General features: G+C 45.5%; 3 protein-coding genes and 1 long non-coding RNA gene across 6 annotated transcripts in view; 1 reads left to right on the forward strand and 3 right to left on the reverse strand.

The window, feature by feature from the left end:
* The window catches only part of LOC120669735, an 8,577-nt gene extending 6,387 nt beyond the window's left edge, over window positions 1-2,190 (reverse strand). For both annotated transcript variants that reach the window (XM_039949574.1, XM_039949581.1), the window contains exons 1-6: window positions 1,917-2,190; window positions 974-1,197; window positions 712-811; window positions 534-635; window positions 325-384; window positions 170-248 (exon numbers count right to left, since the gene is read on the reverse strand). In XM_039949574.1, coding sequence (XP_039805508.1) covers window positions 170-248; window positions 325-384; window positions 534-635; window positions 712-811; window positions 974-1,197; window positions 1,917-2,114 — 763 coding nt within the window. In that variant the 5' untranslated portion in view covers window positions 2,115-2,190. The remainder of the gene's footprint in view (window positions 1-169; window positions 249-324; window positions 385-533; window positions 636-711; window positions 812-973; window positions 1,198-1,916) is intronic.
* A 22,707-nt stretch (window positions 2,191-24,897) lies between these two features.
* On the reverse strand, window positions 24,898-35,884 carry LOC120669746 (wall-associated receptor kinase 2-like). The gene is made up of 3 exons (XM_039949588.1): window positions 34,905-35,884; window positions 34,457-34,627; window positions 24,898-26,317 (listed from the first exon to the last, which is right to left on the reverse strand). The coding sequence occupies exons 1-3, from the start codon at window positions 35,800-35,802 to the stop codon at window positions 25,266-25,268; spliced, it is 2,121 nt and encodes a 706-aa protein (XP_039805522.1). The 5' UTR covers window positions 35,803-35,884; the 3' UTR covers window positions 24,898-25,265.
* On the forward strand, window positions 29,941-33,498 carry LOC120669752. The gene is made up of 3 exons (XR_005672784.1): window positions 29,941-30,099; window positions 30,187-30,283; window positions 33,249-33,498. It is a non-coding gene; the product is annotated as an uncharacterized LOC120669752 (long non-coding RNA).
* A 10,283-nt stretch (window positions 35,885-46,167) lies between the features above and the next one.
* Window positions 46,168-52,102, reverse strand: LOC120669757 (probable cellulose synthase A catalytic subunit 3 [UDP-forming]). 2 transcript variants are annotated; one of them, XM_039949612.1, is made up of 14 exons: window positions 51,486-52,102; window positions 51,194-51,389; window positions 50,883-51,085; window positions 50,681-50,783; window positions 50,432-50,594; window positions 49,725-49,991; window positions 49,301-49,646; window positions 49,066-49,203; window positions 48,835-48,960; window positions 48,530-48,742; window positions 48,140-48,434; window positions 47,852-48,048; window positions 47,418-47,768; window positions 46,168-47,332 (listed from the first exon to the last, which is right to left on the reverse strand). In XM_039949612.1, the coding sequence occupies exons 1-14, from the start codon at window positions 51,564-51,566 to the stop codon at window positions 46,748-46,750; spliced, it is 3,264 nt and encodes a 1,087-aa protein (XP_039805546.1). In that variant the 5' UTR covers window positions 51,567-52,102; the 3' UTR covers window positions 46,168-46,747. The 2 variants fall into 2 exon arrangements, with proteins under 2 accessions (XP_039805546.1, XP_039805540.1); XM_039949606.1 differs by having other exon boundaries at window positions 50,883-51,389; window positions 51,486-51,873.
* Between the last annotated feature and the right edge of the window lie 19,407 nt (window positions 52,103-71,509).

A 71,509-nucleotide genomic window follows, 5' to 3' on the forward strand; every position in this document is an offset into this window, starting at 1 on the left:
GGATATTATCTTAATAGGATTATGTTAGTTCATATTTAAGGAGCTTGTATATAGATGTTAACAAAGAAAAAAATTCTAAGACTCTATTTTTATATACAGATGCATCCGTCCATCTTTTGTCTCACGAAGCACCAAAAACATCTACTTGGATATAAAACAGTGGATATACCTTCGTTGAATCTTGAAACAGATTTGACTTCACAGCCAGTTTTTACTTGACAGCCCATGCTCTCCAACTCTTCCCTGACCTGTTCATACACAAAGGGTCATATGCTACACGCACCCTCATTATTCCTAGTTTTTACTGAAGAAAAATTACGGCACCTTGTTCACGTAGGACCCTGAACCACCCTTGACCGTGAGCCACTGCGGGCGACCAAACAACTGAATGCGATGCATAATTCCATTGGATGAATTAGCAACATAATATTAGTCGTCACACTAATAAGCCTTTTCAATTCACCATGTGGATTCAGAAATTAAAGGAGAAGAAAGAAATAAGCATCTGAATAGAGGTATCTATATGAAGGCACCTCAAGGAGATGATTGTCGCAGAAAAATGAGAGCACAAGGAGAGCTGGGAAGCCCAATACTCCATCTGGAGGACACGACCAGATGCATGCACACATTGGAATCTGCAGTTGTAAAATTGAAATGATGATAAGAAGCTGTAGAGGAGTATACATATATACAAGTCAATCAGTTGCATACAAGGTAAGCATCCTGGAAGAGCTGGGAATATCTGTGTGACTGAATGAACTGCCCCAAAGTCTCGTTGCGGTCAGAGTTTCTTCCATGGTCCTCCAGGTACCTTCAAATCAAAAGAAGGGAGCAAACCAAGCAATCATTCAGCAACAATATACATGTGTACATGACATGCATATGAGACATGACACATTTCAGCATTGTGGAGAGTGTTATCTTCAAAAAGTAAATAACGAAATTAAAGAAGCATTGTTGGCTGCTAGCTCACTTGAGAGCATGATTCTTGAACTTGAATATCTCACGGATCACGAGCCAGAATCTTGGGCTAAGCAGGTTGCCCTTCTGGGCCAGGACACCAGATACACCATTGCGGCTGCCCCACTCGAAGCCTACATCTTTGCCCAACCGCATGCTTGCTGAGAATGACAAATCTGATGGCTCCACCTCTACCCCGAGCCCTTCAAACCATTTCATCATGTTTGGGCATGTCATCTGCAATTAGCTCTTTTGTTAAAGCAAGAAGAAGAGAGACACACAAAACTACACAAATTCTATACATTCCTTTCAATTTTGAATTTTTGATGCTGTGGATGTGTGTATCTCTTGGCAGTTCTTTCATTCTTCTCTCCCTTGCTCTGTGATGTCATCTTTTGTACGCATTCACCTGATCTAAAACCTGTGTATTTTCCACTAGCTCTACACTAATAAGGGTTCCAGCGGTGGCCATTAAAACTGAGAGTTCGCATGGTTGAACCATTTGTGGCGGATCCATCTCGAACCGTTCACGGTGATCGACTGCTATTGCGGATCCATCACTCTCTTCAGTTTGACACTATATATACTATTGCAGTATCCATTTGTTCAAAAAAAATGTTACTTGTTGGAATTTAAAAAAAAAGTGTTGCTCGATCGACAGTGTTGTTTTAGTAGATTATTCACTTTCTCGTCATGATGAGTCTGTTTTGGATTTTAGCAGATCATACATGCACTTCTCGATCGACGGCGTGGTGGAATTAAAAAAAGTGTTTTGGATTTTTGTTGCGCAAAGGCTTTATAGCGGTGCCAAAAGGCAAGAAAATGTGTAATGCATACGTGCACCTATGGATGACGTCTTGGTTGCATAGGCAACAGCGTAAAGTCGTCAGCTGTTTGCATTTTTCAAAATGTAACGGTATAGTAGCGCGCGTAGCGTATGCATGCCATGCTCGCACCGTGTTGAAGGCCACGCAGCCAAGGTCGACGAGGACGCGGCCGCCGGCTCCGTCGTCGGCGGCCACGGCCTTGTTGCCGCGGCCGCCGAGGTGGCCCTGCTTCTCGTACACCGTCACGCGCGCGCCGCCGCTCCGGGCCAGCTCGTGCGCCGCCGCCAGCCCGCTCAAGCCGGCGCCCACCACCGCCACCCTCATCATCCTACCTTCTATCTCTCTCTACCTACGTGCAAGCTTACTGAGCTAGTTCTTGGGGTTCTGTGCTGCGTTTGGCTGACATTCTACACAAGAGATCTCCCTGTTTATATAGAGAGAGAGATCGATCGAGAAACTGTCAAGTTTATTGAAGCCTTTGAATTGGCTGTGTCCTCTGGTTAGGTAGAGGTGGGGCTTGGTCTTTGCTTATTCTGCTCGTTAGGTAGAGGTGGGGTAAGCTGCGGCAATCGACGGGTGCGGCCCAGCATTTGCGTCGTGGTTTAATGTCTGTCCTGCGATCACGAAAAGAACCTTTTTGGACCTTTAAAGTAAAATATGCGCAAGTACGGTGGATAAACTTAGAACCACTTTGCTCAGTGGCAGATCCAGATGGGGGGGGCGGGGGGCAACCGCTGTATCTACCCATGCTTTTGCTTCACGCGTATCCTATCCTTACCATCTCACCTGCATAACAGTTATAGTTATAGTTGAGAGGGATGCTTTTCTTTTGAAAAACTAACATGCGGATGACCTTTTAGTATGGTGGAAACACCAACCGATACTATGAAAGCTATACATTATTACCGGGTGGTGTAACCAAACGGTATTAATATGGGTGGAGATATTACTACCAGGTGGAAACACCAATTGTTACTAATGTATATTCTTTAGTATCGGCTGGTATTACCAATTGGTACTAAAGGCTCCTAGACCCTTTGGTCCACCCCAAACATATCGGTACGCATTAGGTCCGATACTAATAATACCATTCATACCGGGTCCAATTCCAACCGGTATATTTGAGGCTGACAATAGCTTGTTTTCTAGCAGTGCAATAATCTTATCTTGGACATGCGAGCATTGCTAGGATTGAAAAGGATGCTTCACCCCGATCCCCGATTATAAACCTCCTTCCACTACTAGTTTTTAGCACCGCTAGTTTGATAAAGATCGGTGGCAAAAATGTCTCACCACTGGTCCCAATGTAGGTGAGTGTGCGTAGTGAAGGACGGGGTCTGCGGTGAAATCTACCAACTTCACTACCGGTTGGAAGGAAGTCACTCATTTTCTGCCGTCACTCTCTAGTTCTACCAATAGAATCAGTTGTTTGAGGTAGAGAGGGGCCGTGGAGACCTTTAGGATCACCCTTTCGCATTCAAACACATATAGTAACACCCTCAGGAACAAACACACATTATGTTTTTCACACTACATTACTTATCAAGTACTGAAGCCTAGTGCATGTACAGAGTGTCCAAGGGTAGATGTAGAAGAAAAAAAGTTAGGGGATGTTTTTCTGTCATTTATACTCTACTCTATCCAAGCCTCAATGGTTGTAAATTTATAAAAAGTGCTGCACACTGGCGGACCCAAAGGGTGACCAGGGTATGCCACGGCATACCCTAAGCGGCCCACCCCGGCCCACCCAACAAGCAATCGGCCTGCTCCTTCCCACGAGAGGAGGCGCACAGCAGGAAAAAAAACACGACTCCCTTCCGCCCCCGACTCCCTCACGCCGCCTCGTGAGTCGCGAGCGCCCGTGGGTCTCCTCCGCTCGATCTCGGCGTCGCGCCGTCGCCCAGCACTCCAGCAGTGCAGCTGCGCCCCGCGCAGGTCGCCGGAGGACGGATGCCGGCTCGCCGTGCCAGTCGCCGTCGCCCCCGCGCGGCCACGCCTCGAGGCCCCCTCCCCAACCCGCTCAGTTTGCCGCGCCGTCAGCCACCGCGCGCCCACCGGCACCAGCCAGCAGTAGTGCCAGCCAGCGCCGGCCGTCGACCTTCCTCGGCGCCCAGAGAGGACCAGACAGCCAGACCCTACTGGAGGAAGTATCCAGCCCACAAAGGTAAATCCCGATTGCGATTGAGAATTTCAGATCCCCTTCTTAACCCATAACCCTAGTGGCCTAGTCAGTACTCAGTAGGTTAGTAGATTATTGATGTATTCTATTTTTCTATAGATCCTATGAACAATGAAGAGGGATGGGAGCATCACATCACTTTTTCAGAAGCATATAGCAAAGAAGCTTGCTGCTTCTTCATCATCTCCTTCACCTATTCCGGCTGCAACAGTTGTGGAAGAGCAAATTCAAGAGCAAGAGAGAATAATTGAAGAAGATGTGAATCCTAGTCTTATGGCATCTAGTGTGCTTTCAGAATCAATTGAAACTGAAGATGATATCCTGCCACCAATTCCAGCGCCAATCCCACCACCAACTGAAGATGTTTTGCCACCACAATCACCGATTTATGATATCAATCGTCTTCCTCGTGATCCAGCTGAAAGGCTCCCCATTGCAAGTTATCCTTTTAATGATCAAGATGCAATTAGAAGGTCATATATTCTTAATTGTCCATACCAACCTTATTCACATGAATTTAAGAAAAGAGCAATTGGAGGTAGAGAGCGGGGTTTCAATTGTGTATGGTTTTACAAATATGATTGTGTTGAATATAGTACAAAAAAGGAAGCTGTGTTTTGCTTCTTATGCTACTTGTTCAAGGACAAACAAAGTAAGGGCAAGGGGACAGATGCATTTACAGCAAAGGGTTGGAACAATTGGAATATAGGAGAGAAATCACTTCTGAAACATATGGTTTCTGTTGCACACAAGGCAGCTCATGAGAAATATATTGGCTTTATGAATCCTAATGCAGCAATTGATGATAAAATTGAGAAGTGGAGTAATGAGGATCGTCGTCTTTATATGATCAAATTGAGGTATTCACTGAGATGTTTGAAGTTTCTATTGCATCAAGGGTTGGCCTTCCGTGGACATAAAGTGAAGAAGTCAATAAGTATGTTCTCAACAATGCTCCAGGTAATTGCCTCTTAACCAGCCCAAAGATACAAAAGCAACTTATTCAATGTTGTGCCATAGAAACAAGAAAGAAAATAATTGAAGAACTTGGTGAGGAGCCCTTTGCAATTCTAGCAGATGAGTCTAGTGACATATCACATAAGGAACAATTAGCTCTTTGCTTGCGTTATGTTGATAAATTGGGAAGGCCATGTGAGCATTTTCTTGGAGTTGTTCATGTAGATGATACAACTTCTTTATCACTTAAGGAAGCAATTGAAGCTCTACTTGCTAGTCATGGCTTGAGCATCACTCGGATTCGTGGTCAAGGTTATGATGGGGCTAGCAATATGAAATGACATATTAAAGGGCTAAAAACATTGATTATGCAAGAATCACCTTCTGCTTATTATATCCATTGTTTTGCACATCAACTCCAATTAGTTCTTGTTGCTGTTGCTAAGGGAAATAATGATTGCGTGTGGTTTTTCGATCAAGTATCTCTCTTGCTGAATATTGTTGGAGTTTCTTGTAAGCGTCATGGCATGATTAGGAATTCTAGACTTGAAAGTGTCATGAAAGCAATTGAGTGTGAGGAACTAGAAACTGGGAGTGGATTAAATCAAGAGGGGATTACCTAGGCATGGTGATACTCGGTGGGGCACTCATTACAGAACTATTGTCAACATTATTTCTATGTATCCCACAATTCGAGACGTACTCATTACTCTTGGAGAAGATCCAACACAAAAGGGTGATTGGCCAAAAATACATGCTATAGTTGGAGTATTTGAGTCATTTGACTTTGTTTTTGCTGCACACTTAATGCTTATTATTCTTGGATACACAAATGAATTATTTGAGTGCTTACAAAGAAGAGAACAAGATATTCTTAATGCAATATCACTTGTTCGTGTGGCAAAGGCTAGAATGCAAAAACTGAGGTCTAATGGGTGGGATCAATTTCTTCAACGGGTCACTTTGTTTTGCAATAAACATGGTGTCCAAGTTCCTGCAATGGATGGTCAGTATGTGCCTTATGGAAGATCTGCACGGTTTGCCCGAAACCAAACAATAGATGATCACTTTAGAAGAGAAGTATTTATTGGGGTTATTGATCATATCAGTCAAGAGCTTGACAATCGATTTGATGAGGTTAATTTGGAGCTGCTTTCTTGTATGTCAGCCTTCAGTCCTACTGATTCTTTTGCTTCTTTTAAGGCACAAAACTTATGTAGGCTTGCTGATTTCTATCCTAATGACTTCTTTGAGTCGCATTTGGTCAAACTTGAATTGCAACTTGACAATTGTATTTATGACATCAGACATGAGGATAGCTTCAAAGGTCTTAATAATCTTGTTGAACTCTCAACTAAACTAGTTCAAACTGGGAGGCATAAGATTTATGATATGGTTTATAATCTTCTCAAATTGGTCTTGCTTCTACCGGTGGCAACGGCAAGTGTTGAAAGGGTCTTCTCTGCATTGACTTTTGTGAAAACTAAGCTGAGAAATAAGATGTGAGATAGTCTTTTGGATGATTGTTTACACACATTCATCCAGCGAGATATCTTCTTTCAAGTGGATGAAGATGATATAATTAATACTTTCATGAGCTTTAAGAAGCGTAGGCCTGATAAAAAGAAATAAGGTAATCTCTTTGAACTATTGTAGGTGTGTAAGCTTATTTTATGTAATACTAAGACTTAATGTGCTTCTACTATTTATATTGTAATCAAGTGTATGCAAGTACTGAACCTAATTGCTTATATACTGAATTGCTCGTGGATTTTTTTGTTGTGTACCGTTTTTTAGATTGTACCGAATACCGAATTGAATGTTGAAATTTTGACCCGGCGTACCCTAAGTTCCAATGCTAGGTCCGCCACCGGTGCTGCATGCTTCTAGCAATGGTAGAGGGGGCTTGAGTAGTGTTAGATCTGCTCCTCGAGCGTCTGCGTTTTAATTATATCTTTACGGAACAAATTTATTTTAACTAATAAAAAAAATTGTATTTCATGTGTAGTTGATTACACGTAAGTACTAATTAATTTCATGCTAGACTTGTCACATCACCAGTGTGATGCTGACCGTAAAGTCGGCGGAGGTGGGGCTATGAGGCCTCCGATCCATTGGATACATGCTGATGGCAGGTGGTCGAAAGTTGCTAATCTGAAATTAATTAAGCCCCAGTATCAGATTCACTGACATGCCGGTCCGTGTCCACCAGCGCCCATGTGTCGATTAGCGCGACCACTTCACAGTCCAACAAGGTTAGAAGATATCACCGGTCATTCGGTCGTCGCCGTCCGGCCTTGCAGAAGAGCTGGGCAGCCGGGCAGAGGTATCCGGCCGGCCGGGCCATGAACTTCCTTCCATCTATTATTATCTTATTATTTGACCAAAAAATATAGTCTCCACGTTCGCTCTCAAGGTCTAGAAATTCTCACGTTAATCGGAGAAAAATAGAAAAATAAAAATTACCCACCACTGCCATTACGATAAAAATTAGCTTAAAATACCCCTGTGCCTAATTAAAAATCACCCACCAATGCCATTATAAAAAATTAAATATAAAATATCATTTAACTATGTATCAGTTATAAATATATACTATTAATAAAAATTAAAGCTAACAACAATCAATCAAAATAAAATGAAAATAAGAATAATTATCTGCATAATATTATTAAAGCTCAACAAATCAAATTGTTATTATAGGTAGATCATAGTTGAATTGTTTTAATCAACAATAAGACATAATTTATAATAATGAATAGGATGATGTATGGTAAAAAAATAGTATAACCTTTAATTAAGGATACAACGTGAAGCGTCCCCTCATGAGAGAAGACTTAAATGTGATACCAACATCAGTCCCAGGAGGCTGATGACACATTTATTACATCAGATGATTCATCACCGTACAACTCTACGCGGTAATGGGCAGTGAAGCGCCACTATCACGAGGATTACAACTAAAACCCACACAACTACATTAACTACGAAGAGGGGGTCATCAGAGTCTTGCGCCATACGGAACTTCCTGCGGGTGACCCTATCCACAGGCAAGCTGGGTGCAGGACGGTACCCTACTCGACGTCTTCGGGAACGTAGTCTGGATCTTCCTCTGAAAGAAATTAAGAATGGGGTGAGTACAAACGTACTCACCAAGTCCAACCACACCCACGGAGGGGGTATAAACAGAATATAATGCACAGGGTAAATCAAGGATAAGGATAGGGTTTAATTTGCGGAAATGAATATTTTATGCAGGGGTTCATTTGAAAGAAAGGATTTTCAAAGCAAGTTTTTCTTGCACCGAGTAACACGTAGTGTTGACCCACACAGGATCCAAGTTTTAAGCTGCTACCGGACTCCTCATCCGCCGTAGCACACGGCACAACTGCCGACACTTTTCCCAAAATAACTCACGCCAACCCATCCCTTCCCAGAATAAACACTAGTTGTGTGACCACACCGTAACTCGCCCAGTACCGTGGGCATGACTATTTGAATAGATTTCAACTCTGCAGAGGTGTGCAACTTTACCCACAAGCGGTGTACCGCAACTCGATCACCTTAGTGTCGGTGCAGATCCCAACAAAGCCATTACCCACCTTAGCTAGACCTGACTAGCCATCAAGGGATCCACCAAGGGGTCATTGACCTATCACAGAGGTTTTAACCGGGGCATAAGTCACACAGATCTAATCCCTTCTCCTTGATCACCCGTTGCTCTCAGCTCTCCTGATGGCTATCAGCCTGACTAGTGGGGTTTATGCTAAGCCGTTGCCCAGTCAACGGTCGAGTGGTTTGCACGATAGTGGAGTTAGGTGAGATGACACACCAACTCGGTTCTTAATTGTGACAAGATGGATATCTCCCTTCCATGCTCTGCCACACAGGCACGAGCACACCCATCGGCAAATCACACAGAAATGCCATCCATCCCGTCTAAATTCATCTTTCAAAATTCCACTTTTCTCCCTTCCCACACACACACATTTTCTTTATAAAACAAGTTGTATTGTGTATGACGTCCCAAGCGTTCTAGCAGTGATTAACATCCAAACAACACATTCAGACATTAATCTAGGTGGTCAAGGAATGGTTATAACAAATCAAGGGGTGGCTATCCAACCGTGTTTTCAATAGGCAAAACATATGCAATTTTCTTAAATAGGCCAATAAGTTGTGTTTATAAAAACTAGGACAAAAGTATGCATCAAAGAATGGGATTGAACTTGCCATCTTCAAATCCTTCCGGGGTTTCCTGATCGAAGTGCTGTCCTTCGGGCTCGGGGTCGCAGAACAGGTCCTCGTTCGCTTGCTCGCAGTACTGCTCGTCGACGGGCTCTTCTTCGTTCACACTGTGATCTACGACGTATACAAACAAGCACACAATCAAGAAAAAGAAATAAAAGCTTAATCGTTGAGCTCGAATCGGAAACAATTAAGATATGGAGATAGAAGTAAGTTTTTTGGGCGGTTTCCTAATGGCATGGCCAACACTATGTTATGATAGGTGTGGCAAAGTTTCAGGTCGATCTGAGATTGTTTGGCACATGAAATGATAGGTTATATAAAGGTTTAGGGGTCAAATAAGGAGTCAGGGTCCTGTTTGTAATTATTTCTGAGAAGGTAGGGGCTTGATTGGTATTTTAAAAATTACCCGAGTTATTTTGAAAGAGGTCAGGGGTTTGTTTAGAAGTATATTTACATGAGGGAAGGATTTATTTTGAAATATAACAAAGGGAAGGTTTATTTTGCAAATAAGCCATAGAGTGGAAGGGTTCTTATTTGAATGGGAACAAAGGCAGGGTATGGGCATATTTGTCCTGTCTTCTTCCTTCCCCCCACTGAGCAACAGGGGAGGGGGTGGCGCACGCCGGCGGCGGCCTGGGCCGGCGGCTTGGGGCGCGAGGGCGGCTCCGGAGTGAGGGAAAAGAGAGAGGGAGGAGAGAGGACCCGATCCCCAGCCGTGGCTTGGGCCGGGGTGGTCCAAGGTGGCCCGGTCATGAGAGTGGGTGGCGGTGAGCGGCGGCGGCCGTGGTGGCGCCGCTGCGGAGCTTGATGGCAGCCAAAGAGAAGGGGGAAACGGGGAGGAGTGCGAGGGGAATCTATTCCGCCCCTCACCTTGGGCGGAGGTGGAGCGAGGAGGCGGCTCCGTGGTGGCTTGCGGCGGCGGCTCTGGAGCTTTGAGTGGTGGCGCTGCGGAGTTAGGGAGGAGGGGGGCGTGCGGAGGCTGGGGTGGCCGTGGAGGTGGAGAAGCGGCGCGGGGGCCCTTCTATAGGACGAGCAAGGCGGTGGGGCGGTGGAACGCGGCGGTAGCGGCAGGCGAGCGGCGCGGGGTGCCTCTAATGGTGCTCCGGCTGCTTGCGGCCGTCCTAGAGTGGCGCACGGGTGGCGAGGTGGGCGCAGAGGTGACGGGACGATTTGGGCAGGTGTGAGCGGCAGCAGGCGGCGGCGAAGGCGGAGCGCCGCACGTGGGAGCAGTGGCCTGGCGCGTGCGGATAGGGCAGGGCGCCAGCGGCGGGCGGCGCGGCGTGCAGTGTGGCCACGCGGTTCGCGTGCGCGCGTTCCTGGCAGGGGAGTGGTGGCGGGAGGCTTGGCAGCGGGCGTCGCGGCTGGCGGTGCGGCGGGTGACCCGGTCGCGTGGAGCACGCGCGTCCCGGGAGTGGGGGCGCGCGTGCGTGCGCAGGCGGCGCCGAGGCAGGTGCATGTGCGGGCATGGCGACGAGCGGAGCAGCGCGCGGGGGAGAGCGGCAGAGGGGAGGGAGGAAGGAGAGAGGAAAAAGAAAATGGAAATAGAAAATGGAAAATGGAAAATGAAAAGGAAAAAGGGGAAGAGAGAGAGAGAAGAGAGAGAGGGATAGACTCGCGCCGGCGCTGATCGCGGCGACGACCGTGGGGCTGGTCGGCCATGCTCAGCGGTCGCGTGCGCGCGCGGACGAGGCCACAGGGAAAGGGGTCGGGGGGTTTGAAATCGGACGTTTGGAACAGAGAAAGATTCCGGGAATTAGGGTTCAGGGTTTTTGGAGGATTTTGAGCTCAACGATAAAATGTTTTTGAAAAAAAAATATTTTATTGCGTGATTTAATTTTGATAGATTTTCGGGATGTCACAAACCTACCTCACTTAAAATGAATCTCGTCCTTGAGATTCGTCTGGCTCCTAAACAGATGGGGAAACTCCTTCTTCAGAGCGTCTTCGCGTTCCCACGTAGCTTCTTCTACTCCGTGTCTGCTCCACTAGACTCTGCAAATCCGTACCTCGGAGTTTCTTGTCCTCCTAGTGACTGTGTCCAGGATCTTGACCGGTATTTCCTAGTATCGCAGGTCTGGCTGCAGATCTATCGTTTCTACTGGCACGTGTTCTGCCTCGGGTACCCTCAAACATCTTATTAATTGCGAGACGTGAAACACTGGGTGTATATCCAACATTTCTTCGGGTAGCTCTAGACGGTACGCTACTGCTCCAACCTTCTTCAGAACTTGGTACGGTCCAATGTACCGAGGGGCCAACTTTCCTTGTACTTGAAATCTCCGAGTTTCCCGGATGGGTGAAACCTTGAGATAAACGAAGTCTCCTGGGTTGAAACATATTTCCTGTCTTTTCTTGTCCGCGTAGCTCTTCTGTCGAGACTGGGCTGCTTTCAGATTTTCTCTAACCTCGGCAACTCTTTCCTCTGCTTCCTTTATGAGTGCGGGTCCGACTAGGGCACGTTCTCCAACTTTTGACCACATTAGGGGAGTTCTGCACTTTCTCCCGTAGAGAGCTTCGAACTACGACATGCCCAAGCTCGCTTGATAGCTGTTATTGTACGAAAATTCCGCATAGGGCAAACTTTGCTCCCAATCCTTGTCATAAGTAAGGACACATGCTCTTAGCATATCCTCCATAATCTGATTCACTCTTTCCGTTTGGCCATCCGTTTGCGGGTGATAGGCGGAGCTGAAATCCAATTTGGTGCCCATGGCTTTATGCAAACTCTTCCAAAACCTGGAGGTGAATTGGGTCCCTCTATCTGAAACAATTCGGCTAGGCACACCATGCAACTTTACTATGTTCTCCACATAGAGCTTGGCTAGCTTTTCTCCACCGTAGTTGGTCCGTACGGGTATGAAATGAGCCGCTTTAGTGAGTCGGTCCACTATTACCCATATGGAGTCATGTCCTTTCTGCGTTCTGGGCAAACCCACTACAAAGTCCATTCCTATCTCATCCCATTTCCAAACCGGGATGGGTAGGGGTTGCAACAACCCTGCTGGCTTCTGATGTTCGGCCTTGATCCTTTGACAAATGTCACAACGGGCGACAAACCATGCAATGTCCGCCTTCATTCCTTTCCACCAATATTTTTGTTTTAAGTCCATGTACATTTTGGTGGATCCTGGGTGGATGGAGTAGGCCGAGTTATGGGCTTCATCCATGATTAGTTGCCGGAAGTCTCCTTTCTAGGGCACACAAATCCTATTTTTATACCATAAAGTTCCCTCATTATCCACTCTAAAATCCGGTGCCTTATTTTCTCCAGTCTGTGTTCGGATTTCCATCAAGTCCTTGTCCGAACTTTGTGCCTTTTTAATTTTATCCTCCAGAGTGGGTTGAATGCTCATCTTGCGAATGGAACCTCGAGGAACAATGTGCACATTCAATCGTGCCATTTCTTCCTGCAGATGGGCATCCTTGGGCCCATAAGATTTCCGGCTTAAGGCATCTGCTACCACGTTAGCTTTGCCAGGGTGGTAATGAATTTCAAAATTATAGTCCTTAACCAATTCCAATCATCTTCTTTGCCTTAAGTTCAAATCCGGTTGGGTGAAGATATACTTCAAACTCTTATGGTCGGTGTAAATCTCACATTTATTTCCAATCAAATAATGTCTCCAAATCTTAAGGGCATGCACTACGGCTACAAATTCCAAATCATGGGTTGGATAATTCTGCTCATGAGGCTTGAGTTGGCGGGAAGCATATGCAACAACTTTCCCGTCTTGCATCAGTACACAACCCAATCCTTGTCGGGATGCATCACAATAAATGACAAAATCTCGATGAATATCCGGTAGGGTCAGCACTGGGGCAGTCGTCAACCTATCCTTCAATTCTTGAAAACTTCTCTCACATGACTCTGTCCAGGTGAATTTCTTCTCCTTCTTGAGAAGCTCTGTCATGGGTCGAGCTATTTTGGAAAATTCTTCAATGAATCTCCGATAACACCCAGCTAATCCAAGAAAACTTCTGATTTCACTAACATTGGTCGCTTGCTGCCAGTTGGAAACTGCTTCGACCTTCTCGGGGTCCACTGCTACTCCTTCTGCGGTTAGAATATGTCCAAGAAAAGCCACTTTCTCTAGCCAAAATTCACACTTGCTGAATTTTGCATAGAGTTTGTTCGCTCTCAATTTTTCCAAAACCACTCTAAGATGTTGCTCGTGCTCCTAAACACTCTTCAAGTAAATAAGTATGTCGTCGATAAAGACTACGACAAACTTATCTAACTCGTCCATAAAAACCTTGTTCATGAGATTCATGAAATACGCAGGTCCATTAGTTAGTCCAAAAGACATCACGGTGAACTCAAACTGCCCATATCGGGTGACAAAGGCTGTCTTTGGGATGTCGCTCTCTCTAATCTTGAGCTGAAAATATCCTGACCTCAAATCAATCTTGGAGAAGTACTTGGCTCCTTTTAGTTGATTGAAAAGGTCATCAATCCTGGGGAGGGGGTACTTATTCTTGATGGTAACTTCGTTCAGCGCCCGGTAATCTACACACAACATCATACTCCCATCCTTCTTCTTGACAAATAGGACTGGGGCTCCCCAAGGCGATGAGCTTGGTCTGATGAAGCCAATTCGTTGTAATTCTTCCAGTTGCTTCTTTAATTCTGCCAATTCGGAGGCTGCCATCCTATAGGGTCTCTTGGCTATAGGGGCAGTTCCAGGGACAAGGTCGATAACAAACTCTATATCCCTATCTGGTGGCATTCCGGGAAGTTCTTCAGGAAAAACATCTGGGTATTCGTTTACTACCGGGACTTCTTCCAAAGACTTGGCTTCCATGCTAAACACCATTGGGTCAGATCCACTTACCCGGGTATGGCAGGTCACTCGTACTCCTTCCGGGTTTGTTAGGTGTACCACCTTGTCAGTACAACCTATGAGACCATTGTGTCATCTTAACCAGTCTATTCCAAGGATCACGTCTATTCCCTTAGACTTAAGTACTACTAAGTCTGCTAAAAATTCTACCCCACTTAAATTGATCCTTACCCGTAGACAACCTAGTTGACACTTGATGTCACCTCCAGGCGTCCGGGTTAATAGGGGTGTTTTTAGTAGCACTGTAGGTATATTGTGCTTTTCCACAAAACTCGAGGATATGAACGAGTGTGATGCTCCAGAATCAAATAGTACTGTTGCAAGAGCTGAGCTGACCAGGTACTCACCGAGCACTATGCCCTGAGCTCCTTGAGCCTCCTGCGCGTTGATGTGGTTGACGCGGGCTCGTCCAAATGACTGCTGGGGCTTCCTCATCTGCTGACTGTTGTTGTTGGTGTTGCTGTTGTTGTGGATGGGCACTCGGTTGGCACCTAACAGAACTGGCCTTGGTCCATTCACCGTGTTGGAGAAGGCTGATGTAGCAGGCTTGTTCTTGGCATATGGGCAGTTGGCAATGAAATGTCCTATCTCACGACAGTTGAAACAGACCCTAGCATTGCTGTTGTTGGTGGTGACCTGGCTTGCATTGCTTTGCGGGGCCCTCATGGTGTTCTAGCTCCTGAGCTGTGTGTTAGGGGACTGCGGGCCTGTTACCTGAGACTGGGTCCTATACTGCATTGGGGCCTGATATCTTGGTGCCATATAGCTGGAATTCCTTGGTTTCTGGAAGCGACCCTGCTGGCGGGCCTTGCTTTCCAGAAACTTGCGCTTGTTATCCTTCCTTTCTTCAATTTTGGCCCTTTCTGTAAGAATGGCCTTGTTCATCAGAGTGTTGAAGTCTTGATAGATCTGCGGAGTAAGCAAAGTCCGGAGTTCTGGGTTTAATCCTTTCTTGAACATGTCCTGCCTCTTCTCATCATCATTCATTTCTTCTGGTGCATATCGGGCCAGCTCCATGAACTGATGGGTGTACTCTTCCACCGACATGCTTCCTTGCCGCAGTGCGCGGAACTCATCCTCCTTGCGCTTCATGGTGGCCGAGGGGATGTGATAGCGGCGGAACTCCTTCATGAATTCCTTCCAAGTGATGGTGGAGGCATCTTCGGCAGCAGCGTAGTAATTCTCCCACCAGGCTAAGGCAGTCCCGGTGAGTTGGTGGGCTGCCAGAAGGACTTTGTCTCGGTCCTAACACTCGAACGGCTCGAGCTTCCCCTGAATTACACGTAGCCAGTCATCTGCATCCAAGGGGTTGCTAGATCCGGCAAAGGTGCGCCACCTCAAAAAAGCTGTCAGCTTGTCATTCATGGTTTGCTCTCGGGGCCGCTTGTTTACGAGGGCATTGGCCAGTGTTTCTAGGGTGAGGGTCTGATTGTGGATTATCTGTGCCAGGTCTCCGAGGTGTGGTGGTGGTGGCAGTGGCACTTCTCGATTTTCTCCTTCGTTCTGGCTCACTTCCTGTTCTTCCTGAGGGGGTTCTGTCCATTAGGCTGCACTCCCGTACCAGCGACTGCAGGGTTCTGAATGCGGGAGGCCCTCGTAATGCTTCGGGAAGCCATCTGTAGATTGGGTAGAGTTTTTGTGAGATTGGGATTAAGTGATGTTTAAGTTGTTTAATTCGTACTTTTGAAAAGGCAGAATCTACCTTCTGCCGAAAGCACACCAACTAACAAGCACACAAACATAGCAAACAACAAGCACAAACAACTTTATTACTGCAAGGGAGGGTACAACACGGGGACAAGACTAAAACACGTACTACACATCCGGGTACAGGTTCACACTTAAGGGTACAACTTAAGCCAAAGGGGGCTTGGGAGGGTGCAACACTAGGATGGCATCGGTCATTCTACTCGCGGGGCGAGCCTTCTTCTGGGGAGGAGTGTACAAGTTGTCCTTGCTCGCCGTCCTCCAGGTTTCTGTTTTCCCTGGGTTGCGTAGCAGCTTCTCCTTCATTGGCGGCAGTAGACCTTTCAGGGTTCTCGAGTGGGGCTTGTGGGGTTATCACGAGTGGTCCCCATCCTATGACGGGTGTCCCGAGTAGAACATGGTCTTCCCCAATTGCAGGGACTGGGGTTCCACTTCTGGTCCAGTCTTGCATACGCCGGTCTCGGGCTTGCCTGAGGCTCTCCTGAGCAACTGCTTCGCTGCTTACCGCGGCTGCGGCTCTTGCCTCGGCTTGGGCTGCTCGGATCTGTTGCAGTCTTACCGCGAGCTCTGCTTGCTCAGCTCGATGAGTCTGCTCCCTCAGAATGTTGGCTTGCTTGTCAAAGAGCTGATCCAAGGAGGCTAGATAAGTAGCCACTTGGTACAGAGGGTCTTCTTCATGGTGGCGCCGTTCCAGACTTCTCATGCGTGCTTCCCAAACTGGGGTTCTGATGGCCGGCGGGAAGAATCTCATTGGTGTGGAAGCGAGGTGTCTTTCAAAAATCCGGCACAGGTAACGGAGTGCCTTTCTGACGGCCAAGGGATAGGTATCTTGGTGCCTAAATCCTGTAGCGGTCACTCGCCATGGCTGGATGTCGGGGTAGCGGTCACTCCTTGTGATGACCAGGATTACCCTACAGCGGAGGGTATCATGGTGCTCGTACTCTCTGCTGTAGTACCTTGGGCGTTCCGTAACGCCATGGCTTTCCAGGGCGTTGATCAACAGGATGGGGAAGCCAGGTGCAGCTTGGCAATTGCCCTAGGTCCATTCTTCCTTAGCCATCTGAAAACAAAGATAGGGTGAACAAATTTTGCACGAGTATTTGGGTACAAAGGGGACAGATGGTATTTATTACTGCAACATGGGGAATACAGAATTCATGGATACACGATTATTAGGATAGGGTTCTAGCTCGGAGTGCTACCCCTATCATGGGGACTCTTTCTCGATCCGGATAGGGCGCTTCTTTGGTGGAAGACACTGATCCATCACATCATCTTCGGTCTGAGTACCTTTATCCCTATGAGTTTCTTCAGGTTCTTCCTCTATCCACCCACCTATTCCTCTGCGAGCCTCGTATTCTTGCATTTGGGCTTGGAGAGCGGCTAGGGAATACTCGGCACGTGCGGCTCTTGTCCGTTGCTTCTCCAGTTCTTGGGTTGCCTTTTCTGCCCTGTGGATTTGTTGCTTCAACTGTGCCGCTTGATCGCGGTAAAGTTCATCCAGGCCGGTGAGGTGGATGGATAGGTGGGAGACCGTATCTTCTAACTCCTCTTCTTCTCTCCCAAGTCCTCTCATACGTGCAATCCATGTGCGTCCTCTTCCTTCCATAGGCGGGAAAAATCCCATAGAAGTCTGCTGAAAATGGTGCTTGTAGATCACACGCAGACGTCGCAGGGCTTTACGGGCGGCTTTTCGGTAGGTGTCAGGGAAGCGAAAGCCAGTGGTGGAGATGAACCAAGGGTCCACGTCAGGGTAGCAGGTGCTCTTTCCCACGAAGATCATCATGTCGCGCAGTGCCCCTGGAGTCGTACTCCCGGTAGACGTACTCTGGTGGGTCCACCACTCCGACGCGTTCCAGGCTGGGTATCAATAACTTAGGAAGGCCGGGCTCTGCGTGGCAGATTCCGCCACTTCATCCATTGTCAGCCATCTGGAATAGGGCAAAAACCATTGGTGAGTCTTTGTGTGGAAAAAGGATTGAGTAAGGAAAGATCCTAATATGAAAAGGGCCTGAAGATGGGTTTCGCTCCTAGGGTCACGTCCTACGGCCAACCTACGGCTCTAATACCACCTGAAGCGTCCCCTGATGAGAGAAGACTTAAATGTGATACCAACATTAGTCCCAGGAGGCTGATGACACATTTATTACATCAGATGGTTCATCACCGTACAACTCTACGCGGTAATGGGCAGTGAAGCGCCACTACCGCGAGGATTACAACTAAAACCCACACAACTACATTAACTACGAAGAGGGGGTCATCAGAGTCTTGCGCCATACGGAATTTCCTGCGGGTGACCCTATCCACAGGCAAGGCTGGGTGCAGAACGGTACCCTACTCGACGTCTTCGGGAACGTAGTCTGGATCTTCCTCTGAAAAAAATTAAGAATGGGGTGAGTACAAACGTACTCACCAAGTCCAACCACACCCACTGAGGGGGTATAAACAGAATATAATGCACAGGGTAAATCAAGGAAAAGGCTAGGGTTTAATTTGCGGAGAAACAATATTTTATGCAGGGGTTCATTTGAAAGAAAGGATTTTCAAAGCAAGTTTTTCTTGCACCGAGTAACACGTAGTGTTGACCCACATAGGATCCAAGTTTTAAGCTGCTACCGGACTCCTCATCCGCCGTAGCACAGGCACAACTACCGGACACTTTTCCCAAAACAACTCATGCCAACCCATCCCTTCCCAGAATAAACACTAGTTGTGTGACCACACTGTAACTCGCCCAGTACCGTGGGCACGACTATTCGAATAGATTTCAACTCTGTAGAGGTGTGCAACTTTACCCACAAGCGGGGTACCGCAACTCGATCACCTTAGTGTCGGTGCAGATCCCAACAAAGCCATTACCCACCTTAGCTAGAACTGACTAGCCATCACGGGAACCACCAAGGGGTCATTGACCTATCACAGAGGTTTTAACCGGGGCATAAGTCACACGGAGCTAATCCCTTCTCTTTGATCACCCGTTGCTCTCAGCTCTCCTGATGGCTATTAGACTAACTAGTGGGGTTTATGCTAAGCCGTTGCCCATTCAACGGTCGAGTGGTTTGCACGATAGTGGAGTTGGGTGAGATGACACACCAACTCGGTCCTTAATTGTGACAAGATGGATATCTCCCTTCCTTGCTCTGCCACACAGGCACGAGCACACCCATCGGCAAATCACACAGAAATGCCATCCATCCCGTCTAAATTCATCTTTCGAAATTCCACTTTTCTCCCTTCCCACACACACACACACATTTTCATTATAAAATAAGTTGTATTGTGTATGAGGTCCTAAGCGTTCTAGCAGTGATTAACATCCAAACAACACATTCAGACATTAATCTAGGTGGTCAAGGAATGGTTATAACAAATCAAGGGGTGGCTATCCAACCATGTTTTCAGCAGGGAAAACATATGCAATTTTCTAAAACAGGCCAATAGGTTGTGTTTATAAAAACTAGGACAAAAGCATGCATCAAAGGATGGGATTGAACTTGCCGTCTTCAAATCCTTCCGGGGTTTCCTGATCGAAGTGCTATCCTTCGGGCTCGGGGTCGCAGAACTGGTCCTCGTTCGCTTGCTTGCAGTACTGCTCGTTGACGGGCTCTCCTTCGTTCACACCGTGATCTACGACATATACAAACAACCACACAATCAAGAAAAAGAAATAAAAGCTTTATCGTTGAGCTCGAATCGGAAACAATTAAGATATGGAGATAGAAGTAATATTTTTGGGCGGTTTCCTAATGGCATGGCCAACACTATGTTATGAGAGGCGTGGCAAAGTTTCAGGTCGATCTGAGATTATTTGGCGCATGAAATGATAGGTTATATAAAGGTTCAGGGGTCAAATAAGGAGTCAGGGACCTGTTTGTAATTATTTCTGAGAAGGTAGGGGCTTGATTGGTATTTTAAAAATTACTCGGGTTATTTTGAAAGAGGTCAGGGGTTTGTTTAGAAGTATATTTACATGAGGGAAGGATTTATTTTGAAATATAATAAAGGGAAGGTTTATTTTGCAAATAAGCCATAGAGTGGAAGGGTTCTTATTTCAATGGGAACAAAGGGGGTATGGGCATATTTGTCCTGTCTTCTTCCTTCACCCCGCTGCGAAACAGGGGAGGGGGTGGCGCACGCCGGCGGTGGCCTGGGCCGGCGGCTTGGGGCGCGAGGGTGGCTCCTGAGTGAGGGAAAAGAGAGAGGGAGGAGAGAGGACCCGATCCCTGGCCGTTGCTTGGGCCGGGGTGGTCCAAGGCGGCCCGGCCACGAGAGCGGGCGGCGGTGAGCGGCGGCGGCCGTGGTGATGCCGCTGCGGAGCTTGATGGCAGCCAAAGAGAAGGGGGAAATGGGGAGGAGAGCGAGGGGAATCTATTGCGCCCCTCACCTTGGGCGGAGGTGGAGCGTGGAGGCGGCTCCGCTGTGGCTTGCGGCGGCGGCTCTGGAGCTCTGCGTGGCGGCGCTGCGGAGTTAGGGAGGAGGGGGCGTTAGGAGGCTGGGATGGCCGTGGTGGTGGAGAAGCGGCGCGGGGCCCTTTTATAGGACGAGCAAGGCGGTGGGGCGGTGGAACGCGGCGGTGGTGGCCGGCGAGCGGCGCGAGGTGCCTTTAATGGCGCTCCGGCTGCTTGCGGCCGTCGTGGAGTGGCGCAGAGGTGACGGGATGCTTCGGGCAGGTGTGAGCGGTAGCAGGCGGCGCTGTGCAAGCACAGGGGCGGTCGGCGGCGAAGGCGGGGCGCCGCACGTGGGAGCAGTGCCTTGGCGCATGCGGCGGCGGTGCTTTGCGTGGCGGGTGCGCGGGCTAGAGGGGAGGCCGGGAGCGGGGGTGCGCGCGCGGACGGCGCCGAGGCAGGTGCGCGTGCGGGCATGGCGACGAGCTGAGCAGCGCGCGGGGGAGAGCGGCAGAGGGGAGGGAGGAAGGAGAGAGGAAAAAGAAAATGGAAATAGAAAAGGGAAAATGAAAAATGAAAAAGAAAAAGGGGAAGAGAGAGAGAAGAGAGTGGGAGAGACTCACGCCGGTGCTGATCGCGGCGACGACCGCGGGGCCGGTCGGCCATGCTCAGCGTTCGCGTGCGCGCGCAGACGAGGCCACAGGGAAAGGGGTCGGGGGGTTGGAAATCGGACGTTTGGAACAGAGAAAGATTCCGGGAATTAGGGTTCAGGGTTTTAGTAGGATTTTGAGCTCAACGATGAAAAGTTTTTGAAAAAAAATATTTTACCGCGTGATTTAATTTTAATAGATTTTTGGGATGTCACACAACGACATACAAATTTTTAAATTTTCAATTCTAGCCGCGTAAATACGCAGGCTATACAGCTAGTTTCCTTTGGTTTATATGCAAGGACGGAGGTGCTGCTCGCGCTCGGCGGCTCGAGCGCCGGCCGGCGTGCCACACCGAGGAAGAAGCCAAGCACCGGCTTTGTGTGTGTGTGGTGCACGTCGACACTTGCTTGCCGGCATAGCCGGGGGGAATCAAACACATGCGACCGTAGCATCGAGCCTTAATGCTTTGCCGGACCGTACATTATTACTGGCGTGGGGTACAGTAGAGTAGGGAGAGAGGGGGATCGGAGTTACTACGGGCATGTATAGTACAGTGCTAGGCTGCTAGCCAGTAGCATGGACGAAGAAGCACATAGAAATAGGAAGATGCCACATGGGCGTCTTAATTTCTTCCTCTTGCCTGGGACAACCGGACAGGAGATATTTTTCTCCCTCGAGGAAGCTAAGGGGTTGGGGTAAAAATTAAGTTAGCGGTGCAGTACATCCCCAGTTACAGAAAAGACCATGGACCTCCTCATCTCTTCTTCCTTGCCTCCGGCCGGTTCTCGCTCCGACACCGAACTATAACGCCAGAATGCATGCATGATTCCTCCTACTATACTGCCAATGAACTTCAAAGCTTAATGAGTTAGTTTATCCACACAAGAACCCCTGACCTCCTGCCAGAGTTCGTCTTAAACCTTTGAGCGTTGAGTGAGTTTTTGTATGTAACAACAGATGTTAGCAAAATCCTTCTATCTTGTATATATACGCTACAGAACACTAGATATTTCGTTGCTATTAACCATTCTTCCTCTCTTTATTCTTTTCTTTAGATAGACGCGTGAGGTATGCATGGTTATCTTTAGAGAAATAGGACATAATAATAATAAGCAGTTTATTTTACACTGAGTGAGCGAGACAGATAGCGAGACCGGGGCCTGGGGGATCGATCGATGGACCCTGCTAGGAGCATTATATTTGGCTAGCACTGGTACTTGCGGTGTGGAACAAGAGAAAAGAGGACAAGGAAGGGAGGGCACCATTATTGATCGATCCAATTATCTAGCTCTGAACCTAGAAACACTACTACGAAAAGTATTTGTAGAGGCAGGTAAAAAAACGTATTTTTAGGGACGGATTGTGCACCCGTTGCTAATATTTGCCACTATGCTAGATTAATCCCTCATTGGTGACGCGGAAAAAAGCTAATTAGTGACGAAAAAAATTCACGTCACCAAATTTTCGTCACTGATGTAAATCACATTGGTGACGCAGATTTCTCGCGTCACCGATAACCTCTTATCGGAGACACATTTCTTAATTATCCACGTCACCTATAAAGATTAACAGTGATGCGCCTCATTACTCCCGCATCTCCGACGTTGGGTCATTGGAGACGCAGATAGAAAACTAGCGTCTCCTGTAACAAATTAAAAAAACAAAAAAACGTCACTGATGTAAATCACATTGGTGACGCAGATTTCTCGCGTCACCGATAACCTCTTATCGGAGACACATTTCTTAATTATCCACGTCACCTATAAAGATTAACAGTGATGCGCCTCATTACTCCCGCATCTCCGACGTTGGGTCATTGGAGACGCAGATAGAAAACTAGCGTCTCCTGTAACAAATTAAAAAAACAAAAAAATTAAAAATAGGTGACAGAAATTGACAAAAAAATAGGCCATATATACATCATATAAAGTTCATCCTCTGATCAGACATACATATGTGCATACATCTGTGCTCATACATAAATCACAGTGCCTCCTCTATTCTGCTACCTTATTTTCCAGCGGTTCCTAACACTACTTTTCTGAACTAATACATAAGCTGAACCCAATGGCGTTCTACAAGAACTAAACCTTAACTTTTCACTTTGAGCCATGTTGGTGAATACTACTTACTGGATCATCTGATAGTTTCGATCCAGAAGTCCAGAAGCATACCTTCCTGCAAGTAATCACATAATCTATCATTTCTGATATTTTACGATATACGACAAAAGAACAAGGGTTCAAAAGAACAAGCATGTACTATTTGAGCTAGGGCCAGCGAGATGTGTTTAGCATGTACATATTGAATTTGCATAGAAATGATTTCAACCTTAGTTTAATGGAGACTTGCTTAACATCTTATGAAAACTGCTAGCAAGGTTTATTTCTATTTAGTTTAAGGATGGTATGGAAGTATCAACAGTAGTGAACAAAATACTCCGAAGAACACAATAAACAAGCTTTGAATCTACAAAACCACAAGGGACAAAAGATCAAGCAAATGCAGATATAGTCCTCAAAAAGCCAGGGATTCAGCAGATTCTTTTGGGAATTTCTACATAGAAACAAAATGATCAAATTTCTTAACTAGAGCATGGGTAACTGTGGCCTTATCAATTCGGAAGTGAGCAGGCAAGCTGCAGGCTATTACGTCAACTAATAGGGCACTTAATTACTGTGACAAAAAGTTGGTTCACATAGTAATCAAGTACTAGACTAATAATCAATAATGAAGTGGCAACGAACATTTTGCCATTACAAAATCAGAAGTAGGTGGCTTACTTGGCTTATATCTGTGGAGCTTGCTTTCTTTGATAGCAAGCAACCTGAAAAAGAAAATATCAATAGAGTCAAGCATATATAGTAAACAGACATGCACAGCAAACTCCTTGCGAGACAGGGAAAACCCACTCACAGTTTGTTTCTTCCTGTTTGCATCTTGAAAGCTTGAGTGTTGAGGAAATGCTGGATGGAAGCTGGCATTGATTCGAGGCACTGGCCTCATCATCAGTTTGCCTCTCACAGCATAACTCCTACAGGCCCTGCAGAGACAGCAAGGTCATGCTTTTAAGCTAAGCAGCGACACAAAGGAAGACAAGTTCAGTATGTCAAAGCTCGGCTTTGGGAATAAAAGGAGAAGACATTGAGTTAGCACTAGTAGGCAACCAGGGCTGGAGAAGTATAAGCATGAACACATAGCATTCTCATATTTTTGGAATAGTATTTACCTCCCTGTTTGTGTGTGCTCAGCACCTTATAATTGCCTTATATAGTGTTCATTCCACGCTGGAGAAGTATGTATTGGCTAAGGTACCTCCTCATTAGGAAGTGTTATGACCACTTTGACTTGAAACCTTAGCGAATTGTCATAGGTTAGGGAATCTTTGTAAAGGCCTCGTAGTGAATCCCTAGCCACACACCAAAGGAAGTGTTTAAGGGCCTTGCAAACCCGGGCGACATGGGAAACACAAATTGTGGGTAAAGTGTACAACCACTGCAGAGTGAAAACTAATATATCAGCCGTGCTCACGGTTAAGAGCGGCTTGGACCCTCACATGATAATTGAACTTGAAGATGATCTAAATCGATGTTGTTTATTTATGTTGTTCAGTTCTTTACATCAGTTATATACTTGTGGGTTTAATGGTATAAACTTGAACTTAGTTAATGCTTGCTAATTAAGACTTGATCAACTAAAAGTGCTCATTGCAATCAAACCATGTCAGTCATTCCTTGACTTAGCCTTTGCATGTAGTATAATTTCTCCCTACCACTTATTGAGTACCAACCATAAGAATACTCACCCTTGCATATCGCTGTTCAGACCAAGATAATTGCCCGGAGTTCCCAGAAGACTTCGAGGAGTACTAGGCATGTGTTTCCCAGTCATCTACCTGTGAAGATGATGTTCCACTGTTACTCTGAGATGTTTATCATTCGTTATGTTTAAGACTGTCGGTCTTGTAATAAAGTACTATTTACTCTCTTTTGTTATGGCATTGTAATGATATTTCACTTTATAAGTCTATCATATGTGTGTGAACTTGATCCTAGCACATATATGAGATGCATTCGGTTTTCTTTCATTAACCGGATGTGACAACGCACACGAGAACACAGTGGAACACAATAGTTTGGTGACGCAACCAACCGGCATTTTTTGTGTATTGATAACAAACTTATACTGTCAATTACAACCAAAACGAGTGGCCAAAACAAGCCACGACGCTGCGATTCTCATGCCTCCACTTCGGCCGCGCCATCCCACGTCCCGAAGACCCGATCATCACCACTACTACACCTGTGACCCAACGAAAACAACTAAAACCATTGCATGCGGACATGCAGAGTGGCTAGTACACGGACGCGCTCAATCTTGGCTAGATATGAGCTCCTTTATTCTAGCTAAGCCATACAGATCAGTCGTGCCTGGATTATCCAACAATAGCATGGCGCTTCTTGTTCGGTTGATAAAAGGTTGTTGTAGGTCATGGAACCTCCTCAAGTCTGGTTTTTATACTCGAAGTGATGGGGACTCCTGCAGTTCCATTCTCCATATTTCCTAGCTCTCCTAAGCATCAGAAGCTGTTCTGCTACTTCCTTCATATCAGGTCTGTCTTCAACCTTTTCATTCAAACACTCAACGGCAAGCTTGCCAATTTCATCCAGGACAAACACATCTTCTTCGGTTACTGAAATATCCTTGTCGAACATTGCCCTTCCACTGTTATTCTTCACCAAAACTCTATGGAACTCAATGATGAGGCTGCAATGTTCGTCGTATATGGTTGGCTTCCGGCAGATAAGCTCCAAGAGAACAACTCCAAAGCTGTACACGTCACTCTTCCGAGTCAAAAGCCCGGTTTGGTGGAATACCGGGTCTATATAGCCCATGCTCGCTACCACAAACATCGTGAAGTCCTCATCTCTTCCTAGCAGCTTGGACGTCCCAAAATCTGAGATTTTAGGCATGAAATTGCCATCCAGAAGTATGTTGGCTGACTTAACATCACCATGTCGTATGGTGTGGTTTGTGGACGAGTGCATGTATTTTAACCCCTCAGCAGATTCAGTTGCAATGTCCAGGCGCAGGTCCAAAGAGAGAGGCAGGTGGCGGTTGGCTTTGCCATGGAGGACATCGTAGAGGTTCCCATTAGAAGCAAACTCATATACCAGCATTGGGACATCAACCTCTAAGCAGCAACCCAAGAGCTTGATGATGTTCTTGTGGATCATTTGTGATTGGATGATCACTTCATTGGTGAAATCCTCCTTCAGAGCTTCGCTTACCTCAATGGAAGCCTTGACTGCCACCATTGTGCTGTCCTCAAGAGTCCCCTTATAGACATAACCGGAGCCTCCTTTGCCAAGGATGTGTGAATTGTTCTTTGTGATTTTCTTGAGCTCCTCCTTGGTGAAAATCCTGATGTTATCCACCTTCTCAAGCACGGAACCACCATTCCTTTGGAAAAGTTGGTTCATCCTTCTTTTGTGGCATACGATTAGTGTGAACAACATAGCAACAGCTAAGAAGAGAAAGCCCGAACAGATTCCTACATACAAAAGATTATGGAAAATCCGTAAGCGTTCTCATTAGCCTTCCATTTTAATAAATGTTGAAATAGGCAATAATAAACTCTCTCTCTCTCTCTCTCTCTCTCTCTCTCTCTCTCTCTCCCCCCCCCCAACCCATATGCCTTTTGGCACCTGAAGTAGCCAGTTCTTTTTTGTTTTTATTTATTTATTGCTAAAATTTATGACTTTGCATTTGGTAAAGAAAGAAAAAAAAAGATTGGTGAATTAGCCTAAACGGTCATATAAGAAGCTTTGCTAGCTGTGCATCCTATTGCCGTTACAAGATTCGCATACTTTATTAATAAATATGTACAGAAACAGTGATTGAAAGCACTAAGTTAAGCATCTTTAAGCATTTACTCCCTCAATCTCAAATTATATGTTGTTTTGGATTTATAGGTAACATTTTTGGGGGTGTGCATTTAAATAATAAGCTATGTCAAGATACGTAATAAAAACTATATATCTAAAAAAAGTAAAAAAAAACATGTAATTAGGAACCAAGGGAATATGTATGTCTAGTTGTATTTTCTAGGTAATCAAGCACACGGGTACAGAGTTATGACCTCTATCAAAAAAAATTCACATCAAGTAACCTTTTCAATTGAAAAATTATAAAATATTAGTGTCCAGCGGAATTTAGACCAGCTATTATACTCATAAGCCGGCACCCTGCCGAACCTAGGTCAACCAGAGCCAGCTAACCAAGGCCTGGAGCTTGTCTCAACCCAAAAGACTAACATGATAGGTAAGGATTGCCCCTCCTTATTTGTTGTGCTGGCCCACCATTAATTTCCAATGTGGATCTAAACTTAACAATCTCCCTTATCACACATTGGGCCTAACTTTTCAATCACAAGCAACATATGTGATCTCTCGAATAATGTTATTGCAGGCTCCGAGTCCAACTCTCAAGCCATACAAATCTGTGTGATTCTTTGGAGATATTCACGAACTTCCCTGTCACCTTCTGAACTCGGAGAGAGAGAGAGAGAGATTGTTTCATGTTCTAGCCTATGTTTTAAGAAAAGCTATACTATTATGCCCCTGCACACAGACAGAGAAAAGGTATATTAGTTCCAGTTCAAGATTCATTTGGAACCGGCTGTAATTAAATGTCGCTACTCGATCTTGTGAAGAAACTGCACAAAAAAATTGAGCTGAGAAGAACCGGCAATAGGGTAATGTCACTTCTGGTTATTGAGAAAAATAAGTAGTTATACTAACACTAACAGTTTTTGGAGGCTGGAAGTAGACCAAGCAATAAACCTGCCTCGAGGCTCTGATAAATTCCTTCCACACGGAGGCTTGAACTGATCTGCTAATGCTTGTTTCTAGTTGCGCACACTGTTCTGGCTGGACAATTGGATTGATGGTCGATCAGTCAGATCATTTGCGCCACATCTCCTACAGTTTATCTCGCCAAGAATCACTAGAAAGTGCACGGTTGCGGAGGCCCTAGTGCAAAAGCGTTGGATCAGAGACATTCGAGGTGGGCTGTCGGTAGCTGCTCTCAGGGATTACGTCCGGCTTTGGCATGCATTGAATGGGGAGGTACTTAATGATGAACCAGATCGGTTCCGGTGGAAGTGGACAGCGAGTGGCGACTACACTGCCTCATCGGCTTCTGCGAACTTGTCCCTTATTGGCGATGGGGTGGCCATTGGCTGTTCAGAGGAGAAATTCTCTAAGTATGTCACGGAGATGAAACCCATCGCTGATAAGGTTATCAGTGGCTTGGAGCCAGCGCCAGAGGCTTGAACAATTGTTGTAATATTCTTTTGGCTCTTTTGTGGATGTGTGTCTACTGTAGTACCTTTTAACATTCAGATGTATAGTACTTTCTTTTTAACTGACGGCCGGTCGGCTAGTTGCCTTTTCGCGAAGCTTGTCTTTGGCTGTCTTGGGTTGTTTTTTCGAGTACCGTAGTAGTCGATTTGCTTGTCGTCTCGTTGACGAATAGTTCCTTCCTAGGAAATGGAGTAGTAGTCGACTAGTCTCCATCTTGGTGAATGATAATTCCTTTTTGAAAAATAGAGATCTTGTCTCTTCATGGGTCGAGTACTGTAGTAGTCGACGAGTTGTCGTCTTATGGACGAGGAAATCCTTCTGGGTCTTGTATCTTCTCGAGGTCGAGTGTCGTAGCAGTCGACGAATTTTCATCTCATTGATGACTAAGTCCTCTTGAGTAGTAGAGATCTTGTCGGCGAATTGTCACCTCATGGATGACCAAATCCTCTTGGGAAGTAGAGATCTTGTCTCAGCTTGAGTCGAGTACTGTAGCAGTCGACGAATTGTCACCTCATGGATGACCAAATTGTCTTGGGAGGTAGAGATCTTGTCTCAGCTTGAGTCGAGTATCGTAGCAGTCGACGAATTGTCACCTCATGGATGACCAAATCCTCTTGGGGGGTAGAGATCTTGTCTCAGCTTGAGTTGAGTACCGTAGCAGTCGACAAATTGTCACCTCATGGGTGGGTTGCTCTTCTTGGAGATAGGGAACTTGTCCCTCCGAAGGCCGAGTGCCGAAGTAGTCGATCAATTGTCGTCTCATGGACGAGGAAATCCATTTGGGAAATAGGGAACTTGTCCCTCCGAAGGCTGAGTACCGAAGTAGTCGATCAGCTGTCATCTCATGGACGAGAAAATCCCCTTGGGAGATAGGGAACTTGTCCCTCCGAAGGCCGAGTACCATAGTAGTCGATCAGTTGTTGTCTCATGGACGAGAAAATCCTCTTGGGAGATAGGGAACTTGTCCCTCCGAAGGCCGAGTACCGAAGTAATCGATTAGTTGTTGTCTCATGGATGAGAAAATCCTCTTGGGAGATAGGAAACTTGTCCCTTAGGGCCGCAGAGCTCATGTCTCTTAGCCCCAGCTACTCGATTCGCCGTGCCTTTTACCTTGAGTAAAGAAGAAAGGTTGGTATTCGATGTAGCTGATGGAGTACCAACTCCTGAAGATGGCAGAGAACTTGTCTCTAGGGCCGCGGAGCTCGTGTCTCTTAGCCCCACCTACTCGATTCGACGTGCCTTTTACCTTGAGTAAACAAAAAAAAGGTTGGTATTCGATGTAGCTGATTGGAGTAACAACTCCTGAAGACGGTAGAGAACTTCTCTCTAGGGCTGCGGAGCTCATGTCTTTTAGCCCCAGCTATTCGATTCGCCGTGCCTTTTACTTTGAGTAAACAAAGAAAGGTTGGTATTCGATGTAGCTGATGGAGTACCAACTCCTGAAGAAGGTACAGAACTTGTCTCTGGGGTCTTTGATGATGAATTCTTCTTTGTACACTCCTCCATCAAATTCTGATGCACTTGATTTCTTCTTTATTTTTGAATCTTGCTCGGGTGTACCCATCCTAGCCTTTATTGGGTGTAAGACCGGGGGTTGGCCCTGAGGGGATTCGATTTGAGTATTTGTTTTCTGCCAACACGAGTAGTTTGGAAACTGAGTCATAACTTGGGCGAACCCATCCTAGCCTTTATTGGGTGTAAGACAGGGGGTAAGCCCTGAGGTGACTCGGTCGGATAGTTGTTGTACTCCTATGTTGTTTTTGTTGATAGTTCGGGGGTGGAACCTCCCTCGGGCGGACCCATCCTAGCCTTTATTGGGTGTAAGACCGGGGGGTTAGCCCTGAGGTGGTTGGACCCAACCGACTATTGTGTGGAGTACTTCTTCTTCGAGTAGTTAGGGGGGTGGAACCTCCCTCTGGCAGACCCATCCTAGCCTTTATTGGATGTAAGACCGGGGGTGAGCCCTGAGGTGGTTGGACCCATCCGACTAGCTCCTTCTTCTTTGATTGTCAGAAGAGATTTTGCTCGTGTTGATTCTTTTTGTCTTTGTCGGCAGAAGGTGGAGGTGCTCCGAGTGCTTTGCGAAGGATGATGCATTGGAAGCTCAAGTGCTTTCCTTTGGGGTGCAGGAAGCATTTTGAATGGAGTTTCTGGTAAGTAGAATCGATCTTCGACTGCGTCACTTCCACGAGTTGTACCCGTAGTTGTCGGGTAGTTTGAAGTTGGATGTCGGGCTGTAGGCTTCGACTTCTTCATGATCTTCTCCTTTGTTGATGATCATTGTTCTTGCATTGCGACCAATGTTGATGACATTGTGTAAGTCGCTGTTGGAGTAGTCAAAAGAGTCGCCGAGCTGTTGGTGGTGCTCCGTCTTGAAGATTTTCTTCGGGTTATTGTCCAGGTGAACGGTGACCGTGATGCCTGGTGGAGATGAAGGGAATTCATAGCTGGCTGCTACTGTTTCGCTCGTCTATGCTTGAGAAAGGAAACCATCGTAATTGAGGTCTTCTAGCGCCGTAGAGTTGGTCTTTCGGTTTGTAGGGTCCGAAAGGGTAGCCATGAAAATTTCGCAGTCGTGACCGGGAATTCTCGATTTGATGTTGTCTTCTTTGAGTGGAAGGCCTTGCTGGAACGGTAGTTCTTCGTCTTCTGAGAATTGTTATCTCTCTCATGATTTGAGGATTGTAGTTCTCTTTTTGTAGCAACAGTGGAGGTCGACTCCTTGTCGGATTCCGTCTTCTTGTCCAAATCGGGTTGTATTGCGGATCGATTTCTTTTATCTGTTTGATCTGAATCCGAGTAGAATTCTTCGTTTGTCTTAGCTCGAGGAGATAGTCCGAGCATGAGTCGAAGAAGTTCTTCATCATAAGGGAGGGTGTCTACCAGAGACCATCCGCCTTCGATTCGGATTAAGAGTTCATCTAAGAATTGGTTGTACTTGTCCAAGTTGTCACGTTCTTCTGGAGAAAATAGCTGCGGCTTGCGGCGATTTTGTTGTGGAGTGGCCGAATCTGGAGTTTGAACGACATTGCACCAGTGACTTATGTAATCTTCGATTGTAACGGAGTCTTCTACGGGGTGAGACTTGGAAAGGTACTGATCCAATTGAGCCGAAGTCTTGTTTTACGAATCATCCCATAGTTTTTTGGCTTTGGATTGTTCCCAAAGTGTTTCGAGCTTGTCTGGATTTATTAGTCCTTTCAAAAACAGTTCAATGTCGTTTGACCACTCGACTAGTTCATCTTCGGAAATTGGTTCCTCAAGTTGTTCAAGGTATTCGATGAATGCTTGATCCTGTTCCAGTTCTGTAGGCTGAGAGCCCATGGGTTGGAAAATTCTTCGTAGGAAGTCTTGACATTGAACAAATCTTCTGTTAACTGAAGGCAGTGTTCGATCTTTTCATCGATATTGTCGATGTTTGAAAAATGTCTTCTGACGGCTTCTTTCTGCGAGTAGTTTTCTTGAAGCTGGTCTTTGACTTTTTCTTCCGAAGATTTTGTTCAGCGGAGTGAATGCAGTTGGAAGATAAAACTTTTCCGTCCATGGGAGTTTCTTGTTTGGTATCTTCTAGCAATCTTTCCAAATCCTCTTCCAGTTCGGAGAGTGTTTTGGTTTTGAATGCGTCGAATTCGGGTTGAATTCGGGTTTCGTTGTTGAGAGTCGAGAATCCGACTTCTTCGAGTTGGCCGACGAAGTCGTCGAATTCATGGTGACTTGTGGCTTCTGGAACTTCTAGAAGATTCTGGTCGATCGAACAGCTTTCGAAGCTGCCTGATCCGTCGGCGATGAAGATCCAGGAGCCGACGCGGAAGGAGGTGCCATTTTCGAGCACCGAGTTGTTGTCGAGAGGAGCCATCGAGTCCTTCTGACGATCGTTGGCGAGAGGCCCCACGGTGGGCGCCAGCTATCGGTGTTTTACCGTCGGGTTCTCCGAGGGGTATTCCGATGAGAGTGGTTATGAGTAGGGACTCGACGGGATCGGAACGCGATGGTGCAAGGAACACAAGGATTTAGACAGGTTCAGGCCGCCGGAGCGTAATACCCTACGTCCTGTGTGGTGGTTTGTATTCCCTTAGGTGTTGTTCGATGTGTCTCGTTCCTTTTGAGAGGGTCCCTGTTCGCCCTTATATAATCTGGGGGAACAGGGTTACATGAAAAGTCCTAGTCGAGTTCTGTTAGGATCCCAGTCCGAGGAGTTCGGCTGGTTCCCGAGTTTGTCGACTAGTTCTACTCATACTCGGGTAGATACAAGAGAGGTATGGTATATCCATGTGCTACTCCCTACTCTAGAATTTTCCGTGCCCGTGGGCAGTCCCGCTGTCCCGGGTCTGACACCTCCGGCTTGGTGTGGAGCGGCGTCAACGACATTGTGTGGGGGCGTGGAGACCCCCATCCTTTGTGAACAAGCTCCTTAATGGAAACGGGATCAAGGTGAACGTGGTTGTGTCCACGGAATAGACTTGATTGTCGGGAAGCAATACTCTTTGTGAATGCTTTCAAAATATGGATGTAGGTGTGCCTTTGTGGCTAACCGAACCACGAGATAAATTCTCATGTCGAATGTTTGTTTCCTCTCATCCTCTATTTACGTTTCCACATCTCATATTGCAACTTATGTGCTTTTACTTTCATAGAGTAGTATCTTGATAGAATTGGCTATAGGTTGCTAAACTCTTTTTCGGATGAGGGTTTCACATTAAAAGAACCGTAGTTGCACATCTGGATAGCATGTTTTAGATAAAATTTTTATACAAAATAGTTGGAGCCATAGATTAAGGTTCTAAGTTGCTTAATTTACCCCTCCCCTTTTAGACTACGAGCACACAATCACTTTCAAACACCAATTCGTACTAAAGGGTGATCCTTTAGTCCGGATTCGTGGTACCAACCGGGACTAAAAGTTTGGACTTTAGCTCCAACTGGAACTAAAGAGCCCTTCCGATCCACCCTGGCTGTTAGACTCGGGACAAATGAATGCATTAGTCCCTGATCCAACTTTAGTCGGGATAAATATCAAAGTTCGAAGGATATTACTGTACGACTATTTTATTTATTCGTGAGCTCGTTGTTTCGAATCATGATGAACATGTACTGAAATTTCTTATCTATTCCCCGCAGATCCCCCACAGAGTTCAGGGCCTCAACGCGGTCGGCACGGGGTAAACTTTATGCATCACAAGGTTGGGTTGGGGACAGAAGTTCAGGGGTTAGGGCAGGGGGCTGAGGGCACTCCCTGCTGGCCCCGTCGCGTCCCGTTGCCATCCCTATGGGTGAATGGCGACGTTGGCAGTGGCTTGATCATGATGGCCGGCGACGGTGATACTGTTTTTTTTATGCTAGCGCTTTTGTAGCAGTGACACCACTATCTAATGAGTATCTTTAAGAGTTCCTAATCTTCATTCCCCATCCTTATTTTTTAAAAAAAAAGAGAAAAAATAGTCTCCAATATTTTTTCATTCTATTTATCCATCTCCTAATAATTAGCAAATTCTTGTGTGTAAATATGCGCACGACTCGGTCGCTCCCGATCGGCCTCCCCGCGGCTGATTTTTTGTCGCGCCTTTTTCACCCTACCTGCGCCAGCAGTTTTCTGGGCGCCATGCCTCGGCTTGTCACGAGCGCAGAGGCAGCTCAAGTAGCTCACTGCATGATCTGGCTCGTCACGGCCGTCCGAGACCCATCAAGCCATCACGGCTTGTGACGAGCGGCCTGTTCAGCGTCAATGGAGGCAGCTTTTGAGCCCCTCCCCCAGCACGACAAGCATCGTCTCCCTCATCATTTTTTTTTTGAGTGCGGAGTAACCTCCCTCCTCATATTCCATCCCATCACCCATAGTGCCGGCAGTAGGAAGCCCAGAGCCCATTCTTGTGCGGGACGGCAGGCTGCGGCGAGCAGAATTGGAGGCGGCGGACGGCGGACTGCAGGCGGCAGCGGCGGCGGAAAACAAGGAACATGACGATAGGATTCGCGGGAGCACGATTTTTTCTGCGGATTTATCGTTGTGGAGCCACAACTTTTTATTTTCGGAATGTAAAAATAGAAAACTATTGGAGATGAATTTTTTTACTTCCCCATGCCTATTTTGGGAGTTGGCAAACAATAAGATTTAGAGGAAAAATATTGGGAAGCCTTGGAGATGCTCATAGATTAGTTTGGAGTGAAGTCATCTTTTAAATTTGTTATTGCAGACATTCAAAGCCAACAATTAGATATGTTAGTTCTTGAAATCGAAAAACACATAAAGACCAATTAGAGAGAGAGAGAGAGAGAGAGAGAGAGAGAGAGAGAGAGAGAGAGAGAGAGAGAGAGAGAGAGAGAGAGTAAACCTAGGGCAAGCCGTGCTTGGAGTGGGAACTTCCGAATACATTGTTGCTTCTTCGGATCACCACCATTGGTGGTCATGTAACCTGAGGGGCACTTGCAATGGTAGGTTCCTTCAGTGTCCTTACAAATGCCGTAGCAAGGATACACCTCGGGGCGTGTGCATTCGTCGACATCTGTTTATCTCATGAATTAGTACATATATTACTTAATAGAGAAAATGGGTAAATATGAGCTAGAGAGACCCGGTACTTTTAGCTCATACCGGTACTTTTGTTATGCACATAGATATATGTTATGCCTATATATATATATATATAGTAAAATTTATATATGTAGATTTGTTAAAACGATCTACAATTATTTGAAACAGAGAGAGTAGTTTTTAATATGACAGATTTTAGGTTGTCAGTCAAAGAATAGAGGAACGAATTTGTGAGAGGATATATTTACTGGTGCATCCGTTGTCTTCGTACGGGTTGCCCTCGAAGCCTTGCTTGCATCTGCAGAAGTAGCCAGGCACATTGGCCGAGTCGACGCACTCACTGTTCGCACTGACGCAGGCGTAGCGAGTGCTGTTCCTGGCCGCGGCGCACGTCAGGGCGCTCTCCTCGTCGCGGATGGCCCAATCCAGCCACACCGGCATGCTGGCCCGCTCCACGTCCATGCGCAGGTCCGACGCCCGGAAATCGTAGCTGTCCTTGTCGACGAGGAAGGCGATGTCGCAGGGGCTGTAGTCCATGCTGTCGTGCGGCCAGTCCTCGAAGGAGACGACGTTGTCGGTGAGGCCGGGCGCGATGTCGACGCGGCAGCAGCCGACGCTGGCGCACCGGCCGTCCATGGCGCTCCCGGCGCTGCTGCAGTAGGTGAAGCAGCCCATGTAGTACTGGTAGTTGTAGCGGCCGGTGCCGTTGCTGATGGAGTTGCTGGTGTACGCGCCGGTGTTGCAGCCGAGCACCACGAACGCGTTCCGGGCGTCGGAGATGCGGTACACACCGTGCGTGTTCACGTCGACGTGCCCGTCGAAGAGGCTGACGGTGCCGCCGGTCGAGTTGTAGCACCGGTACGCCACCGGCAGCATCACCTTGGCCTCCGGCTGCGGCGCCACCGACAGGCTCGTCACCGGGATCGCGTGGTGCGTGGCGGAGGGGAGCACCGCCGTGGTGCCGTTGTTGACGCAGGAGATCTCGAAGCCCTTGCTGCGGAAGCAGCCGGCGCCGATGCCGAACGGGTAGGGGACGTCGACGTCACCGCACTTGGTTGGGCATCCGTGCCTCCTCGCGGCGGCCACTAGCGTGGCCACCGCAAGCAGCAGCGAACACAGCAACAGGGACGGCGCCGCTGGCGACATTGGCTGACTTGCTCGTGGTCAGCTCGTCGCGCGGTGCAGTGAATCGAAAGCTTTTGGCTTTTGCTTTAGTTTGGGCGAACCATTGGCCTGGTTTACTACATTTAAATAGCATAGACAGAAATATAGAATAGATCAAGCTACCACTTTTCAACAACAACTAGGCATATAACCCACGCATCTGCGCGGCTAGTATTGAAAATTCAAAAATTTACATGTCGTTGTATCCTTACTTAAAGGTTATACTATTTTTTACCATATATCATCATGTTTATTATCGTAAATTATGTCTTATTGTTGATTAAAACAATTCAACTATGATCTACCTATAATAACAATTTGATTTGTTGAGCTTTAATAATATTATGCAGATAATTATTCTTATTTTTATTTGTTTTGATTGATTGTTGTTAGCTTTAGTTTTATTAATAGTATATATTTGTAACTGATACATAGCTAAATGGTATTTTATATTTAATTTTTATAATGGCATTGGTGGGTGATTTTTAATTAGGCAAGGGGTATTTTAGGCTAATTTTTATCGTAATGGCAGTGGTGAGTACTTTTTATTTTTTCTATTTTTCTCCGATTAATGTGGAAATTTCTAGGCCTTGAAAGCAAACGTGGAGGCTCCGTTTGTTGGCCAAATAATAAAATAATAGATAAAAGTAGAAGTCTGACCTGCTCCACGCCCCTTTATTTCTAGCTTGTGGTTATCACAGTCGACTTCATATCGGCATCGTACTTGTTTAGTTTTTGGGTAACACTAATAGTAGGACGTCTGATAGAAACAAAATATCAGACAGCCTACTCATCCAGTACCAGTATTGTAGTGGAAATTTTTTGCACATAATTTTGTTATGATAGGTATGAGCTGATGTTGCAGCGCCGTAAGGCACTCCAATCTCAATGATAGATGTTGTGGTGTACTTCTCACATGATTTTTTTTTGTTGCGACAGACATACATGTTGCAGCAAGAGTTGATTACTAATATTATAGTGAGCATTTTAGTTGATTATTGATGTTGCAATAGTTGTTTTAAAGTTGTTCCACGGTCCATATGTGATGTTGTAGTTGCTATTTTTAATATGTTTGTGATGTGAGATGTTGCACGAGCCGTTTTAGGATGTTGCATAAATTTATTCTAGATGTTTCAATAGTTGATTTGCCATGTTGCACATTTTAATATAATCAACTAATTATATCTGATCAAGAATTCAATTGCATTTCATTTTTCTTTTCCAAGACATATCACTTTGCAAAAAAAAAAGCCAACGAGGCGTAACCTGGGCGCCAACTCAATGACCTGGTCACAATGATGTGATATTGGCACGTTCCTGTCCCAGTGTCCAATTGAAAGAATAATAAGAATTCTTCCCGCGAGAACAGGTCCATGAAAAAAAAACTGGTAATCAGTTGGGTACTACTCTCTTGTCATTCATGATAGCATAGTCACAAAATGACCTCTCAAAAAAAAAGGTGCAAAATGATTATGGTGGATACTCTTCATCTGGTCTTGCTCAAGCTTGAAAACTTGTTCACGGATCTTCTCTTGCAATTATATAGACGAACTATTTGTTGTTTTTTCAATTCATACAGCATGTTCCTATACCACAAGTTGCCCTCCAAAATTCATGGTATTTTTTTCAATGGAGGCAAATGTGGTATATGACCATGTATAAGGTGGGATATATGCTCTAGCATGCATGCCCATATAGGAAAACAAAAGATGTCATTGGTGCCACCAATTCAATATATTTTCTTAGCATAAGGATCCCGTTAAAGTATATATATATGATTGAGCATGGTCCTTGTCCAATACTAGATCTAACTTTCATCTAGATTTTACTGGCAGATTGTTGATCGAAAATCAGATTCCTAACGTTTGTCCCATTCATTTATGTGTCTGTTCAGTATCATTTTTTGTTCTTTTCTCGTTTACTGATACATTATAAAAAAATCAGATTTCTAACCCTAGAGAGTGTTCAAATCAGATTTCTAACCCTAGAGAGTGTTCATAAGTTTATTTTCTTGAATGCAAATAGATAGTTGCACATCATTATATTAGTAAGAAAGGAGTCCACAAGCAATGAATTATACACACACAGGCACACACGCAGTTCATAAGTTTCTTTGAGCAAGAATTATGGCATGTTAATCTGAGTGGGCATGTACATTACTAACTTGCACCAATTTTGGTGGCACATATATAGTTAATAGCTAGATTGACATGCCATGTGGGCCTAGCTATATCAAGATGTTAAACTGAAGTAATAGTAAAAAAAAATGTTGGCTCCTTCTGCTATGCTCAAAACAGCTAGCATCGCACCAATGAATCGAATCAAATTAGAAAAATAAAACACATCCTATTTTAAAGTCACATAAAATTTTTCTTCATCACACTGGTCTTTCAAGCACTATACAATACTTTCTGTTTTAGAAATTCACTTGTTTTACAATTTCAGTGTATTTATTTGATTGATTTACCTAAGAGATTGACACGTTGTGCTACAGTGGTTCGTAGTTTCAACAAAAAAAATCAAAATAGCAAATTGATAAAAAAAATAATTGGATTATAGTTTACAAGTTTATAATTATTTCAAGGAACAAGGTCAAAAGGTAGTAACTACTAGGGAAATTTGTATGCAGCACACTCTGAAAGAGTGGTTTTGTGTGGAGCACACCGTGAAAGTTTATTTTGTCTCCAACACACCGTGAATTTGTGATTTTGTCTCCAACACACCACGCCAAGTATAATAATTATTTTTATCTGAGCGATGATGAGTCGCACGGCCGTGGCGTCCCCGACATCCATGGCGAGGCGGAGCAAGTAGCTGAAGAACACAAGGAGGCGGATGGCCAGCGCGGCGGAGATCTGGACAACCGGCGATGCAACCGTGGGCACGGCGCGGAGCGCTCTAGATGACCGGCTCGGCAGCGGCTAGCACGATTAGCGCAGAGGCAGCCTGTGCAGCGCAAGCAGTGGAGGCAGCTTGGCTCAGCCCGAGCTAGGAGAGAGAGATTGGAGAGGGAGGCAGAATGGAGTTCATCGCAGAAGATAAGATTATATGGTTTTTTGCAAATAATTGTCAACATGGCACCATGTGGCATGCCACGTCGGCTTTTGTTGCTTGCGTGACACATTTGGGACATCAGATTGAGCACTTAACATAGTTTAGGGATCTAGATGAACAATTTGAGAGTTTAGTGACCTAAGTGAAACTTTGCGACAAGTTTAAGGAACTAGAGTGCAATTTACTCTTTCTAATAAAGTAGCTGCCACTATTACTATGCTGCATGCATTGGTACGGTATTATCGTACCAAGTCAATGTCCTGGTCTTCCTGGAATTTATCATGAATGCAACCCCACTAAAAACGATGTGGACATCGAACCAACCTAATAAGTAATCAGTGTGGACATGAAACGAATAACTATCCCACAGTCAGAAGAAAGACTCCTTTGAGATGTTGATAGATGCAGACAGAGGAGCGTGGTACTGTCAACTGCTCACTCCTGTCTCCATCCCGAAATATAAGACATAGTTGAAGGGTTCAAAATTTATCACCAAGTATAAAGCACATTAGGAACAACGAACAGTTGTCCATTGGCATTGACTCCTTGGGTGCTTCCATCCCAGACAACAAACTCACACTAGAATAGCGAATCTACGCTAGAGCATCTCAACTTCTGGTCTCTGCAGCCGAGTGAGCTAACCACTAGCCATAGTCGAGCGAACTAACGAGCTACGAGCATTTTGTCCAGCGCCCTAGTTGCAGACACCCTAAGGTTATGAGCAGGGGCAGAACTAGGCCCCTTTTTAGGGATCAGATGATCCTGGCGATTTCATGAAAATTCAGTGGAAAATCACTTGATGACCTGGCAACGTATTCGACTGGCTTTGCCCCCTGATTATGAGGTATTAATTAAGGGGATCATCAGAAGACGACGAATGCTCGTCTGTTTGTTTCAGTTCAACATCGTGGACACATGGATGGTTAGATCGGGCTCGAAAGCTGCTATAATCAGGTACCCGTGAATATAAGAAGACGTGGTGCGCTCTGGTGGGAGATTTATTAGAAGAAGCGACTGAAGCTAATTGGTGGGCCTCTCTTTTACAGATACTATAGCGTTGTTGTTTTACAAAACTTCACGTGAAATTTAGCGCATGTGTTGGATTGGCATGCTAAGTTTACCACAACTAACCTTTAGCAGTAATCCTAGTTTAATTTCCTTTCTTGATTAAGAAGAAATTTCAACCTTGAACATTTAGGATGAATGTCTACAGCCTAGGTCTTACAAATTAATCCAGCATTTAAGCTGTCAACACACACTTAACAGAGACAAGGACTAGTTTAATTAATTTCTTAATCTCTGTATGTGGTTGGTGTTGCACCGTACCTTTGTTCATTTCTAGTCACTTGGCCCAATTGACATAATTTCTTGCCAAGCTTTTCCTAATTATTAGGTGATCAATTTTCTTATAAGAGATGCATGTGTAAATTAGCCCTATTGTGATATGTGTACCTGTGCGTATACCAGACTGGCCACTGAACATATGTGGTCTGCAACTGGCTGTCCAAAACATAAAATGTAAAAAGCCAAAGTGCTAATATGTCTAGCAGCAAACTAGCCTCCGCGGTGATCTTTTTTCTTTTCAGTATCTCTCTTTTTTCCATTATTTTTTTCTTTTCAGAATATCTCTTTTTTATATATTTCTTTTAAATATCTCTATTTTTTCCAATATCCTTTTTGCCATCTCATGGCTTCTTTATTTTATTTCTTTTGAATCTCTCTCTTTTCTTTATTTTTTTCTCATGGCATTTTTTTCAGAGTACATTTTTCCTTTTTTTTCTCAATATATACTTTTTTCCCGCTCATAGTATTTTTCTTCACCACACGCGGAGGCAAGCAAACCTGTCTTCTCTAACTTGTTGATAAGCTAGCTAACCAACCGCAGACTTGACTACTAATATTTGTGAAAGCAATCCAGCCTGGCACCCGGAACAGCAGGTCACCCGCGGGCTGACATAAAACTTTCTGGGCCTGTTCGGCCATTCCGAAGAATTGGGCCGGTCCATGTTTTTGCCAGCAAGCGCGCGCGCACCCACATAACGGAACGCAAGAAAACAGGCCGTGTAGTCAGTTTCGGCCCTACACACGCACACCGCAAACGATGGGTAAAAGAAGGACGGGGTAGGCGTCCGGTCCGGTCCGGCTCACCGCTCACGGCGCTGGATCTGGCTGCCAAGGAGGCCGAAAAGATCCGAGTCGGAGAGGTGGATTGAGCCTCACGGGCGCGGGTGGTTTCTTATTTTTATATTTTTTATTTATTTTTTTACAAAAATATATTTTCGATTTGGAAATTTACAGAAATATACCCCGGCCGCCCGGCCGCTCCGCTGCCGGGACCTGGCCGACCGGCAGCCGGGCGGCAGGGGCTTATCCGCAAAAAAAAGACGACAAAAAATTGCAAACAGGCCCCTGGGGATCGGTCGCCGGCCGCCCGGCAGCGGGGCGGCCGGCCCCCCACCCCTATATAAGGTGTTGGCTGCCCCCTCACCCCCTCATTTGTTTTACTAAAAATCCAGGAAAAAAAAGAGGGAGGGAGAGGCAAAGCGGCGAAGCCCTGTCGGATTTTCAAGCAGGCGACTTTACGTAACTAAAATTTTCTACATTTTATAAATAGATTATGTTGTAATTATTTTTTTGAAACAGTAGATTAGCAATCAGTACAATTATTGTTATGAGTGATTAGTGGTACATTTAAATGCAGTTACTTGTAGTGATTAGCATTGATATAGTACATTTAGTGTTAGATTTAGTATTAGAAAATACTAGAAAATTATTAGAGATGTATTAGAAAGCCTTAAAAATTGGAAGATAATATTATAAAATTTTAGAAAATGTTAGAAAATTATAGAAAATGTTAGAAAAAATTTTAGAAAATGTTAGAAAATAGTTTAGCAATCAGTTTAATTATTATTATTAGTGATTAGTGGTACATTTAGGTGTAGTTACTGATAATGATTCGTGTTGATATAGTATATTAGCAATCTGATTGCCCACTTGTGATTGCCAGGGCTCAACACCATGGCATCCTCAGGATCCACCTACATTCCATGGAATAAGGTTACGGAAACAGTCCCCCGGAAACAGCCCCCCAAGGAGTCCGGTGCCTATGTGTTTTTGCGGATCCTTGTGCAAACTAATGAAATCAAGGGTTTTGGGGAATGACTTTGGCAAGAGATTCTTCATGTGCGAGAATTACGAGTACGACCCGCCCAAGCATTACGGCAAGGACCGAGCAAAAGTACTACAAAACACTATCAGAGTTTGTCACTTTCAGATCTAGTAATGACTTCTAACATAATTTGGGGGAAAGACTCCACCGCCTCTATGTGATTTCGTGCAGTGGTTAGACGCCGAGTAATCTCAGCAGGATAAGGACCACGTGGAGCGTCAAGCAAGGTGGGCTGCACAAAGGTGGCAACGAATGCTGCATGAAGAACAGATGGAGGAGAAGCGCAAGAAAAACCAGGAAGAGATTCAGAAGAGGATTGCAGAAGTGGAACGTCAGAAGGCAGAGTAACGTGAAGCTGATAAGGAGAGGAAGCGAGAGAGGGCCCGCCGTGCTAAGGAAGCAGTGTCTGAAGCTATTAGGAAGGGAAAATATCATCGGTGCACTCAGTAAAGCATCACCATGTAATCCCGGCATTTTACATTTCCTAAGGCATGTTAGGTTTACTCACAACACGAGGTTATCGTGTTGCACATGCCATGTTTTTCATTGTTCAAGTATCTAGTAGTACGAACGCCTTAAGCCTCTGCTTTGTAATCGTAGCATTGTTTACAAAACTGTATTGCAAACCGAAAATTTATGATTCGTAACTACTCTTCTATTTTCAGTACACTACATTCAGTGAGCAATATAATTGAACCAACCTACACATTTAGATCTACAACCAAGAAATCTTACTACATAAATACCTTCATAATATTACATGCTACAATCTGTTGCAAATACATATCCATACATAACGAAATGTAATTATGATATATAGGTCGGAATACATATCCATACATATAGTTCAAATACATATGGACACATAACGAAATCTAGACGCAACGGGCTCCAAAATCCGGAGGCAATCCATCGGTGGGATTTCCAGAAGGTCCAACCTCAGCACCAGCATTATCTTCTTGCATTTTATGGCACTTCTTGTAAGTGTGATCATCTGCTCCACACAGGTTGCATCTTTTTTTCTTCTTTCCTGCCTCAGACTCATCCATTCCGTTACGGATACGAAGTGTCTGCCATCGACCTACCCCTCTCCTAACATCTGGATTGGGAATGTACATTGGAGAGATATTTGGTGTAGTGAATGATCCCAGACTGCCTATGCCATATATCTCATGGCCCCAAGTGCGCACATCGGTTTCTTTTCTATAATATTGTGAAACAAAAACCCCAGGATCCAACCCAGATTCTGAACATTCCGCAATGACATGGGAGCATGGTAAGTGAAGAAGTTATGGCTTCTTGCATCTGCAAAAAAACCTTGCCTTCCGGCGTTATCAAGCAATCCTGAACGACTCTTTGTCTGCGGACACCCTGCCCTGTCCTGTCCTTGCATGAAACCTCAAACCTTTGATCCTTTGTGCCCATAGAGACCACTCTGTGATATTGAGCCTTTTCAATCTTTTCTTTCATGTAGTTAGTGACCCTATTACAAAAAGTCACACCTGGATCATTAAGTAAGACAGCAGCTGCCTGGTACCGCTCTCTGAAGTACCTTATGTATCCGTACATGATGAATTCAACTATGCCAACAAGAGGAAATCCACGAACATGACGCATTACCATATTGTAACACTCTGTGTGGTTGGTTGTCTCGATCCCATATCGACGACCACCAGTGTCGTATAGAATTGACCACTTCTCCTTAGGTGCATCCTTAATCCACTATGTGAAAGGTCCGCCACCGGAACGTCTCCGGCTGGAGGTTGAGGCATGTTCCTTTAGCAGCTCGGCGCATATGTTATCTAGCACCTGCCACAATGCATCAAACTTCCGCTGCTGATTCTGAGTGCACAATCTCTTGAACAAATTCATAAGTTCCTTATTATTGAAGCGCTCATAAAAATTTGCACCCTTATGCCTTATGCACCACCTACTCACAACATCTGGCCATAGAGGAGGCTGTTCTTGATTTCCTTCATGTAGTTGCCTTATTGCTGCTAGAAGACCAGCATGTCTATCACTGATGAGGCAAACATCAGGCCTTCCAGCAACAATGTGAATCTTCACACGTTCAAGGAACCAGTACCAGCTCTCTGTGTTCTCATTCTCAACAAAAACAAAGACGATGGGAACCACCTATTTGTTGCAATCAACTCCAATCGCTGTCAGTATTGTCCCCTTATATCTTCCTGTCAAGAATGTGCCGTCAATACATAGAACAGGAAGACAATATATAAATGCCCTCACACATGCACCAAGGCAGAAGAAAGCACGAAGCAGAAACCCAGGTCCCCCATTTAAACTCGGTACAATGTAGGTATCAGCCGCGCTTACAGGATTTCTCTGCACAATTGCTGACAGCATGTGAGGCAGGTTATCATATGATGCTTCATATGTGCCAAATCTCATCTCAAACACCTTTTATTTTGCCCGCCAAGCTTTTGCATAACTGATTTTGTATTGAAAACGATCGTCGATGTCCCTAATTATCAATTTTGGCTCATAATCAATTTTGTCCAGAATCACCCCATACATCTTCTTGGCAACGAAAGTGGATGTGATGTTACGGTGAGTTTGAGCAACAGCAGTTAATCTATATGTATGTGGTGTAATAATTGAACACTCCCAGTGTGTCTTGTACTTGCCCTTGTAGGCATGTACTCGCCATGTACAATCGCCATTGACACACTTCACCTCATATTATTTGCTGCTAGACTTCACAACTCTGAATTTCTTCCTCAACGATATAGCTCAAAGCTTCACAGTATCTTTCATAGCTTCAATGCTAGGATACTTTGCCCCCTGCACAACCTCATTCTCTCTGTATTCGTACTCATTACTCCTAATATCCTGTATCACTGGATTTCCAAAACCTTTGCCTCGCCATTCACCTAGCAACGGGTAGTCTTCATCGTCTGATGAGTCCCCACATTCTTCCATCATTCGAGCCTCTTGTTCTTCATTCTGTACAGCTTCCACTATTCCAGGTATCCGCTCCCCTCATCAACTAAACCTTGCGGCTCAGGTTGAATGACATGCACGTTCTGATCTTCTTTTTCTCCTACCTAATCAGCTATACCTTGCGGCTCAGGTTCTGTGACATGCATGTTCTGATCTTCATTTTCTTGTTGCACTGCTTGGTTCATATGAGATTATGTACTTGTTGATCCTTCACCGAAATGGGCTGCCTTCTGGTGAATCTGAATTAGCATTGCAAGAGGCCACCCGCGGTCAAGAGCTGCTTGCATGTAAGTCCGTCATTCTTCGGTGTTTGCTATAAGCATCAACTCCCAGAAATCCCCTTCAATTTCCCAATTTGTCACAGTCTGAACGGTTAGGAAATGAGTCTTTGAATTCACATTGAATATCTCGTGAAGCCATTTGCGTATGGAACCAAAACTCCTCTCTAAGGGTTTATCTATTCCGCACTTCTCTTCATTCAAAAGCTGATAGATCTACTCCATACGCATCATGAGAAATATATCCGTCACCATAATGAACTTGAAAACGAAGCTTGCTCGACATATCTGGACACACAATAATGATATTAAATTGATTGCTAATCTACTGTTTCAACAAAAATAATTACAACAAAAATAATTGCTCGATATATCTAGACACACAATCATGCTATTTATAAATCGTAGAAGAATTTTGGTTACCTGCAGTCGCCGGCTCGAAAATCCGGCAGGGCTTCGCCTCTCTCCCTCCCTCTCTTTTTTCTTAGTTTCTGGAATTTTAGTGATGCAAATGAGGGGTGGGAGACCAGACAACTCTTATATAAGGGTGGGAGAGCCGGTCGCCCAGCAGCCGGGCGGCCAGGCCGGCCACCCAGCTGCCGGGTGGGGGCCGGCCGCCCCGCTGCCGAGCGACTGGCCCCCAGGGACCTGTCTGCAATTTTTCGTCTTTTTTTTACGGATAAACCCCTGCCGCCCGGCTGCCCGGTCCCGGCGGCCGGGATATATTCTTGTAAATTTCCAAATCAAAAATATATTTTTGTAAAAAACAAAAATATAAAATATAAAAACCGCCGGGCACGGAGCGCCGGCCTGGGCGGACGAGTTCAGCGACAGCTGCTGAAGCCTAAGGAACTGCAGAGATCCCGGCAGGCAATATAACAATACTGTTCGTAATCGAGTCACATTCATCCTTGCAACCTTTCTTCTATGATATGACCAAAATGTCAAAACTGCCACCATTACAGTACACGAACAAAAGAAAAAACGAGCCTTTACAGTTTACACACTTTTAACTATACGAACTAATAAACACTAATATTCTGTTTTACTAGTAGAGACGAACTTCAATGGGCAGGCCTACACGACTCGCCGCATAAATACTGTGCATGTTGCTCTTTTCCACTGGCAGAACCATCCCGGCCTGCCTTATTCAGACCCAAGTTTGTACACGGGAGCAGTGCAGAATCAGACACCTTGCTCTTCGGCTCTCACCCGATCAATTTTGCGCCCAAGTAATAAAGAATGCTGAACAATCAAACACTTTGCATATGTTGTATTCCACGGCCCAACTGCACAATGATTGCCGCAGCCTCCATTCTCCCCAGTATGTCTCAAGGCTAGAGGCTGAGCGGCCACCATGGATCAAAAGAAACAAGACATTTCATGTCTCTATCTACAGAGGGGACATTGTAGATTGTTTTTTTTTTCAAGCATTCGGTGCTGGGGGAGCTGATATGCTGACCTCCTAGTTGCAATCCAAACCACACTCCTCAAGAAGCGGGCCATCGTTCTTTGCTAGGAAAGGATCGATCCGGACCCAGAGGAGTGAGAAGATTGAAGCCAGCAGAATGGACCAGACAATGACAATTGTTGGTGTCCTGTTTTGCCTTCCAACCAAACCTTTGAGGAACGGATACAGATGGACAATCACCCAGAATGCAAAGAAGAGCTTCCCAAACAGAGGGCCCCATGATTCATATCCGTTGTTGATTGCATTTGAAACACCAGCAACCACACCAATGAAGTTCAACAAGAGCAGAGTGGTGGGAGGTATTAATAAGGTTGTCCACTTGAATGTATATAGCTCTGAGAACTCTTCATCGTCACCACCCTTTGATGTCACAGTGAAGCTTGTATCCACACCAGCTATGACCTTGAGAAGTCCTTGGAACACAGCAAAAAGGTGCGAGGACACACCTCCAATAACCCAAAACTGCTCATTCCTCCACCAATCATCAATGCCAACACCACTCCATCTCATTTCTAAGATGCTCGTAGCAAAGATGCAGATAAAAAGTGACATGAACCAGAGGCTGGCAACATTGTTTAGCTGCAGCAGATGAAACAGTAATGGTAAGGTTCATGTATTCCACAGTTCCATACTATACAAAAAATATAGTGGAATAAGCATTTACCTCTGGAGTAATAAATTTTCCCGTCAGCAAACAGATGGCAGGCAATGTACAGTAAGCCAACAGAGGAATAGACGTCCAAGGATATACGATGGAGTTGATGTAGGAAAATCTTTCCAAAAATTTCAAACCACCACCATACCCATACCAAAGAGGGCAATGGTTGCTGAAGAAAATTTCAATAGACCCAAGAGCCCATCGAAGAACCTGGTGAAGACGATCTGAAAGATTCAGAGGTGCAGAACCTTTGAATGCAGGTCGTTTAGGTATGCAGTAAATGGACCGCCAACCATGACAATGCATCTTGAAGCCAGTTAGAATATCTTCTGTGACTGATCCATAGATCCAGCCAATCTGAAAAAAAAATTATATGATTTACTTTGTAATGTATGTTTTGACTCATCAGCCAATAACAACCACAAAGCTCTAGACTTTACCTCTTTTCCCCAGTCAGTCTTGTCTTCATAACCACAACTGATGACATGTATGGCTTCTTTCAAAAGAGAAGCTGGACTTGCACTCTTCAAGGTCCCACCATTCTCAAGAAGTGTGGACGTGACAAAAACAGAAGACTGACCAAATTTCTTTTCTAATTTTTGTTGATTTACAATACCAGCCTTTTCATTTTCAGCACCTAAAGGATACAGTGTAAGGTTAGATATGCAATTGCAATGAAGATGTAGTTCTAAGAATAACTCAAGTGTTTCTTCAAAGTTCATGGTTACCTGGAGCACCTTCATCAATCTCACCAAGAGCATATGCAGGGGATTGATTTTCTTCTTTCTTGAAAAATAATAATTTTTTCTTCTTGTCTGTTTTAGGTTTAGTGGTCTTCTTCTTGTGCTTTCTGTTACCACAGCAGCAACAGCAAAAGCACCACTTTGGCCAGCAATTGCAAGTCCTTGATGGTGGCTTTTTCGATTTAGGGGCATCATAACCATATAGTGCCTGCCTTCTAAATACACATCCAGTACCGACATAGATTGGGCCTTGAATACCATCCAAACCTTTCATATTGATCTGCACAGCACAAATTTTAGCATTTTAAAAAAAATCATCAAGGGAGATGCATCTTGTATAAAACAGATCTCAGATATCTGAATGCCAAATCTTACATCGAAAAAGACGACATTCCTGTTAGCATATCGATCATGACGATCAATCCCATCAAATCTTTGAGGGAACTGCACATAGCACACCTTCTTTCCCAATAAAGGATCCATCATAAAACACATTGCTTCCTTTATAGCCTTGCTGTTGTTGATGTAGTGATCACAATCCAAGTTCAACAAATAGGGAGCATTTGTTAGTACAGCAGAGACTCTGACCTGCGATACAGACAAATAAATACAATTAAAATACAATTGCACCCCACAAGTTATAGAAGACAGATAAATAAATGATTCGAGGTAATAATTACCAATGCGTTCATAGCACCAGCTTTCTTATGATGGTTATAGCCTGGTCGTTTTTCTCTTGAAACATAAACCAATCGTGGTAGCTCATTTCCCTCGCAATCAAGACCTCCACTTTGGCCAAGGAAGACCTATTTGTACAGAAAAATTCAACTTTTTTAAAAGTATCAAGAAAAATAAATACAGTCATAGCATGCCTTGATAAGTATTTCATAGCAACAAACAATAAGGCTTACCTGAATCATTCCAGGATGATCACGAACATTGTTTCCAGGCCAGGGGGTCCCATCTTGCATTGTCCATCCTTCTTCAGGAACTTTCTGGGCTTTAGCAACCAATGCATTGATTCTGACCTTGAATTCCTCATACTCTCTCTGGAAAAAATATCAAAGCTTACTTTCCTAGTTTATCAACATACTCCTAGAAAGAGGTACCAAAGCAGCATACTAATAAAGAGGATAAATAAGGCACCTTCATCGCTCTCCTCTCCCCAACAAAGCTCGCCGCCACCTTATCTTTCAAGTAGTCTATTTTCTGTTGGAAGTACCACTCTGGAGCACGAGGTTCAATATTGAACCTTTTGCAGAAAGGAACCCATTTCTTTGCAAATTCGGATGTTTCAGACAACGCTTCAAATGTTAGCATTGCAGCACCATCATCAGAAACATAGCAAGAAACCTTATCAACTGGATAATCCACCGCAAGGATAGATAGAACAGTATTTGCTGTGACCAAAGGAGGTTCCTTTAATGGATCGACTGTACTGACAAAGAAATCAATTGGAGCAAGTCGAGATTGCTGGCCTTCCTTGTCGAACCTATCCCCAGACAAGCAATTAGTCAAATAACAACACGAAGAAGAAGGCAAATATTACTAGACAGCAACAGCAACCAACCTCAATGACAGCCGGTCTAAGTATGTCTCTCTCTCAATAGGGAACCATTTCGGGAATTGATCAAGGATCCAAGACATGGCAAACCAAATTTCACAGATAACAGATATGAGCCACAAAGCAAATGCATCATTCACCGGATGCATCAGTCGATAGTGGAAGAAGAACCCCAAAACCACAAGCCGAATAATGATAATCATCCTATATGGATTAATCTGGCTTGATGGAATTGGAATTTTCCTGGACAATGGTTGTCTTGCTTCATCCATTCTGGTAAAGAAAGAAAAAAATCAGCTAACATTAGTACTTGGGTCTAGTAGCAAATAGCAAAACAGGAGTGAAGATCTGGTTCGTTAAATACCCAATGGAATGTGACGTGCAGTAAAAGACACAAGCAGACAAACGCATTAAAAATTCACAGAGCACATACTATACTGACCAAACATGCACTACCAACCTTCATTAATGTAAACAAATGTAAAACTGAAAAACACAAATTCATCAGTTTCTTTCAATTTACTAAGGAAATTGATAGAGTTACTTCTATTGTTGTGCTGTGTCGATGACAATTATGACAAGAAAGAAAATGATGTCCTGAACTGAGCACAGATCATGGAAACTAAGTTGGACAAATACATGCAACCAAATAGCATACTGCATAGCTTTAGAGAGGCACAAAACAGAGGTCAAACAAGCTTTGAGAGTCATACAGTGGAAGATCGTCATCACCACCATCATCACCACCTCCATCATTCCTCATCTGGTGCATCCTCTCCTGCTTCTGCTTCCAGCTCTCCATCCTCTCCTTCCAAGCAACACTACCATATCCATACGCAGCAAGATCCTTGGATGGGTCCATGGACCTTGATTGGACTGCAAACACAAGGACCATTAACTGATTGTGTTCAGAACACCATCATCGCAACTGAATTGTAGTTGATGATCATCCAAACACGCACCAGGTAAACTGGGATCGGCGTATGGAAGTGGGTGGATCCTCTTGCCCCCACCGCCCATGAAAGACGGGACCAGCGCGTGCTGCTCCGGGGGGATGTCATCCACCTGCAAGCGCACCGGAAACAAGGCATTGAGCAACCGGTACAACAAGCGTACGATGATTCAGGTTAACAAAGTATCAGTGACGCTCTGATTTAGCAGTACCATCTGGCCGTTGGTGAGGAGGGGAACATTGGGGTTCAGCTGGAAAGGCTGCTGGACGCCGTTAAGGTCACCTCCACGGCCGTAGGTCATGTGGCCGTGGAGTGACTCGGCGCCATACTGCGACTCAGTGCCGTCCCAGTTGAACTCGTTCTCCAGGTCGTCGACGCCGTCCTCTTCCTCATCCCCGGGCACGCGCGCGCAGCCTGCAAAATGGAAACTCAGCGAGGCAATCGAAGCTAAACAGTGGAGGATTCGCCGCCGGCCGGAGATGCATTTCGGTGGGGCGGGGTTGCCGGGTTGGGGGCACGCACCCTTGAGGCGCTTGTAGCGGGTCTTGCACTGGGGGCAGTTCTGCGTCCCCTCCCGGCGCTCGTACTCGTAGCAGTCCCGGCAGACGGGGAAGGCGCACTCGTTGCAGGCCACGAAGGGCTCCCCGCCGGGGCCGAGTCCGACGTCGTCGCCGCAAATCTGGCACACCTGCCCGTTCGGCTGCCGCAGCGGCTTCGGCTGCAGACACACACACACCCAAAAAAAATCGGAGGAAAAAACATCAGCAACCGTAACGCTCGCTCGCCAGCCGGGGGAATCGAAGCGCGCGCGTACCCCGGGATCGCCGTCGCGGCGGATGACGACGAGCTCGTTGCGGTTGTGGGAGCCGGCCACCAGCCCGGCGCTCGCCTCCATCGCCTCCTCCTCCTCCCCCTCCGCCGCCGCCGCGGCCGACGCTGGCGCAGGACACTTGCTCCTCTCGCTCTAGCAGCGGATCCTCATCCGCGCGGTTCCCACCAGGCTCCGCGCCGCGCCGAGGAAGAGGAAGACGACGAGGAGGGAAATGCGTGCCAGCGGCGGCGGCAGCGTCGGTGGGAGGGGGGGATTAGCGAGCGGGGGATTTTTAAAGGAAAAATTGGGGAGGGGAGCAGAGGAAGGGCGGGGCAGTGTCGGTGGGAGTAGAGAAAAAAAACAGTGGGGGCCGAAAAAGAAAAGGAAAAGACGGCCGAGGAAAGGGCCGCGCCAACTAACGAGGGTTGAAACAAATGGGGAGGTAATTTTGGCAACAACGGGCTGAAGAAAAAAGAATTAAAAGCGTGACGCGTCACAAAACACAGCTGTCATGCTTTTTTTTTTTTGAACCGTGGCCATGGGCCATGGCGCATTGAAATGGCGAGAGGTGGTGGTCAATCTAGGGAATGGGAACCAGCCAGGAGAAAGAGATGGGTGTCAAATTTCAAGAGAGGGGATGGAGGGTTTTATATATCCCTAAGCCTTCCATGTTTTATGTATTGTTCATGGGGAGGTAAATAGGTCAAGGGGGTGTTGGATCAAAATTAAAATACTTATAAATAGACTTATATTGTTTATGTATTTTTTTTATTAATCTGTGTCTATACCCAACGGCTTGACGATATATCTAAAAAATATTATTAGCTACGATAATGAATGTCGGACAAAATAGTAGTCAGCGCTAGCGTCAAGATATGAAACAGTCGAAAAAGGCACTACTGCTAGCAGTCCATATTTATTACAAAATCCATTTCTTGCAAAAATTTCACTGCCGAACTAAGATTGAATGTCGTGTGACTATTAACTCTGCGCAGAGAGACATTGCATATACATGTTGCAATGAAAATGCTAGACATTTATCAGATGTTCACAAACTATTGCTCGATCTTCTCGACCCATGCCCTAATCCCAATGGTTCTTAGGTGGCGATGGCAAACAAAATAGTAGTCAACGCTAGCACCAAAATACGAAGACAGACGGGAAAACAATACCACTGCGGCCATATTTATTAGATACTATTTGTTGTGAAATAATCATTGATGATCAAAGATTTAATCTTATTGATTCATTCTCCATACCTCAAAGAAACGTCTAGAGAAAGATTAATTGGCTGCAATGACGAGCCACCCAAACTAAGGCAATTTGAACCTGAGAACCCAAGCGTGAAAAGATGCCCCTTCTCCTTTGATGATATCCTCATCATAAGAATATTAGATTCTCGATGAAGGCTAAATCCGAGAAATTTCATTCAGTAGAGATTAACCTGTGGTGCGAAAAGGGTAAGCAGTATTTTGTAGTATGCCAAGGAATTGATAGCATACTGTGGTAAAAAATTATAATATATTTCATAATTTTAAACTATTATATATTATTTCCAAACTTTAAAAAACAATATCAGGTCATTGGTAAAGAAAATATTTCAAATTGTTATACTTTTTCCATGGTTTACTAAAAATATTTAGTTAAGGGTGAGAAATCCTACCCAAGAAATCAGAAATGCAAGCTCAGGAAAACTAATATTTGGCGATGGAGAAAAGCGAGCAATTGTCACGGTGGGATTATCACCGTCCAAAAGAGGGCACTAAACAAAAAGGACTACGGCATACATTAGTGAATGAGGATTACGGGCAAGTTGATTTGGAAATCGGCATGCAAGTACAAGGAATGACACCCTCTTAAATCTTAAAGGGCAGTTGTTGAGTGCGCTCCCAAATGGCCAAATCAATATTATTTTACCCATTGCACTCATCCCTAAACTAAGACGTCTACTGTAGGAAATGAAACCACTCGCATAATTCCGCAAACGCACGTGTGTGGTTGTATTCGATGGTGTACCTGATCTGAAAAAAAAAGGAGCAGTAAAACAAAACAAAATCGTCCCAGCCGCGCTAAATTTCCCAAAACTGCTGGCCGGCCGGGTTGGTTAGTCACTGGCAGGAGGATGCATAATCCTCTCCTACCGTAGTGCAGAACAACTGAACAAGGCATTTTCAAAAAAAAAAAAAACGGAACAAGTGGTGGTGCAGACCACCAGCAGAGTGGCTGGCGCCCAATCATTCCCTGTTGGAGCAGCATTGGGGCCAAAAACAGCCGGAAAGATACGTAAAGTGTCGGCCGGCCGGTCAGGCAATCGTGTAATAATAACAATAATAATGTAACCACCACGCAACCGAGCTCGCACACGCCAGCGACACATCACACATGCGTCCTAGCTTTTGTTCCCAGAGGGGAAAAAAAAAGGGAAAAAAGATCACTCCCACCACTACCTGACTACCAGCTCCAATTAAGCGCTCCTCCTCCCTGCCCTGGCTGCAGCCCCAGTGAAGTGAGCCGAGCACCAGCACTCGGACCCTCACGGCCTCACTCGCTCAGCTGAGCGGCAGGCAGATGTGGTGGTTACGCGGAATCATTAGCACCGTAACCGCCGCGCATAATTGCAACGATTCTTCTCTTCTTTTTTTTTTTTCTTCTCACTTTCCGCCGTGAAAAAGAAACGAAACGGTTGATCGTGTGAGATCAGAGTCGGTGCGACTACCGACCGCAGGTGATTAGCACGTAAGTGGTGGCGGCGGAAATGGTTCCTCTGCAGTACAGTATCACTAACATGTGAAGCTGGATCCACATGTCAGTGATCTAATTGCACCATGCGGTACGGCAGAGTGCAAAGGATCCTGTCGTGTTTGGTTGCCCTCGTTAAAAAAATTTCACAAAAAGACGAAGTTTATTTGCGAAACTTTTTCACAAATAGGTGCAACTTTGCGAGCTGAATCTAATGAGCCTAATTAATCCATAATTTATAACATTAATGCTACAGTAATATTCCCCTTAATCATCCTCGAACCGTATGGTCAAAGGCTTTATTAGTTACATCAACTGCTACAGTACTATAGTTGTGTATGTGATTTTATAATTAGACTTCATTTAATATATCTAATTTGTGGTCAAAAGGACGAAAAATTTTCGTGAAATTTTTTTCACGGGCAACCAAACACGGCCCTGGTGGCGGTAGTGTGAGCATCAGTTGGAGACTGGGAGCGGATGAGGCGAGAGAGTAGAGTCCATGCAATGCATGACGCCGACGACGATGACGGGGTGGAGTGAGAGGAACTCACGAACCAACGGGCGGTGCGTGACCCCCTCTCCGGGCGGCCCTGGAGATGACGACAAAACGGGCGGTAGGTGAGGGGTTCGTAGGATCGATCGGAGCGCCACGTCAAAGGACGACGACCGCACGGCAGCGGCAAACTCAACTAATCTCCGGTGTAGCTAACAACAACAACTAAACGGCCGGCTTGATTAAACTGGCCAACAGCACGTAGTGCGTACTAGGATGGTGATCGACAGCTTTATGGAGAGACAGAGAGAGAGAAAGCTTGATTAGAATGCGCATGCAAGAGGATCGAATACGCTCATTTTATTTTGGAAAAAAAAATCTAGTTTACACCGTTAAACTATTATAAAATTTCAAATTTTAACCTTTAACAATTAATTCGGTTAATGGAGCCTATCCAACTGTCGAAATAATAGAGCATTTTGGCTCTTGGGTGGTTTCAAAGGTAGTTTTTTATTTTTAAAAAATTAAAATATTTATAAATAATTTATTTTAAATCAGAAGAAAATATGAATATGAAATGAGTATAAAACTTTTCCTAAAAAATGTAACATATCTATTGGCACTCTACTTCTCGATTATTCGGATCCAATTTTTTCATGCTCCTAGTATTTTTTTTGTTTTAGTTATGCCTATTCTTTTTAAATAAATAAGATTCAAATAAATTAATAATAGATAGTTACATTTTAAGAAATATTTTGGTACCCGTTTTATAATTTCTGATTTTAAATGCGTTAGTTTTGACTTGTCTAGTTCTAATTAGAATTTTTGTCTTTTTAAAAAAATTCCAAACTATCTTTGAAACCACCCTAGGAGTCATATTTGTCCGATTTCGATAGTTGGATAACCCTTGTTATCCAATTTTGCAGTGGAAGGTTGAAAATCAGACTTTTGTGATGTCGGGTGCCACGATTAGAGACACCCTAATCGGGGTACTAAAGTCACCCTAAAAACGCAAACACATGTTAGGCGACTGAGTCCACGAAGGCCCACGGCCTCCTTCCAATCTGGAAGAAAAGAAAAGACTCAAAGAAGTCCAGCATGCGGCCCATCCGCACCCTCTTTGGACTCGCGGGGTGATCTCCGTCTCGCTCGAGAGCTCCCATCGAGACCCTCGACTGCGCCCCGCGTCTCCGCCTCGCTCGAGGGTAGCGAACCTACCTTGGAGTGGGCAAAACATCTCCGCCTTGCTCGAGGGTAGCGAACCTACCCTCGAGCAGGACGAATCATCTCCGCCTCGCTCGAGGCCACCCTTCGACGCAAAGGACAAACGGCTCTGCCGCTCACCCGCCCGTCGTACGGAGGAATTAAATGCCAACCACTCCTCCACAGAGCCCCGGACAGACGACGTCAGGCCGCCATTCCCCACAGTGGCTGTGACCGGAGTCCCGTCCGCCAACTCCGGTCACTGCTCCGCCATCCCGGACGCTGTGGCGGCACTGTGGGAGCCTGCGACGCGGGATGAGACATGCTCGGCACAGTTTCCGTTACTATTCTGCCAACTCCGGCTGTCCGGACTCCACCTCACCACACGTATGGCCCCGGACCCGCCCCCGGTTCGGGAAGGGGTCCGGTGTCGCCACGTGCCCCTCAAGGAGGGACGCTCAGCACTAGCAGCCGGAGGCTCGGACCTCCCCCTCGAGGGGTCCGGGACCTCCACATGACCCCCGGACCTCCTTAGTGCACGCGTTAGCACCCCGTCCAGGGGGGTCCGGGACCGCCACGTGCCCTACTGCCGCCGGCGCACCTATAATGCAAGACCTTGGCCTGCGGGACCCACGGGACGCCACCACGCCACGTTTGGAAGACTGTGCACCCTACAGCGACGACCACGCCGCCTGCTGGGGCTGGCAGGACGCCGGCGCGATCTCCGCAAGACCAAGGATGATACCCAGGACAACTGCCACGCCGACGCCATGCCCCACAGTGTACTTCCCACAGTGTTCGACCACTGCACCCCCGCGATTCGGGGGAAAACGACGACTTCCACGATCCCCTGCGCATGTACACTGTCCCTCCTTGTGACTATAAAAGGAGGAGGCGGGCTTTCTTTAAGGGGGACGTCGGCAACATCGCGCAATTAGACCACTCGATAGAACGCAACACTCAACACCACTGAGCACCCGATATTGGCACTCGCCTCAATCAACTTCTCTTCTAGCAGAGACCTGGGAGCTTCCATCCCTCTCGCCTCGCCTGTACCCCCCTACTACAGGCACCTCCGGTGCAAGATAATACAGTGCCCTCGCACACCCCCTTGCTGGACGTACGGCCCCGCGGCCGGAACCAGGATAAACCCGTGCGTTACTGTGTTGCCTCTTGCATCAACATCTGGGACGAGGAAACACGCAGCATTACTAGTTGGGGTCCGGACCGCCGGTTCAGGACACCGACATGTGATAATTTGAGAGTGTAATCTGAACTCTTCCGTTTTATTTTCGTGATGCGGGGATGAATTCATTGATTGAATTATTCTCCTTCTTGACTTGACAAAAAAGGACTCTTTTTCTTTCTTTACAAATAAAAAGCTACGCAGGAGCACCTAATGAGACTGTGAATTCAGGACGAGCAGTACTACTACTACTATTATTATTATTATTATTATTATTATTATTATTATTATTATTATTATTATTATTATTATTATTATTATTATTATTATAACAACGAAACTTGTTCGACAATGTAGCTAGTGTCGGAGGAGAGGGAACAGGTGTCCTACTAAGTTAGAACCAATGTCATAGTAACAATAACAGAATGGCGGCCGGCCGGCACGACAGATTAGTAGTATATATTAATTCAACGGTTGGATGAATAACGAATGAAGATTAGCATGTAGTTAAGCAATCTTAATTCTTATCAGATGGCGGAAAAGGAGGAAGCAATGCAAGCTAGAAGGAAGAAACTGGCGCAGGGCCGGCCCTGACTTTTTGGTGGCCCAGTACGAAAAAAAATAATAGAGGCCCCCATTAACTATAAAAATATAAAAAGTCAAATTGGTAATCGGCATGACAAGTAGGTAGCAAATCGGCGATTTGTAGACAGCGGTAGCGTCTCGCGAGGATGTCAAGAAGGCACTGAAGCGTGTAGTTGGGCAGATGTTGGAGAAGTTGTCCATTGATTTTCCCCTATCAAATCAGGGCGCGGCTTTATTCCTCCAACTGGACAGAGATGTCACGCCCAACAATATAGGTTACAAAATTTATGAGGGGGTCATGGGTCTGTTTGGATACATAGAGATAATAGTTATCCCTCATCTTTTAGCTCCAAATTATCCCACCTGTTTAGATGTATGAGGGATAATTTTAAGTTAAAGTGAATAATCTCTCCCAAAATTCTTAGCCCCTTCAAGAGGTGATAATGAGGCTAATTTAGTATGAACCCCACAAAAAATGTGAGTATACACACACCTAGATATGGGAATGAGAGAGAGGGTGGGCATTAGCCCATAGATCCAAACAACCTACCTTAGGCTAATGCTTAGCTTACCAATTTAAGACTAAACATTAGCTCTCAAAATTAGTCCTGGGCTAATGTTCCAAAGGCCATGCAAAATACTTAGATGATTCGAGTCTCTTTCAATATCTAAATGAGCTGACTTATAAGCAAATATATTACTTATAACTTGACATGTCTCGTAACATAGAAATTTTTGGAGGCCCCCGATTTTTTGAGGTCCGGTGCGGTCGCACCGTCCGCACCCCCTCAGGGCCGGCCCTGAACTGGCGGCAGGCGGAGGCAGCGTGTGTGCTGCCGCGGCTCATCCCCGTGACAGCAACGTGGCCGGGTCGCATTTGGTGGTGGATACATACACTCCAAAACTGCAACGCGCTCCTGTTTCCCCCCGGCCCTTGTGTAATCTAATTAGTATAAAAAAAATCGTTGCACGACGTGATCCCCCAACCAACCAAGCCGGCCGGCCGCCGACTAGATCGATCGGGTCGTACAGCTGGTACGTACGTGCCTCGCTCGTGCGAGAGGGTGCATGTGGTGTGTGTGTGTGTTTCACCGCTGGCTTTCAGCTAGCCTTGATTGTTTAGTTTTGTTAGGTTAGGTGAGTATAAGAACAATGCTCGGCGGCGTGCTTCGGTGTTTTGGGCAATCTGAAAATTCTTCTTTAGTTACTGTATTGGTGCTAGCTAGAGTGGCTTCTTTGTTTGGCTGGGACAGCAAGTTGGAATATATATCTACCTTTTTTGTGCAGTGTACTATGTACTATTCCCTCCGTTCTAAATTATAGATCGTTCGACTTTTTTTCGGCTCAAATTTGACCACTCGTCTTATTTAAAAAATTGTGCAAAATATCAATTCTTTTTGTTGTGGCGGGTTCATCAATACAAGTTCTTCAAGAATGACTTAAATTTGATTATGTTTTCACATTTTTTTTGAATAAAACGTGTGGTCAAACTTGGTATAAAAAAGTCAAACGACCTATAGTTTGGAACTAGTAGCAGTTATGCTAATTATCTATGATTATTGTTATATTATATCGGTCACCGATTCTAATAGTATGTATAAACTAATCCATGTTGGAGTAGGACAAGATGTGTGGTAGATATATATAGGTTTATTTTTCCAAATAATTTCCTGTTGAAAGTATATAACAAAAGTCGTTGTCCAAGTTTGCGCAGCAGTTACTTTCATAGCATCGTATCTTTAATTTCTTCGAGTTCCACTACTTGTCCGACCCGTTTGTTTTTCAATGAATTTTGTATAGTTATAAGTCGTTTTGTGCAGTCTAGAGAAAACAATTTAAAAATAATAAACCTCTTTCATCTCTAGCTAGCACCCCTAAGAAGCTGGATAAGATGGCAAATATACTGTGAAAACTGTCACTAGTCTCATCCTTGCACTGGGGAGATGCACAAGGCATATATGCCGTTCAGCGTGCAAGTAGCCGCCCTCTCTACAGCCACACGCTCACTGCATCTTTCCCACGTCCATCACGACCAACTGGCCGACACTTTGCCTCTCTCTCTCTCTCTCTCTCTCTCTCTCTCTCTCTCTCTCTCTCTCTCTCTCTCTCTCTCTCTCTCTCTCTCTCTCTCTCTCTCTCTCTCTCTCTCTCTCTCAATCATATCTGAATGTGGACTGTATAAACTGTTCTTTACACTACTGTATTATATTGTTGTTTGGGAGATGGTGACATTCAACCTGCACTACGAACTAAGCAGGTTATCTTTGAGCTGTTGTTAACCACTAGGTGAAGTGAGCCAGTTGTTTTTCATTTGATCTGTTCTTGGATCCCGCATGTGGTAAGTACGTGACCCCGGCTCTGAAATCACCGGATCGTTTACCAGGTCCAAAATCACCCAATGTCAGAGCAGACGACCCTCTCAGCAATCCCGAGCATAGCATTACCCCCATCATTCTGCACGACTACTGCCAATGCAGGTCTAACATTGCACAAATAAATTTTGTAACCTATCCATATTATTAGAGCTTTAAAGTACCAATAGGGTACTTTAAGATATTTTTGCCTTGAATTTTTTCTGAAACTGTTAATCAATGCATGGTATTTACAAAATTTAAATTAAAATTAGTATCCTGTCTCATTTTTTGGTACTTAGCCTCACATTTTTGTACCACCAAGTGCTTTAGTCTATACACTTTCAGATACTTCATATACTTTGACCATCATACGGTTCTATCAGATGGATGACTCTTATTTTTTCAATCATTGTAAAATTCTCATATTATTATTCAGGGCTGAATGCTAATTTGGATCCTTAACTCAAGAACAAACTCAACTACATCATGCACCCTCATTCTGCGGCTGGATTTGAGAGCAAAAGTTGTGGCACAGCCTGTGGTGGACCGGCGTGTCTCTGGAGCATGCAGCGAAGCAAGGCACCCTGAAGCAGAGCTCCTCTGTCGTTTCCACTGCCCCCAGCAGCTTGAGAGGATTGCGCGCACATGTTTGCCACATGCTTGCAGCTAGGTCTACTTGCAGCTACCATGCGTGACCCCCAAACAAACATGTGAGCCTCTCTCTCTCTCTCTGTGCAAGAAGCTTGAGAGAGCTGGTATGTATGCTATTTAGCATGTAAATGGCCTAAAAAGGATGTGTTCTAGCATGTGTAGCCAGATCTGAAGGTCAGGTGGAATGTGCAAATTGAGCTGTGCTTTTGGGGTGGATCGGGAGACAGCGACATCGTGCTGCTCTTAGTTCCGCTGCTGTCAGGCAGCGATTAATCTAATGTGATCTACCTCCTTCTGACTAAAAGCAGTAGCAAGTGATGAAAGTGTGGTTTCTTATCAGAGCTCGGAAGGTTCCATTCTTTAAAGCTTCGGACAGTGATTCCAGTGCGATAATCTTGCAGAGTGATGAGATTGTTTATTAGTCTCGGTTACTGTCAGCGGGCTCAATGATTGGAATGTTACACATGGATGGCCAGCTTGTGGAGAAAGAGAATCAGAACCTTTTGGTTTTCTTTAACGCAACAAATAGCTCCAAGTACTGCCATGTTACCTACTTCTGTGTTAAAAAAATGAAGGGAAGAGTTTGCCGCCAGCTGTGATAATTTGTAATGAATTGCCGCCAGCTGTGATAATTTGTAATGAACTTGTTCGGAATGATATAAACATATTCTTACAGGAAATTGATTCGCCTATAGTAGATTAGTAGTAGTAGTTAAAAAAAAAGAACTATTAACAGAGCTAGGCTCAGTTCCCATTCTGATGTTGGGCTGCTTTGGGATGGGCCAAGGTTGTGACCTGGGTCTTGAGCGGGCTGAAAGGGGGGATGTGATCCATGATGGAGTGCAGGAAGAGAAATGGGGACTGATTGGGCCAGGCCAAAATAAAGAGAGTTGAGGGAGGAGTTTCAGGCCCTGACAAAGGTTTAGATAAAATTATTTTTTAATCTTTTGTTGGGGGCTTGATTTGGGAGGTTGAGAGAATTAGGACTTGGTTTGGAAAATGAACTCGGTAGATCTAGAAATTAGATTAGGAGTCAAGACTTAAATTAAAATGTAATGCTATTAATTATGCAACCTTTAATTAAAAAAGGTTTTAATCCGGAGTGAGCTAGAGTCAATTAGCCCGAATAAGCTGGGATTGTTTTATAAGTTTTAAAATTTCAGTGAAGTTTGTTTTCTCATAAATGAGCAAAACTCATGGTATTTTTTGTTTTCACCAACTAAGGTAGGCTTACAGTACTCCGAAATGACCGTAGACCGCCCATTTAGATAGATCTGGATGATTATTATCGCATATTACCTCTTAGGAGGCAATAGGTTGAATATAATTTTTTTAGGAAATGGAAAAAATAGGTAAAATATCTTGTTATTAGATCTAATAACTTTTTTTTTCATCTCACCAACACTAAGTAACGTGGCATATTTTCCCCTTTGTTTTTTTTCTAAGAACGTGAAGTAACGTGACAAACTGTCAACATCACATTTTTGTTTTACCTAATGGCGCAAAAATATATTTTTCTTCTAATAACGTCAGGCAAACGTGACATCTTGACATCGTGACACGTACAGTCAACTTTTTCAGATAAGTGATCGTTGCACCTTGAGCGAGACATTATAACAACACCGGTTTTTCTCTCTCCATGCGTTAGGAGGAGGTGCCCGGCCGGTTGCTGCGATCCGAGGTTGCTGGCGTTTCTGTTTCTCTACGCTTGAGGAGCTGCATGATTCCGTGATTTAAAATTTTCTATTAATTATTCTAATTAATTTTAATATTTATTTATTTCAAAAATCGATGGCTGTGATTTATTTTGAGGTGCTACCTCCTAGAAGATAATAGGAGTACCGTAGCAAAGGCCGTTTGAATAATGTGTGCTTCTGTTACAAAGAGCAGACATAAAGGAATATATCAGGTGCAAACCAATATTTCCGTGCAAACCATGCAAACTTCAATCTAGGCCACCGAATCAACATCCAAGGGGTATGGGCGATTGAATAATTTTACATTTAACCACCCGTTCTTGGATTAGGTAATCATATTTTTGCAAATCCCCCCTCCCACCCCCTACGCCTCTCCCCTTGGATGTTGATCTGATGGTCCAGATTGAAGTTTGCATGGTTTGCACGGAGATGTTGGTTTGCACCTGATACGTTCCCGACATATAATGGTACCCTATCGAAATGACTTGTTAGAATGCTATCAAGCATCATTTTTTTTTCCGAAACAGTTTCAAGCTTCAAATAGCCTCATCTCAGATATATAACGTACTTCACATTTCTATTCAAGCTTTGAGTAGTTTTCAGAACTGTTCCAAGCTTCAACTTGCTTTATTCAGGTTTCAAAAATGCAAGTGTAGGATTACTTCTCATTTCTATCTCTAGAGTTGCTTGATATTTAAGCTACCATGTACTTTATACAAATAGCTCATGAGGCTCAACATATATATCAATCACAATAAACTAATTACATGTTCTTAATATCTGTTGTTGCCGTATATCATCTGCCCACGCAATTTGACCAAGAAAGCCCCGATCAGATCACGTAACCTCCATCGAAACTTTATTAACAGGAGTTAGTTGACCAAGAAGGCCCGATCTGATCACGCAACCTCCATCACATTGAGGTATCCTTTAGCTGTCAGGCAATTAAAATATTGCCACAATTTTTATGACACCAGAGGACAGATACGAGGTGTCAACTACCCCATGGTCTATGTAAGAAAGGGGCTATCAGCCAGTGATTCATCAACAGTCATCTAGTGGTCTCTGAGGCGTAGGACGAGATCAAAGGGAAGGGTACAGGGTGCCAATCAGAGATCATATGCACAGGGCGAGGCTTCTCTAGGTTAGTGCTCTAATGATCATGAGAAGTTTGGCTGCTTGTCTCCATTTTGTTTTTCAACATCACCACTCACATTTCCCCTCCTTTAATAAATTTTTCCAGTAAAGATTTTACCGATGAATGTTCACCCATGCGTATGTGGGTGTGTTTAGACGCCCGTTTCATCATTCTAGGTCTCTTTTAGTGTTTGCCGCTAATTTCCTTCAACAGAGCAACCTTGTTTGAGAGCAAATGGAAGGCAAATCTAGTACGAGCAACAATGAGCAGCAGGTCATGCTTTCAGAGCAGATGCTCATGTCATTTGAGCTTCTAAAGGAGATCTCAAATGGTTTCTCTGCCGGCCAGAAAATTGGCGAAGGTGGATTTTCTGTCGTTTATAAGGTATGCTATGGTCACAACTAATCAGAGAGAAAGTTGCTGTTAAGAAGCATTCATAATGGCTTGTCTGTCGATTTATCAGGGAATGCTTGAGCGTCAGGCTGTCGATGTGAAGAAGCTGAAAGAAGAGTACATCGACGACAAGACATTCTCGCGTGAGGTTCGCTGTCTGACGCAGTTGAAGCCACACAACAATATAGTACGGTTTTTGGGCTATTATTCTGGAGCAGAACAAATGTGTGTACGCCACGAGGGCACAAGTGTCATAGCTGATCACACCAGACACAGATTGCTCTGCTTTGAGTATCAGCCTGATAGTCTGTATCGGCGGATCAGCGGTAGGATCATATGCAGCAGGATTACCTTGCACATGATACCAATAGTATCTGGAATACAATTTTTTTTTCTATCTCCTGCTTAACAGATGCATCGTCTGGACTTGGTTGGATTTGGCGCTATCAAATAATCAAGGGAATTTGCAATGGTTTACATTATCTTCATAAGATGGACATTGTTCACCTTGACCTCAAACCAGCAAATATACTGCTGGATAGCAAGATGGTACCATAAATTACAGACTTTGGTATCTCAAGGTGCTTTGATGGACAAAGCCTGCTTTTCGCTACAAGAATAGCTGCAACATGGTTAGCAGGATAAGCCTTTTGAACGCTGATTCATTTTTTTTTCTGTCAGCTATGATTTTCCCTTCCTTCCTTATTGGATCATACAGTACACTTTTCATGCAGTGGATATTATGTGCCAGAAATTGTGAACAATGTGATCACAAGGAAGTTGGATATATATAGTCTTGGTGTTATAATCCTAGAGATACTAACAGGACATATATATTATACTTGGGAGGTTCAAGAAGAAAGATCTCAGAAAGTATTAAAAGATGTAAGTGATTTTTTCCCTATGTCTTCCAACTTCTAAGATAAAGGATTCACTTTCTAAATAAACTGTTACAGCCTGATTGATAGTGAACTAGTGCTTGCTGCAGCAAGCAGTACCGAGCATACCACTTCCACGGAAATTTTTAAAGCAAGAACATGATGTTCTATAGCAATTGTTGACGATCAAAATTGGTGAAGACCGGTTTGTTTAGGATAACCAAACCACTGGTTTTGTCAGTCCAAAGGAAGAGTTAGATTTTGACACAATTTGTAAGAGGTTCGGCTCATAGCAGGGCAAGAACTCTGGACCTCATAAATGAAGGGCCATGGTCAATTTAGGATATCCAAGCGATCAAATCCATATGGTTTATTTGTTAATTTACAGCAATTTTATCATTATAATAAGATGCTTGTTGTGTCAAATCGTTAATTTTATCTGTTCAATCGATGTCCTAATTCATTTGAATTTCTTATTAATTAACATCAAGAATGTCATTTATGTACAGAACAATCCTAGATTTCCTATCTAAAAGGTTTTTTCTTCTTTACATTAATGTTAATTCATAATTGCAACTTATTAGGTACTTGAAAGTTGGAGGAATAGATTGGAGACATCACAAGGAGACACATATTTGGTCTTCCCAAAAGAAATGGGAGACCCACCGTTGGAAGAATCTGAAAAAATGAGAGAGACACTGTTGAATCAAGTACGAATGTGTGCTAAGATTGGGATACAATGCATGGACACTGACCCAACTAAAAGACCGAATATACAAAGAATCCTTGTTAGCCTTGGTGAAACTTGAAGTACAGATGGGCTTACAGAAGCAATGCAGGTAAGACTACTCAAGGCATATATGTCCAACAATATCTGCATTTTTATAAGCTTGTGTACATCGCTGCTTACTAGTTTTTTTGGGGGCCTCGCACTTTTTTAGCTACCCATGGTAGGTGCTTTTGTTGCTCATTTTAGAATGCTCTTAGGAAGATTTAGAACATATTTCGAGTTGCCGGTGGTTGGTCCATTGAGAGGAATCCAACGGTGGAAAACTAGGAGGTATCTAAAGAAAAGTACTAGAAGGTACCAAATAGGTGGGACTCACTAAAGGGTATATCCGTTATATTTTATAATGCATGTTAATCTATCCATGAGGGCAGGGCATGACCGGCCTTGCCGTCCGGTTAGAATTCCGTCTCACCATTTGGCCCCTAGAGAATCGGTATCCACTGACGACGTATCAGAGCTCTAGACCCTTAGCGGAGTGCTAGCGGCCATAGGAGAAACTAGCGAGGCTGCTGTAGAAGAAGGCGGCCTTGGCGTACCTGAGGCCGAGCGTGCATGCGCAGCTGCAACCTGCTCTTGAGCCGACTCGCGCTACTACAGCCTACATGTACCATGCGCGCGGTGGCAGCGCTCGATGCAGAACATGACAGGGTAACTAAGCATAACCCTGCTAGCATTTTCTGCTTATCTGAATTCTCCCCTGTTTTTGTGCATGCATATAACATGTGAAGAATACTGCATTTGGGTAGTTTCTATCAGTCATAAGTGGTTACTGCTTGGATTCCAGAAGGCAATCAGTTGCTTGATCCACGTCAAGCATTGAGATCTAGAATGTCAGCCCAGTTGGGCTCAAAATGGCTGAATTTGTCCAATTTTCCTCCAAATGGCTGGATTTCAGTGTAGTCATTGCACAAGTATACAACTCTACATGGATCTGTGGAGATTAACATCCGAAATATTTGATCAATATTTGACCGTAGTTTGTATTAGTGTGATGAAGTTCAATGGTTCTTTGTTGTGTAGACCTTAGAGTTTCGGTTCTAGTTTGAGTCTGGGGATAAAATGTACCTTTTTTTTTTGCCTCACTGTGCGCTCGGATTCAAGTTCTAGTTTTTTTACTTATACGTCGGACAATGGCCCTTGATAGTCAATATTTTGGAGTTGTAATTTCAGCTTTCCATAAGGCATGATCAGCGGCTGATTTGCGCTAATATGTAATGAACTGTGATGACTTTATTCAATCACCTAGTGTTAGTGCCATTGAATAGGAAAATGCAGTATGCAGGCGCCCATGCAACTTTCCTTGACAGGCAGCTACGGCGTCAGCATCTGATCAGGCCGAACAGAAGGGATTGGTTACGTTACCCACGTATAGTAGACAAAAATCAATAGGAAAAGTATGTAGAAGTACCATTGGTACTTTTCAACCATTGTAAAATTTCTCCTTAACTAATATGTTCGTATAGCAGTGTCTCTAAAAATAAAGATAATTTTCTTGACATAAGCTTGTCCATTTTATTTTAGATACTATATCTGAATAGTGGTCCAGTTACAACATGTATACCCTTATGAGTTTAAAATGTGTGTTAATGGTGCATTGTATGATTAAAACCATAATTGTGGCATTATTTATATATATTTTTTCCAATGCTTATGTTTCCCTTATGTTTATGCTTCATAATGTTTGTGTGTATCATACTATATTGTGTTAACGTTGGACTCACCCTTTCTGGTTTTAGGTACCCATATCCAAATGGAGGCGAGTAGCACCTCTAGTGCCACAATCCATTCACGATGTACAACTCCACGCCGATGCTTAGATAACACATCGGTGCTCCACTCCCCTCTCCACTAGCCCCACGCCGGTGCTCACTGCGAGCCCCGCGGCCACCACCACACCGCCGGCGTTCATTTCGACTCCGGCGGCCACCACCCACATCTCGCCCTCCCTGTCGCCGGCCGTGACGGCCTCCTTCAGTGACGTGGTAAGGCCCTGCGATGGAGCAGTGATGCCCCGCCGTCGGGCAAGTCCGGTGGCCCATCTCCTCTATCCTTCAAGGAGGTGCTTCTGGCGGGGATTGCGGCGTGCGCCCCACCGGTGCCATCGGCGGCGAGTCCCCCGAGCTCCTCCCCTCCGCCCGCCGTTCGCTTCGTGGTGCACCCGGAGGTCCGGCGCCCTGTAGCTCGGTTCGCTGGCGGCCCTGACGCTGAGGGCTGGCGTCCTGCTCTCAGCCGTAAGCAGCGGCTGGCGGCCGGGCGGCTCGCGCGCCGGGCTCCTCGCCCCGTTCCGGTTGATCTTCGGGGCAGACGCTTTAACTGCTTCTCACCAAGACACCGGGCGGCATCGTGCAAATCAAGTACGAGGTGTTTTCACTGCCGTGCGGCGGGCCATCGTTCCTACGTCTGCCCTGTTCGCCGCTCCGGATGCCTGGGTGCCACTTCCCGCCAGCTGGTTTGGCGGCAGGTTGCTGTCTCTCCTCCGACGATCTCCTCCGACGATGGTGACCCCGTCTCAAGCCGCTTTGGCCACCGCTGGTGCTGGTGCGTCTTCTCTGCCGGGCGGCGGTGACCCTGGACGGCGGCGGCGCCGACACTGCAAGAGGCGTCGAAACCACGGCGCAACACCCCCACCCCCACCCCCACCCCCACCCCCTGGCGGCTCTCGTGACGCTCCTCCCCCTGCTTCGAGTGATGACGATCACCTGACCGCGGCTGCTGGCCATTATCGGCGGCCACGTCGTGTGCTCAGTCGTTCGGTTGCCATCACTCAGCGGGAGGCGGCCCTCACCGAGCGGGCGTTGGTCGTGTCTGTGGTCGCTGACCATCCCGGCGACCTGGCGGACTCCATTGTGCCGGCAATTGCGCTACGGTTTGAGATCGAGGACAGTTTGCTTGCCCTTCACCATCTGGGGGCAGCGAGCTTCCTCTTGATTTCACAGGATGAGATGTCGGCGACGAGGATTTTCAATGATGGGCAGCCTTTTTCCCTTCCCGGAGGACGATTGCATTTCAGGCGCTGGACGCGCTTCTTCAATTCCTCTGCTGGAAACTTCCCTGCAGCGGTGGAGATTGAACTCCGAGGAATGCCGGCGCATGTTTGGGACATGGATACGGCATCTCAGATAATCAGCGACTGCTGCCTTCCCTGCGGCATCCATCCTGAGACGGCCATTCAACGGAATGTCTTTCGGCTTGCGGCCTGGTGCTCTTGCCCCGGCGACGTTCCTCCGGCGATCGACCTTGAGATTCCGGAGCCGGAGGTTGCGGCTTGGGAGGGGGCGAGGGAGCGTCGTACTCTCATCTACCCGATCACGATCGCGGTGAAGTCGCTCGGAGCGCAGGCTACGGCGGATCCCCCTCCATCACCACCTCCTCCGGCAGACGACGATCGACTTCACCTGCGGGAGAGGCCTCATCCGTCTTCTCCGACGCCGGCTGCGCGGGTCGGACCTGGCTCAGGCGGAGCCCACCGTGCCTCGGTTCACATGTGGCTGGGCCCAACAAACACTGATTGCATCGAAGCTTCCCTAGGCGACACCCCAGGTTCGGCGTGCGGGGGCGCGCCAATCGCTCCTGGGGGCCCACGGTCCTGGAACCCAATGTTGTCGGGGTCATTCATTCCATGGAGGCGGCACCACCTGAGCAGCCCGTTAATGCAGCGATCGCAGCGCTGGACGGCCCGTCTCCTCCCTCGGCGAGCGAGCTGCTCACGGCGCTTAATGCGGTAGTCTCGGGAATCAAGGAAATCGCGCGGCCTCTCGACGATGGGGTCGCGGCGGTGGTCGCCTCTCCCCTACCCCCAACCTCGGTCCATGAGGCTTTTTCCGCGCCCATCCTGGTGGAATACGTGGACGCCTCCGCCGAAGATGACCATTTTTCTCTGCGGTCCTCCCACCCTCTCCTTGCTGATTCGTTCCCGGCCCCTGCAACCTCTGTGGGTGTGGCCGTTACGGATGCAAACTTGGGGGGATATTATGTCTTCTGAAGCCGATGTGGAGGATCCTCTTGCGCCGCCGCCTCCCTCCCTGACATTGGAGCTTGCAATCACTAATGGACCTTCGGTGGAGATTGTGACCAGGGAACCTGATTTTACCTTGACCGGTTCTCTCCCTGGTATATCTGAGGAAGAAGAAGAGATCGATGACACATGTGTGGCTAGGGAGCTCCTGCCCTTGGCACAGGTTTTCTCCTCTGTTCTTGACGAAGTTGAGCCTTGTTCTAGGGAAGACGCATCTCCAGCCCCCGTGCTCGCCGCGGACGTGGCTGTTGAGGAGGCGCCTTTGGAACCGAAGACATGTTTGGGTCCTTGGGCCGTAGATGATCATGCGGCCCCTGAGTCAGCTGTGGACTTGGAGATTACTAGGAGAATTCTCCCAGATAATCTAATCGTTTATAGCCGGAGGCCTAGGAGATTAGAGGATCCTACAACTCCTGCGACCGTGTTCTTCGAAAAAATCACTAAGAAGGTGGATGGCCTCGTCCCTGTGCCAAGTATCCCAAAGAGAAGAACTAAAACTGCTGGGCTGGTGAGTTTACCACGCCGCAGCCGTCGGATTGCCAAACTGCCTCCTGATACTGACTTGGCCTCGGCTGCAACGGTATGCCGGAAACTTGGCCTTGCTGATGAGGACGGCAAGATCACTGAGGATACCCTGAACCGGTATGCAAAATTCTACAACCACCTCCTTGGTCGAGATCATGTTGCGGCTCTTTCAGCTCTTTTCGGTTGGGATGTCCCTGAAGGCGGGCAAGCACGTGTGGCTGCAGGCTCGATCGCAGTGTTCTGAGTCTTTTTTCATCTCTTTGTATCTCTGGTCTGGTCTGGTCTTCTGTTCTTTGAGCAATGGATAAATTGAATTTTTTGATTTGGAATGTCCGGGGCTTGAATGACAAAGTCCGGAGGGATAATCTTCGGAAAGTAGTAGATGATACCCGACTTGCAGTGGCCTGCCTCCAAGAAACTAAATTATCGCGTATTGCTGACCGAGATGTCGTATCCTTTCTTGGTAGTGATTTTACCAAATTTGTTTTTCTGCCAGCACAGCAAACCCGAGGTGGTATCTTGATTGCCTGGCGTGATGGATCTTTTGTGGTTAGCCAACACCGAGTGCATCGTCATTCTGTATCTGTCTTATTTAGTAACAATGATGATCCAGCATGGTGGTTCACTGGAGTGTATGGCCCCCACCGAGATGATGAGAAACTGGGATTTATTGAGGAACTCCGGGAAGTTCGAGCTAATTGTCCTGGACCTTGGATACTGGCAGGAGATTTCAACATGATATATTGCTCGGAAGATAAGAATAATGAGAACATCAACCGAGCTATGATGGCGGGATTTCGTCGCTTTGTGAATGATATGGAATTGAAGGAAATACCGCTGTTGTGCAGAAGGTACACTTGGTCCAATGAGCGTGACTCTCCAACGCCTGTCAAGCTGGACCGAGTGCTGTGCACTAATGATTGGGAGGAAATTTATGTTGAGAACGTGCTGCAGAGTCATGCTACAGAAATGTCAGATCATTGCCCTTTGATCTTGGGCCTTAGAGAAGGTTTAGTAGGCAAGAAGAGGTTTCATTTTGAAAGTTTCTGGCCAAAACTGGAAGGGTTTCTTGAGGCAGTACAATAGTCCTGGGATGAGCAGGTTGTTTGCAACTGCCCACTTGAAACAATTTCGATCAAATTAAAACACCTCACAAAGGCCCTGCAGTCCTGGAGTCAAAAGCAGGTTCGAAACATCAAGTCTCAACTTGCATTGGCCCGACATATTCTTCATTGCCTAGGGATAGCCTAGGACCACCGTGCATTGTCAAGTGATGAAGATTGGCTGAGATGTAAATTGAAACAGCACTGTTTATTTCTGGCTTCCCTAAAAAGAACATTGCTCACCTTCGCTCTCGTGTTCGTTACCTAAAAGAAG

The sequence above is a fragment of the Panicum virgatum genome, chromosome 2K, assembly GCF_016808335.1.
Source record: "Panicum virgatum strain AP13 chromosome 2K, P.virgatum_v5, whole genome shotgun sequence".
NCBI lineage: Eukaryota > Viridiplantae > Streptophyta > Magnoliopsida > Poales > Poaceae > Panicum > Panicum virgatum.

Coding starts and splice junctions, on each gene's coding strand:
- LOC120669746 (XM_039949588.1), bottom strand. CDS start 35,802: ATGTCGCCAGCGGCGCCGTCCCTGTTGCTGTGTTCGCTGCTGCTTGCG. Junction 34,628..34,904: donor CGAAGACAACGGATGCACCA/GTAAATATATCC, acceptor TGAGATAAACAG/ATGTCGACGAATGCACACGC. Junction 26,318..34,456: donor CCAAGCACGGCTTGCCCTAG/GTTTACTCTCTC, acceptor TTTTGTATGTAG/GAATCTGTTCGGGCTTTCTC.
- LOC120669757 (XM_039949606.1), bottom strand. CDS start 51,566: ATGGAGGCGAGCGCCGGGCTGGTGGCCGGCTCCCACAACCGCAACGAG. Junction 51,390..51,485: donor GCCGCGACGGCGATCCCGGG/GTACGCGCGCGC, acceptor GTGTGTCTGCAG/CCGAAGCCGCTGCGGCAGCC. Junction 50,784..50,882: donor TCCTCACCAACGGCCAGATG/GTACTGCTAAAT, acceptor GTGCGCTTGCAG/GTGGATGACATCCCCCCGGA.